At 44.7% G+C, this 72,089-nt stretch overlaps 1 long non-coding RNA gene across 1 annotated transcript; it reads right to left on the bottom strand.

Moving 5' to 3' along the window:
- Window positions 1-34,389: 34,389 nt before the first annotated feature.
- LOC132587550 (uncharacterized) lies at window positions 34,390-36,739 on the bottom strand. The gene is made up of 3 exons (XR_009556453.1): window positions 36,535-36,739; window positions 35,237-35,363; window positions 34,390-34,432 (listed from the first exon to the last, which is right to left on the bottom strand). It is a non-coding gene; the product is annotated as an uncharacterized LOC132587550 (long non-coding RNA).
- Window positions 36,740-72,089: the final 35,350 nt, after the last annotated feature.

Below are 72,089 nucleotides of genomic sequence, written 5' to 3'. Positions count from 1 at the left end.
TGCGGTATTCGGGAGTATACGGGGATTCTGAATCCACACACACACACACCCCCGTATACTTCCGAATCCGTGTAGAACCGAATTTTTTTTTTTTTTTTTGCACATCCCTAGTGATAATACCTGACTGCATTAGATAAGCCTTGGAGCTGGGACAATGTAAATGCTTTATGTATTCCAGTGAAACCCTGCCTCCTTTCCTGTGACTCTCCAATGACCTTGCTGAACTTAGGTGCCTCCCTGAGACTTTCCAAATTTCAGATCCACTGGCACTTAAGCTCTAAAATTTTAATTTTAAAAAAAAAAAATCTTTCCATTTGTATTCTGCCCATTCCAAACAGACTCAGGGTGGCTAACAATCAAAATAAAACCAACATATCAGTTTCAGATATAAAATGATAAGACATAATAATTTACAATTTAAAACAAAATATTGGTGCTTTACAACTTATTAAAAGCTTAGGTGGCTCAGTTCGTATCTGTTGGTGGTCCTTCTGGTGGAGTTGCCCAGCAGTATAAGAGTGGCAACCTTCTCCCCTAGTTGTTATAGGCTTGTTTTAAAAGTTTGGTTTTTCAAGCCCTGTGGAATTGGGAGAGATCCTACAGGGGTCTTATGGCCTCAGGGAGAGCAGTCCACAGCATGGTGCTGCCACTGAGAAGGCCCTGGCCTGTATAGAGCCCAGTCTTGCCTCCCTTGGTCTGGGGATGGACCGTAGATTTTGAGTTCCCAAATGCTGTGCTTTCTGGTGAACATATGGGGAAAGGTGGTCCCTTAGATAGGTCCTTGGCCATATAGGGCTTTAAAGGTCAATACCAGCACTTTGAAATGGTTTCGGTACACAATAGGCAGCCAGTGCAGCTCATTCAACACTGGTTGAATGTGCTCCCAATGAGGGAGTCCCATTAACAACCGTGCTGCAGCATTTTGCACTAACTGCAGTCTCCAAGTCAGAGTCAAGGGCAGCCCCATGTAGAGGGCATTACAGTAGTCTATTCTCGAGGTGACCATAGCATGGATCACCATTGCTAAATGGTGGTGTTCCAGAAAAGGGGCCAAATGCCGTACCCAATGCAGATGGAAAAAGGTGGACTTGGCAGTGGTTGCTACCTGGGCCTCCATAGACAAGGAGGGCTCCAGGAGCACTCCCAGGCTTTTGACCTTTGAGGCCAGAATTAGTGGTGCCCCATCAAAAGCCGGCAAGGGGATCTCCCTTCTCAGGCCACCACGGCTCAGATAGAGAACCTCCGTCTTCATCGGATTCAACTTCAGTTGACTCAGCCTGAGCCAAGATGTCACGGCTTGCAGTGCCTGGTCCAAGTTGTCCAAGGCACAGCTGGATCGGCCACCCATCAACAGATAGACCTAAGTGTCATCTGCATATTGATGACACCCCAGCCTATGCCTCCTGACAATCTGGGCAAGGGGGCGCATGTAGATGTTAAATAACATTGGGGACAGAACTGCCCCTTGTGGCACACCATGTGACTGAGACCTGGGTGCGAGATGGGGAGACGGTGACCGATTTAGCATTTAGTGTTTGCTACTGTTTCTCTGCGGATTTTTTTGTTCCCGATCATTTCTGCGGATTTCGCACCAGGTCTCTGTTGCGGGGTAACTTTGCGTGTAGCTCTGCGGCAAATTGTTTTTGCATTACAATCGGATTGGCATCGGAAGCCTTTCAGATATTTTTTTTAAGCGCATGCTTGGTTGCGTTATTGCGTAACAACGTAACCCAATGATGTAAACCACTGGCCCTCCCCCACTTTTTTCACGGGCTAACTGACAGTATCCGTCGCTTTAAGGCTTCTTGGTACTGTTGGCATGATTATGTAACACTTGCTATACAGGTGATAAAGTGAAAGCATGTGAGTAGCATGTGTAACCCATAGCCAATAAGGCTATGGTATAACAGCAGTAGCCACAATGCTACCTACTGTGGAGAGAACAGACGGAGAGGAGTGGTATGCTGTTGGATTGTTGGATGGATTGATATTGATGGTCTGTGTAACTGACTATTCTTTTGGACTGTGTGTACCTGTACCATTGAACTGGCTGGACTGACTATAAGTGGACTGACGTCTAGACTGTAACTTGACTTTGCCATTGCCTAAACCCTAATACAATTCTGTTAACTGGCTGTCTGTGAGTGTGTATTCATTAGAACATCAGCTGAGGCTAGGCTGACCAGAGTGGCCCTGCGGGACGTTTCCACTACACTCTGTCACTAACTACATCACGTGTGGTGTTTGAGCTGCACTATTGGCTCAAGCATACATTAATATTGGCTGTAGCATCCCCCACAGCCATTTCTACTGCGATATCAGCACTCACAATGGAGAATCTTGATACCGAGACTGTGGCATGCTTTTATTCAATGATAGAGGTACTTGTTTTGTGTCTACACGCGGCAAGGCAACTCATCAATGCACATGCCAATAGATCCCGGAAACGAAAGTGCAATTTTAGAGCTCTATTCTCATCGTCAGCGGCCTTGGACTGCACGGAATATGCACTTGCCGCAATATGCTTTGTTGGCACTATCTTGCAGGCTTGAGCTTCTCACCCAGGTATTGGGTGTAACCACATAGCGTAGATTGGTGGGAGAATTTTGTGCTTGCTGTTTGGAGTGACAAGCAGTGGATAACACAATTCCGGATGAGCAGAGGAACATTCCTGAAGATCTATTCCATTGTTAAGGATCAAATGGACAGACAAACAACAAGGATGAGGTCTCCTGTCCACTCCGAGAAACGGCTCGCTGCAGGAATCTGGTACCTTGCTAATAGAATAACCTATCGTCTGGTCATTGTCCAGTTCAGCATCGGTGTGTCCACCGTTCATGGAATAGTGATGGAGGTTTGTGAAGCCCTCGAATCATGTTTGTTTTCCAAGGTTGTACATCTTGGTGACGAGATTGGAAAGGTATGTTTTCCTTTTTTATTATTATTATTTTCCTTGCAAGTTTTGCGTTACAACGTTATATCTATTTTCCTAGCGAGATTCGCATTATTACGTTACAATTAAATGCCAGAGAGAGGTTTCCATCGATAATATGTGGTCATTGTATTGCATTATGCTGACAACCGGTACCTTATACACTCTGTTTTATTATTCAACAGATTATGGATGGTTTCGGGAAGCTTGGGATGCCTCATACATTCGCGGCTGCCAACGGGATGCACATACCGATACGTGCACCTGGGAGAAAATTTGAGGAATTTGGTAATCAAAAGCAGTACTGCTCGGTGATCCTCCAAGGCACAGTCGATCATACCAGCCGGTTTATTGATACTGAGGTTGGGTTCAGTGGCAGGACCCATGATGCTCCTTTGTTTTCGCAAACAGCAACCTGTACTAGGCATGGATTCCGGAATCTTTGTACCTGGTAATCTGAAGGCGACTATGGGCAATGTGAGGGTTTTCCTGCTTGTCTTGGCAGATGGAGCGTACCCACTGAGGCCTTGGTTGATGACTCCATTCAGGACACCTAGAAGGGCCATCGAGAAACATTTTAATAAGAGGCAATGCAGGGCAAGGAACATCATAGAGCGAGCTTTTGGAAGACTTAAGGGTCGTTGGCGTGTGCTACTTTCAAGACTCAATGCTCAGCTTCCTAACGTTTTCTCCATTGTCACATATGTGAAGAAAAGGGTCATAAAGTTTAACTTCACATGGCAGAGGTTTAAACAGTGTTATGCCCTGAACCAGATGATGCTGACTACAGGGCTATTAACAGGAGACAGTTAGAGAGGGGGAAAATTGTGTGCAATGCTGTAGTTGAGTTCATTTATAGAAGACGTAAATGAATTTGTAGATGAATCTGTCCCGCATACTCAGGCAGGTACTGAAAACTGGCCATCAAATTTCGCGCTTGCGCAATAACATAACTACGTGATAACGCTGTTTTAAATGGTCTTTTTTTATTTTTTACTGCTTTGAAACACCGTATGCTTTTACGTATAATGAAGTTGCTGCAGCATTTCCTTTGCTACTGTATTCCTCAATACCTTTAATAAAGCCTGTTGCCTTATTTAAACCACTACAATAACCGTTTGATATCCTTTTTGGGGGGCCAAATCAACAATGTAGTCTTGCCCACCATATTTCATCTTCTGCTTCTGTCCATCAGCACATGCATTGCGGCCTGATTGGATAATTCAAAATACAGGGGGGTGGCTGATATCTTGCTTAATCAAAACTGCGTCGTTACGATACTACATTACCAAAATGGCTGCCAGGCGGAGAAGAGGCACTTTCTGGCAGAGGGATGAGGTCAGCGCTATGCTTGGTATTGTGAATGGGAGCAGCCGTGTGGAGGAGCTGATGTCCAGCACCCACATGGAGATGAGGGCTATTTATGCAGCCATTTCAAGGAAGCTAGGAAGGAGGGGCTACAGCAGGACTGCGGAGCAGTGCCGGTCGAAATTTAAATGACTGTGCTGTGATTTCATGGCGAGTCTGCAGGCCTGGGGAGGGATGCCAAGGGCGTCTGGAAGGACAACCTATCACGACAGGATGGTACGGTTGTGGGAGCTTGCAGGGAGACCGCGTTGGGAGGATAGGCACCATGATTTTGAGTATGATCCCAACACATGAACATTCACCCCAGTATTACTGCTTTAAGGCATAAGTGCTATGACAGAACACTTTCCCCCACTACTCTGTTCTGATATTGCTTCTATAAATAAAAATGGGGCCTAAAATTTGCATAGCAATTCCTGTTCCACACCCCATGGTGGCATGGCCCAAGGTTACACTCACCAATGTAATGGTGATGACTCTCAAATTATAACTAAACACACAGGACTTATTAGATGCATCTGAGATGCTGAAATGCTTATGGGACTGCATTTTGTTAACTAGTGGGTAGTCCGCAGTGATGTTCAGTTAACCAGAGCTGTAAGATGCCTTTGGCTGTGTTTTTGCATTGGTAGGCAGCGGCAGCCCTATCACGTATCATGGTAGGAATGTAAATCCCTGTGCTTGCATGTATGAGTTTTCTTCATTCCAATGTCTAACAATGCTTCCATCACATATAACAGTTGATAGCCGTCCAAGATCTGGGCAGCAGGAGCAGCTGCCATTGCAGCAGGAGGATGCAGAGGATGCAGCAGATCCACCGGTGGAGGGCCCTGAAGGTTGCCAATGGAGGGGCACGGCGGCACACCACCTGATCGAGCATCCACTGCATCAGGTGATGCACACTGAACTCAATAGCTGTGGCTGTGAGCAGGTGTGGGGCAATATAATATACGTTACAGCAACCTGATGTTGACGCGAGATGGCTAATAACTTCCCATTATTTGTGGCAGGATATGACTGACACCAATTGCTTATCATACATTATTTTATTGAGCAAGGGAGGGTGGGTGAGAGGTGGATGAAGGCATTAAGTAAGGCATGAAGGAAGGAGGTGTGAGGGAAAGCTCCCTACTTTTCATACATGTGAACATCATGATCACCAGCATGGTTGCCAGGGTGCCTGGAGATTTGACTCTCACACATCTGCTCTGAGAAGTGGACTTTGCTTACAGTTTCTAAGGCTTATATGGCAGCTTTGCATTCTACATCTCTGAAGAGTGTTAGCCAGAACTACAGACATGCTCCAGCTGCTCCTTGTGTGCCCAGTCTTGGCCACTGCAGTGGAAGAAGCCAGGCCACCATGTTTCCAGCCTGGCTCCATGGACCTAAAGCTAACAACAGCAGAATCCATCTTGCTTTCCTGATCCAAGCATACCCTGCCAGGCTGAACTCATTCCTTCTTAGTGGGAAAGTCACACGTACACACCCTGAGCCTGCAAGCAACCCATCTGTTTTATGAATGGATTAATAGCTCCACTGTTGATCCTAATTGCTCAGCAATACCAGAACAATAACTCTTGTCCAGCAGAAGATGAGAAAGAGGAAGGACATCTCCTGTCTCCATCAAGTCTTTTGTCTACACCAGGTGGTACCTAGGCCAGCATTTGATTCCCTATTGTCACCTTCCCAGCTAATCCCATTTAATCTTAAGTATCCAGCCATTTCCATTCTCACCCTAGTCTAATACCTTGGAGCCGCCCCAGGCAGCATCGCAGCTTGGAAATTTCCAGCTTCACCAGACTAAGGTGAAGTTCATTGGTCAAAACTGGCATCCAATTAGGTGTCAGCAAGGGATGTCCAGCCTCCTTGGTCATCATAGAGCCTCCCCCTGCTCCTCCCCGAGACCTCCCAGCACCTAAGGGGTCTAAGAGAGTCTATTTAACCTCTGACCCAACTCCACTCATGTGTGCTTTCTATTCAGCAACCCCTATTACCCGCTGTCTAGATCCATCCCCAATTCTGGCCACAGTGTTGGGTCCATTTCCCCTGTCCTCTTAAGTCGCCATTGGAAACCTTCCTGGAAGACTACGATGGTAAATATGACCCTGTTTGTCTACCCATATATGTTCCCCTATCAATCTATCTGTGTTTCCTAGACCTGTGTGAATGTGTGAGTGTTTTGTATTTTTACCTTGTATGAAAGAACTATTCTAAATAAATTACAATTGGTTTTTATTAAATTAGAGTCCTCTATTGAGCATTGACTATCTGAATGGTCGAGCCTGGTATACACAGATAACAAAGATTCCTTTTTAGGGCCAGCTGTCTCTCAATCTAATTCCCCAATCTCATTTTGAGAGCAGTTTCCCTAACAGAGGGAAGGCCAAAAGGCAGCCAGGCAGTTAGGTAGGTCATGGAGGGAATAAGTAAGGCAGAGAGGGGGGGTGGCAGGGAGGGAATAAAAACACAACACTGCAGTAAAAACTACAGATGTCTGTTAACATGCAGGCGATCATCATGTTCAATCTAACTATGCTCATGCAATGTTTGCGGTATGCATGTTTTTCATGTATTAAATATGTTATGTGACACATCTTTGGTGACACAAGCCCAGGAGGCGAACCGGAGCAGTTGGAGCGGCCGCAGGAAGCCGCAGCGGAAGAAGTAGCTTGCGTTGTGGCTCCAGAGGAACACGTAGAAAAGGATGGTGGCAGCCAGCAGCATAAGTTGTCAGCAACTTCAGGTGCTGCAGATTGAAAACAATGGGCATGGAGGGAGAGGTGGAAAGAGAGCAAATTTAACTATTACATTACACCCCATATAATTGATAATTGAGATTATGGTATGCGTACATTGTCTTCTCTAACATTTAATGATGGTGATTGCCTGCTTCTGTAGCTCCACTAAGGGCTCCCTTGCTGAAAGGCAGTGAAGTAAACAAGGCTTAATGAAAAAGCTTGGGAATAGGTTAATTGTTATAAAAATAGTTCTATATAAATGCTTTTATTCTGTTTAAAAAAGAATTTAATGTTATAATAAATAATATATGCTTTTTGACGTTACTCTATGTCTCTCTGGTATGTTGCCATTGCACTGAAATGATTTTTAGTCCCACCGAGTGAGATGTGTCAAACATAACTTTATTAAAATGTGAAATAACATTATAACATAACGTGAGTCATGAAAACGTGAAAATAAGAGCCAAACAGCTGTACAGCTGTTGTATCTGAACAACACGGTTTAGGAATGGGTCGCCCTTGGTTTCAAGCATAGCACAACAAATTTTACCTGTGTTAACAGCAGTGATGCAGCAAATTTCCATATCCGTATAGAAATTTGATTATGGCTCAAAATAGACCCGTTGCTTTCCTGTGCATGATCGTTTCTTGCCCCTACCAGAAGCCACAGCACTGTCACTTGAGGAGGGAGTATTGCCCAGGAGGCCCTGGCTCTCAGGCATAGTGTCTTCTGCCAACACTGGGTAAGTTATATCTGATGGCAATGTTCCCCGACCATGTTTGCAGTCACAGGAAACATGTAGTTGCCTATGTGTGACAGATGGCAATGATGCTCCAGTGCCTGCTATATCACTGACCTTTATCTATGCCCTACTGCCCTTGAGAATGTCACCTATATTGGCTAGCATATCTACGACTGCCCTCATCACATCTACAGTTTTCTGTGTGGCCTCATTCAATGCCTGTCTGTCACGCTCCCCCTCCTCTGCTAGGACAGAGAACTTTCTGTTTTCAAGTGTTATCAGGCTGTCGAAGCGCTCCATGGCATCAGCATGTTCCGAATTACTTCGATTCACCATTTTAGTGGCGACCTCATTCAGCAAAGCAACCCTCCATTGCCGATGTGCCTCATTTTCCCGCTTCTCATCTTTCTTTTGCTGTCTTGGTGATACAGGCCTCTCATCTCCTGAACTATCTGAAAGCACAATGAGGCAAAGCTTAGCTTGTCGGAAGTACTGTGTTCCTCTAACTCATGTTTGAAAACATAAGAAAGAATCTATTTGTAACATGTTCATTGCTACTGCATTAATGGTCTTTGCTACTGTGGAGTAATCACCAAGCACATGAGCATACCTCATTCCCCTCCTTCCTGTTCTGACAGGACAGCTTCCCCTGCTTTCAGTCCCGCAACCCTCTTCCTCATCACCGTCATCGGAAACAGCCACATTACTCCGTTCTCCACCTGCTGAGGGGTCACAAATATAAGTGTCAGTTACAGTAATACTTTCCAGTGTATTTTGTTCTGAAATGAACTGCATTTTAAGCCGCTGTGAATACATAAAGCAGTCTCCTCAATATCTTTCCACCACATAGTGATCTGAGTATATAACATTGTGGTAGCAGGGTTATATGTGTTAAAAGTTCAGCACTGCGCATTTGGAGTTTTGACATGGTCAATGCTCTTAATGTATAGGAAAGGTATGCATAGGCCACATCCATTCTCTATCAAGGGTCTGTGGCAGACAGGACTGCATGCTGTACTTACCCCTCATAGACTGGTCAGTGATACCTGGATCTTCCGCAGGCAGGCTCTGGTCATTGAATGTATTCTGAGTAGTCACACAGCTGGAGCCTATAGAAATGTTGAAAAATGAATCTGATTTAGGTACTGCAGGGAGGGAAAATAACAGCAGCACACGGAAAACATCACTGTTTTTAAATGCTTTGGGGGTTAGGGTTAACACTTAAGAAACTATTTGACCAAAGAAAGGGATGGGCGGTATTGATTTGCCGCCTCACCATCATTGACTCCTTTCCCACCCCCCGCCAGGCACCCACTCTATCTTTATGAGCCCTTTAAGGGGGGGAGGGCATTGAGATTATTCAGAAATAATTTTTTTTAAAAAGGAGAGACGTTTCAATGTAATAAGAAATAGAGAGCAATCCCTAATGTGGGTTTCATTAGGGGTGAAAAGGGGGGTTTATTCAAATAAATTGATGGTCAAGGAACAGTGTGTGGTCGAGAAACTCACCTGGAGTGGAGTCAGGGGTGTAAGTGCTGAGATCTGCAGTGTTAATAGTCTCAAGGTCTGTGCCAAACATGTCATCTGATCCTGGATTAGGCATGTTCTCCTTGTTAGCCTTATAGAACTGCATTTTATAGCTTTTCTTGAGTACTGTTGGACGCTCGAACCTATCGTTCTTAAGGATGCTGTGCAGCACGTTATAGTAAGGGCAGAACACTGGAGATCTTCCAGTCTGCACGTTCTGGGTAACGCATCTCCGATAGTCCCCACACAAGCCCTTTGTTTTAGTGCGGCACTCATGAGCCAACCTTTTGTGTCCCTGGGCATGCATTTCCCTAGGTATTCGCTCATAAACATCGATGTTTTTGTGGCTAGCAGCAAGCGTCTTCTGTATCTTCTCTTCACTCCAAATGGTCAGCAAAGCTTCTGTTTCCCGTGCACACCATGAAACACCACATGCGCCGATAGGCTTGCTTCTTGAAGCCATTGCTCACCTTTACTTTACTGTTGTGCAGTGGAAGAGACTGCAAGCTATGCAATGCCGCCTGCTGCTACCAGTCCCTTCTTCCTCCCAGAGTTCTGTTCCACTCATGCAAATTATGACGATTGCAGGAAATCACAACCTGATTTGTCGCTTCCACGCAAAGCCTGCCAGCATTGGCCAGCTTGCAGTGATGTGGACGATTCTCTGATCCTCGTGTAGAAGTCGCAGTCCTTGCGAGATTCCTCAAACCACCACCACCCAACCAGGTCTGCAAACATAAACATGGCGTCAAAGTCAATTTATGAGCATACGATAGCTTACATTCCAAATATTACTTAGGTGGCATTAAAGGTGCAGTTGTCTAGTGCAGTGCTCTATTGCTTCATACCAACACTACTGCCCATGTGGATCAACCCTCATGCATACTAACCTATCATTTAATGGATGCAGATTGCATTGTAACGCAATAAAGCTAAATACCAAAAAAATGGCAGGCATGTGTCATAAGTGGATGGTGGCTTTGGACCAACACGACTGCCCACCTGGATCAACCCTCATGCATGCATGCATCACTTAATGGATGCGGATTTCATTGTAACGCAATAAAATGACAGAAAAATAATAAAAATAGAAAAATGATAGAAAAATAAGGTGGGCACATGTCGTTAGTAAGTGGATGTTTGTTTTAGACCAACTCGACTGCCCACCTGGATCAACCCTCATGCATGTTAACTGGTATCACATAATGGATGGGATGGATGCAATCAAACGGATTGCGAAATTTCATTGTAATGTAATCAAGTTAAATTTAAGAAAAAAAATGGCAGAATGAGAACATGTCGGAGGTAAATGCAATGCTAGGTTCTACGGCTGATGATTTTGCGTGAGACGTCAAAGGGGGAGGGAGTGGGAGGACTAACAGGCAATGGTGGGTAATGCCCCCAAAGGCTGTCGCCACGAAACGGGATTGATTTTCCCACTGAAAGGTCTGAGGATCGAATCCGCAGGTTTTTGGAAAGTCCGCAAAAATGAGCATTGAGATACTGCGCAGTGAAAATTGTAAAGCCGCAGATCAAAATGAGGATGAGGGGCAACATGTGTGAAATCCAACAAATGAACCGGAGAAAAAAGGGATGCCACCACGGTTTAAACGCTAGTGCGAAATCGATTGGTAGCTCTCTGCCAATTTGCTCCTCCCGGGTTCTCAGTCCTTCACCAAGTCTGGTGTCTGTTAAAGAGGGTGTCTGCTAAAATAATTAATTCCAAAGGAAATGAGGGACCCTAAGGGGGTCTTGGTTTGAGGAGGAGTTGGGAATTGGGATCCTTACATCACACATGCCCTTTTACATGCCCTGGTAACATTTGCATTAGCTGCTGTAAGAAGCTCTGCTTAAACCTATCCTAAAGAAAGTTCATGGACGTCACCTGGTGCAAAATAAGGCTGCAAGGGTTCTCATTTGGACATGCTGGAACAACCATCTGAAACAAGTGCTATGTCAAGTACCAGTTTCTTTCTGGGTCCATTTCAGGGTGCTTGTGTAGGTATGGAGAACCTAAAGGACAGCTTACAACTGAATAAGACTAGCCAAGCACTGAGATCCATCTATCCCACCTGACAGGAATCAGTCTAGGCTAAAATGGCTGTGACAAACTGAATGATATTTTTAGCAGCTGCAAGGCATTCCTGCCATCCATAAAAACCTTCCACTGTAAACTGAAGATATTTCCTTTCCAGAAGAAGTTTGAATTGTGTAGAAATTAAGACACCACTTATTGATGTTGATATATATATATATTTGGCCACTGTGTGATACAGAGTGTTGGACTGGATGGGCCATTGGCCTAATCCAACATGGCTTCTCTTATGTTCTTATGTTCTTATGTTTGTTCATCTGTGTTTTGCATGATTTTATGTTCATTTGATATAAGAACATAAGAGAAGCCATGTTGGATCAGGCCAACGGCCCATCCAGTCCAACACTCTGTGTCACACAGTGGCAAAAAAATTTATATATACACACACACACTGTGGCTAATAGCCACTGATGGACCTGTGCTGCATATTTTTATCTAAACCCCTCTTGAAGGTGGCTATACTTGTGGCCGCCACCACCTCCTGTGGCAGTGAATTCCACATGTTAATCACCCTTTGGGTGAAGAAGTACTTCCTTTTATCCGTTTTAACCTGTCTGCTCAGCAATTTCATCGAATGCCCACGAGTTCTTGTATTGTGAGAAAGGGAGAAAAGTACTTCTTTCTCTACTTTCTCCATCCCATGCATTATCTTGTAAACCTCTATCATGTCACCCCGCAGTCGACGTTTCTTCAAGCTAAAGAGTCCCAAGCATTTCAACCTTTCTTCATAGGGAAAGTGCTCCAGCCCTTTAATCATTCTAGTTGCCCTTCTCTGGACTTTCTCCAATGCTGACATCATTGCAGTGTCATAGGTCAGCTGACCTCCTTGTCACAGACCACATGACCTCATACCCTGAGGACACAAATCAGGTAATATAAAGTCAAGCACATGGCAGTTCAGTGTGTCTTGTTTCACCTTACCACAGACTTGCACCCCCAAACTGTTTGGGCCACTATCCACATTTTTGTCTTCTGTTTCAAGGATCCATGGGAACAGGTCGTATTACACCTCCCCTCTGCAATATTCCTAAATGTCCCTATATGTTTCATCTCTATTTTTCCTTAGTTCTGGTGTGTATGAATGTTTGCTTGTTTATGTGTGATTGTATAGGTGTTTTTATATATTTTTCTATAGTAAACATTTTCATTTTAATATCCAGGTACGTAATAAGAATCATTTACCACCAAACCGGCTCTCAGTTTTGAGGTTGACTTCTCCCCCCTCAGCTCCTCTCCGGCGACCTGGTTAAAACGCAGATGCGTCAGCTAGCTCCGGACAAGGGAAAAGCCGGGTGCCAGCAAAAGAAGCCGCCGCCTCTTCTCCAGACACACCAGCCAGCTCCCCAGTCTACGAAGTACCCCCTGGTACTCCTTTAGGGGGTGTCCCCAGTATCAGGACCCCTCCAAAAGTTAGCTGAGCAGAACGGGCTCAGAGAGTGCGTTCTGCCTCACCACGCCACAAACTGGAAGTGTCTTCTTCCTTCCAACTGCACTTATCATTCTTGGCTTCATTTTTAGTTGTTTAAGGTCTGAGAGGCGCATTTCTGGGTGTATTATTTGGTTGGCTAGCATTTAGTTATTTTTTCTCTGTTCATGCTATTTTATACAGTATTTCTTTTGACTATTTTTTGCAATGCTATTGAATGACATAATTTTATGCTCTTCATATGCATTTGTAAGTCAAAGATCTTTGTTTTTAATAAAGATTTATTTATTTTAAAAAAATTAAAAAGGAGATCCACAGCAATTTCCCTAACAATTAGGGAAGAGGTTTAAAACTGGCTTGGTCCTAGTATAAACATAAACACTTAAGTGGGATTGAGAGGTAAATTCTTGATAATAATCAAGAATATATGTTTGAAAATTATTCATTTTAAATTTTAAAAGTTATCCAGTTCCATCCCGCTTTGTGTTCTAGCTTATTATAATCACCATGGTTTATTCCAGGATGAGAAATTCTGAGGAAATAAAGAGGTTGCAGAGAGCATTTTGCCAATCAAATCCAGAAGGCTTTTGTATCTGTTTAGAGAAGATGTTAAGGCCTGGCTGGGTCCCAATATTAACACTGAATTGCAATAAGAAGCTGATAACTTTGAAGAAAATAGAAATACTTCTGAGGAAAACTTTTACTGAAATGGGCCTACATCCTCGTTCTCATTGGATGGACTTTTCTTTGCAATCTTGTAAAGCTGATGTTCTTTATAATTTGTTTAAAATGATTTATATGACTTTTTTAAAATGTTGAAAGCTTTTACAAATGTTTTACTAAATGTTGTTAGCCAGTATATCACAGTATTTGGGTTTTTTTGTTTTGTTTTGCAAGCAGCCAAGACTAATTAAGTCATGCCAGTTAGGTGGCATCAAGTCACCCAGAAGGTGCTGCCAGGCCTAGACTAGGAAACCTCCGGGAGGAGGCTGAAGATATCCTACAATTGCAACTAGGGTTGCCAAGTCCAATTAAAGAAAAATCTGGGGACTTTGGGGGCGGAGCCAGGAGACTTTGGGGTGGAGCCAGGAGACATTGGGGGTGGAGCCAGGAACAAGGATGTGACAAGCATAATTGAACTCCAAGGGAGTTCTGGCCATCACATTTAAAGGGACAGCATGCCTTTTTAAATGCCTTTCTTCCATAGGAAATAATTAAGGATAGGGGCACCATCTTTTGGGGCTCATAGAATTGGACCCTCCGGTCCAATATTTTTGAAACTTGGGGGGGGGGTATTTTGGGGAGAGGCACTAGCTGCTATACTAAAAATCTGGTGCCTCTACCTCAAAAAAATAGCCCCCCCAGAGCCCCCAATACCCATGGTTCAATTCCCTATTATTCTCTATGGGAATCGTTCTCCATAGGGAATAATAAAGTGCCTAGTAGACATTTTCCTCCCCCCCACGCTTTCTAAAGGGGGGGAGGGCCTCCATACCAGGGAATTCCCCCTCCCTCTCTCTCACACACACACACACAAATACTTACCGTACTTGGTCTTCTTTCAGCAGAATTTGCTCGCTGTGAAAGTGAAAGCAAGGCTGCACAGGAAAAGAAAGGGAGGGGCCATTCCTGTTTCCTGTGCAGCCTTAAAGGGACACATTTTAAAAATGGATCCCAGGCTGTAAAACAACATGATGCCTACAGGTATGTTCTCTCTCCCCCCGCCCCCAGATTTTTTAAGAGCGGGGGAGGAGGCTGAAAATTCAGGGGTCCCCCGCCAGGGCGGGAGGGTTGGGAAGCCTAATTGCAACTGAACTCCAAACAACAGATCTCTTTCACCTTGAAGAAAATAATTGGTGGGTGGGCTGTATTTTTTTTTTTTTGCAAGCAACCAAGACTAGTTAAGTCATGCCAGTTAGGTGGCATCAAGTCACCCACAAGGTGCTGCCAGGCCTAGACTAGGAAACTTCCGGGAGGAGGCTGAAGATATCCTACAATTGCAACTGAACTCCAAACAATAGATCTCTTTCACCTTGAGAAAAATAATTGGTGGGTGGGCTATATGGCATTCTATTTAGCTGGGGCCTTTTCCCTCCCCAAAGTCTCCACCCCAAATATCACCACCCTTAGCCAATGGAATGCAACAGACTTTGATTGATGGTTTGGCAGGCCAAAGCTTGATGCAGCACAGTCCCAACCAATCAGGGTGCTCCATTTTGCCACCACAAAAGGGCTTTTATATATCTAGGATTAGCAACTACTAACATCTACTCATCCAGCCACAAACCTCTTGGAGCAGCTCACGTTCCCCCAATTATGGTTCCCCAGGGTCAGTAGTAGTTTTAAGTCTTTGGAACTGTGTAGTTGCATACATGCTACTTTGTCTTATATATAGCAAACTGCCAGAGAACTGTCTTTGAATATACCTTCTGTGCAGAGCAATTACATGTTCTGTGCTCTCACTCAGAAGAAATAATGATTTCATTAGTGAGAATGTAGAAATTTATTTTAATAGTTACATAATATCTACTGTTCACATCTGAACCAACTTGCCACAATCCACTCTATGGTTGTAACTACCAGCCTGAATTCAACTGTCCATATACCCATCTGAAATAAATTGTTTTCTAAAACTGCAGAAGCTGTGATACAGTTCCCCATCCTCTTTACAACACCACATCACCTAGAGTTCTGTGATAATGTAGCATGGAAATAGTTCCTTTAAGTCTTACTGAAATTTATGTTCAATTCCAAATCCTGCACATAGAAACATGGTAACATAATTTTATAAATAACATACCATGTTAATCACAGCAGAAAGCATCATCAAATAATAGTATTCTCTTGAGTGTGGTAAACCCCATATTCTGTCATTCAGGGTTGTTTTATGACAAAAAGATGCAGCACACAAAATCAGTTGAAAAGGTCATGTTGTGCCACCTTTGCCACATCGTAAACCAATTCAAGAGCTAGAGTTCAGGTTAGCAGGACAGTGTCTTTGTAATGCATTTTTTACATCATCCTTTCTCAATACAGATCTGTTTTTCTTTTTTTCTCTTTTTTCCAGTTTCAAATTATCATGGGTTTATTTAAAGACTGAGGTACAAGCCCTACATTAGGAGTGATGCACAGAAGCTATTTCTTTCTTGGAAGAGTTTAGTGGCACAAGTGAATCTTCCTATGTACATTTTCCATCATATCTCTCAACAACTTCAAGATCTGGTTAGAGTAAAGAACTAGAGAGAGAGAGAGAGAGATGGTTAGAGCAACATCAAGAAGAAAAATGTCAGCAGGCCACAGATCAGAATGTTATTCAGCCTTCTGTTATATTTATAACACTTGTTTCCAGAAGTTAGGTTGGTTCCATGTATGATGTGACTGTCATCCAAGTGTTCATACTTCTTATCTATCAGAACTATTATTAAAGTTTTAGGGCATACAATACTGAAAGGTGGTCACCCTGGCTATGCTGTAATATGATAGTGGACATTTCTTTTCCCTTGAGGGAGATAACCTAGCTTCAGAAGACAAGATGGTTTTTATACCCTGCTTTTCTCTCCCTTAAGGAGTCTCAGAGTGACTTACAATCACCTTCCCTTCCTCTCCCCACAACAGACACCCTGTGAGGTAGGTGGGACTGAGAGAGTTCTGAGAGAACTGTGAATGGCCCAAGGTCACCCAGCTGGCTGCATGTGGAGAAGTGGGGAATCAAATGCGGTTCTCCATACTGGAGTCCACTGCTCTTAACTACTATATCACACTGGTTCTCTCAGCAATCTTATGGCAGGGAAAAATTAAACAGGTAAATGCACATAAAGATTTTAATTGTTGAATTTTATATGTGTTTTCTAAGATGTAAGTCCAGTTATATTCAATGGAGTTTAATCCCAAGAATCTATTTGAAGGGTTTCAGCCTTATAGTTCCATGTTAAGCAGAATCACACCCTTCTAAGGTCTTTGACTTTGTTGGACTTAAAACTCTGCTTATGATGGTACCATACAATGCCCACTTTTGAATATTAGCCCCTTATTGCTGCCAGTTTCTCTGCTGGTCTAAACCATGGTAACCTTATTTCTTGTGTGGGATATCTTTGGGTAACATAGGAGGATGCACACCTTAGATGCCAAAGAACTCATCATGGATGGTAATGCAAAACACACTTGCAAAATCCCCATGAGTGGCATTGAGTGAGTTTACAGTAATTAGTAGAGTAGGGCTGTTCAAGACATTTTCAAACAGAAACAAAGATTATAGAAACTTCTAAAGATTAGCAAGTAGAGGACTGACTGAAGAAGAAGAATTGTAAGAAGAATTGCAGATTTATACCCTGCCCTTCTCTCTTAATCAGAGACACAGAACCCCTTACAATCTCCTTTATCTTCTCCCCCCACAACAGACACCCTGTGAGGTGGGTGAGGCTGAGAGGGCTCTCACAGCAGCTGCCCTTTCAAGGACAACCTCTGTGATATATATGGCTAACCCAAGGCCATTCCAGAAGGTGCAAGTGGAGGAGTGGGGAATCAAACCCGGTTCTCTCAGATAAAAGTCCACGCACTTAACCACTACACTAAACTGGCTCTGAAAAAATTGTTGTTTCAGAAATCCTGAACTATTACAAGCTGAGCCCAACTCCCCTTTGTGTTGTGCTCCCTTACAAAGATTCAGCACCACTCTGACACCATCAGTAACATTCCAGGTTGCTACTTTCCCTCCTCTCCACTATCCTACTCTTTCCCAAACCAATCAAATTAGAAGTAGGGGAAAATGGGTGGAGGGGGTGGAGAGAGCAACTAACAAGGTTGTGTTCATCCTTCATTTACATAATTTAAGTCTCCAATTAAGTATTCTGAGGATTCACAGAGCCCCAACAGCCAACACAAGTTCTGGGGGTTGAAGTCCCTCCCCACAACTAAGTCACTTGATTTCTTCGTGAGCATAAGATTTCCTTGTCTGTATATGTGCTTATGAAAGTATGAGAATGCTCAGTTTGGGACTGGACTTGCCATGAACATCAGCACAACCACAACCACCTTAGCTTACCTGACTTCTCCAGTCAGGCATGAGATGATCACTTGATGGAAGGCCTTAACAGTCATTGTTGAACTATCTGTTGAGCAGCCCCGTATCTGTACAATACCTGCTTATGTTATATAATTAGGTCACTGAAGCATTGGTTCTTACTGTTCCAGTTGTCAGACTTAGAGCTGCTTGCTGTGGTTGCCCCTTTTATTAATGTTGAAGTTCATGCTGTTATACCATTGCATTGTTTCTACTATCAGGCCATATTACTGGTGTACAGAGTTGATTGCCAGTATTTCAGGCTTGAAATGGGGATTAAGAAATCTCTCTATTTTTTGCAGTGGCTATCAGGGAAACTTTGTCTCTCACCTTTTGCAACAAATGTATTTGTCATCACACTGTCCTACAATTTTCTTGGGATAGGAGCAGTCTCCAGTAATGCACAAGCCTCCACCCCAGGTGCAGTCAGCTGGGTTATCTACAGTACAGAAACCTAGAGAAAGGTAGGGAAAAGGAAGGTGTGTGTTTAACATCATAAGAACTGAGCTTTTAGATTTTCCAATGTAAGTTCTCAATGACCAATTGTTGAACATGGATTACTCTTAAACTCATAGGGCGTTTTCGCACTGACCTTCAAGTGGCGCGACCACCCTCTTCACACCGGAGGATCTGCGCGGATTTCGCACAAGAAGCGCCGGAGCACCCAAAAGAGCCGGCGACTTCCGTCGCGAAACCCGCTCAAACGGAAACCACCAAGAAGCAGGAAAACATTTGAGCGGCTTTTGCGACGGAAGTCACCGGCTCTTTTGGGTGCTCCGGTGCTTCTTGTGCGAAATCCGCACAGATCCTCCGGTGTGAAGAGGGTGGTCGCGCCACTTGAAGGTCAGTGCGAAAACGCCCATAGACTATGAATTGCCTCTTTCTGCTTGCTTTTTCTCTTTGGGTAGGGCTTCCATACTGTGATACTCTGGTGGGGACAGCTACACCTATTACATTTGCCCCACTGCATATTCTGTATGCATATGCAGATGTAGACTCATATATATCCTCATACTGTCTATCTTGATCTGAACTCTGGGAGGGCTGCCAATGCACAGTTTGCAACTGAAGAAGGAAGAACAAATTTTTAAAAGAGTTTCCTAGCAGAACAAGGCACTGGGGAGAAAGGTAGGATATAATTGAAGTTAAATTAGATAAACCAAATCACAGCAAATAGAAGGTTGGGTTTATATTAATCAGATATGAATAATACATGTCATGCTCTTTCAATCCTGCAAAAGTAGGCAAATGAGTAGTTTTGGAAGAAGGGGACAAGTCATTGGGTTCTTTTACACGACGATTGTTTGCAAATGGATTTTGCTATTGTTACACAGTAAAAATCCAGTTGCAAAGCACATTATTTAGTACGTGTGAAAGCACCCATTGTGAGAGAATGACCAATATCACATCAAACAATGACAAACCATATCTGAATGTCAGATAATATCAAGTGTCATCCAAAGCAGAGCTACACCCTCTTAAATTCAGTGAAGTCTTCAAAGTACATCATTCTGTTTAGGATGGCACAGTGAATGCATTTAAAAGGGCAGTTCTTTGTCCTTTCTTCTGCCATTAAAGAAAAAGTCATATATCATTCTATGATGGGGAACCAGTTTTGAGCTGAGTGTTTGTTCCGTGGACTTTTAAGTTGAAAAGTACCCCAACTGGGAGAGTGTCAAAGTGTGAAAGAGGCCACAGGACAACTGGCATGGTGTCTGGTGAGGGATACAATAAGAGACTATTTCAAAAATGAACAATTTTATCAGAACTACAAACAGGCCTCGGATTCAGCAGGAGCTCACAGGAGCAAAGTTCCTGAACCTTTCTGAGGGTTCCCCCTCCTCCTCCCCACCTTGTCCATTGAATAGTAGGTGCAGCTGCATGACAAACCCTGGATGAGCTCCACCACCTATTGTTCTGCAAAGCGATCCCTGACTACAAAGCACATAACAGAAATGTTGTTGCCCTTAAACACAAAACTAAAAAAGGAGAATGGCTTTTAGTAGAGCATCAAAGGCAAACAGGATCATAGAGCCCAACAAACCCCATTCCAAAAGAAAAAAAAAAACAGAAGAGGTGCAGAGTGAAGGGGTTCTGAAAGAACAGAGTTGCAAGCCCATTATTCCCTCAGGATCCAGGAGCTCAGGGAAAGTCCGATGGCCAAGACTTTGCCCTCTTCTGTTACTCAGGAGTGTACCATCTTTTCTGTGAGTCCAAACTGCTGCCATTAACAAAACTGAAAAACTGTTATCTGCAGGAAGGATTTGTACGTGTAAGTAATGTTGTTACAGGGGGCGAGGTCCATTTTCTTATAGGGCATCAGCAAAAAATGCACACATGGGAAGCATCTCACAGCATAGTTTTACATGTAGGCAAGGATTAAAAAAAACCCTACTGTTTTATTGTGTAGATCTTGATGGCTATTGGAAAGAAGATGCTGGCCAAAACAGAGCTTTGTATTGATCCTTTCTGACTCTTCTTATGCCTTTCACCCCTTTTGAAATATCTTACCTGGAGCAGCAATGAGAACACAAAGAAGGGCAAAGGGGAGGAGCCAATAAATTTTCATGGTAACTTGGTGGGAACTCAAATTCTGTATTTTTCTTTTCCAAGAAATCAGATGAAGCTGCAGAAGTGTTAGATAGTAAACCTTTTGTTGGAAGACTGGGTGAGGATGAATCAATTGAAGTGAAATCCAGAGATTACAGAGGTGTTAATTCTAGTGGGCTAACTGAATTGAGAGTTGGTGGTTCCTCTGTTCTGGGTGTGATCACTTTCTCATCAAAGGGTCACCTGTGCACTCTGTGAGTGGTGCTGAAACATGAAAACATGATGATTATTTTGGATTTTCAAGAGTGATTATATAAAAAATGTCGTATAACCCCTTAGGCTGATTCAGCACCTAGAGCCCTCTCTAAGGACGACTGACTTCCTCCTGGTGATATTCTCATTAGTAAATTTGGCAGTACACTATTGAGACACTGTACAAGGATCTGTGGTGGACTCTTTCAAACTTCACCTCGTTCAAAATGTAACTTTCCAGCTAAACCTTGGGGAAGAGCCAGCATATACAGATACAGAATCTCCACATGGCGCCTTAAGGGGATAGACAGCATTCACTACACTAGGATATTTTTTGTGTGGAATGAGTGGAATCTTTAAAAATAGCAATAGGTATGTTGCCTGTTCATATATAAGGCCACCTTAGAGTGACATCTTCAATGCCTCCCTCCCCCCACTTTTTAATAGAAGATTTTTGGTTCCTCAGAGATTGGATTTTGGATTTATATTTTGCCCTATACTCTGAATCTCAGAGTCTCAGAGCAGTCACAATCTCCTTTTATCTTCCCCCCATCCACAACAAACACCCTGAGAGGTAGGTGAGGTTGAGAGAGCTCTTACAGCAGCTGCCCTTTCAAGGACAACTCTTACAAGAGCTATGGCTGACCCAAGGCCATTCCAGCTACTGCAAGTGGAAGAGAAGGGAATCAAACCCAGTTCTCCCAGATAAGAGTCCACACACTTAACCACTACACTAAACCAATACTAAAAACATTTTTAAGCAAGCAGTTGTACCCACATCATTTTAATGGGAAAAAATTCATGGCTGATCCACATTCTAAAGGGGAAAAAGCTCTTCTCTTCTAATGCTGTACCAAGGTGGATTTTGGGATGTATGAATGTGTGTATGTACAATTGCAAAGAAATAAAATTTAATATCTCCCTTATCAAACATTCCTTGCCTGTGCCCAAGAGATGATTTTTAGTTTAGCCTTATACCTGACATCAATTTCCCTCTGAACTGAGTAAGTGTGAGCTAACTCACAGTTTTTTACCCTCTGGCTCACACATTTTTGTCTTCGTTCAGGAAGGATGGCCCCATAGAAAACTAATTGATACAGTAGTCAAGTCACTCGCTCGCAACTTTAATGCCAGTAACTCAAGAAGTAGAATTTTTTGCTTGCAAGACTCCACGGCTTAGAGGGAACATTAAGAACATAAGAGAAGCCATGTTGGATCAGGCCAACGGCCCATCCAGTCCAACACTCTGTGTCACACAGTGGCCAAAAATTTTATATACACACATACACTGTGGCTAATAGCCATTGATGGACCTCTGCTCCATATTTTTATCTAAACCCCTCTTGAAGGTGGCTATACTTGTGGCCGCCACCACCTCCTGTGGCAGTGAATTCCACATGTTAATCACCCTTTGGGTGAAGAAGTACTTCCTTTTATCCATTTTAACCTGTCTGCTTAGCAATTTCATCGAATGCCCATGAGTTCTTGTATTGTGAGAAAGGGAGAAAAGTACTTCTTTCTCTACTTTCTCCATCCCATGCATTATCTTGTAAACCTCTATCATGTCACCCCGCAGTCGACGTTTCTCCAAGCTAAAGAGTCCCAAGCGTTTCAACCTTTCTTCATAGGGAAAGTGCTCCAGCCCTTTAATCATTCTAGTTGCCCTTCTCTGGACTTTCTCCAATGCTATAATATCCTTTTTGAGGTGTGGTGACCAGAACTGGACACAGTACTCCAAATGAGACCGCACCATCGATTTATACAGGGGCATTATGATACTGGCTGATTTGTTATCTACCACGACCCCAAGATCTCTCTCTTGGTCCATCAACATTGCTTGACATCCTTCTATTTTTCATGGAATAGGCTGACACATTCACTACCCCAGTGACAGGATAGCTGATCTATGTGTTTTTCCTAAATATATAATTTTGCATAAAAGTCAGCCCAAATACTGCCCAGAACTAAGCATATTTAAAATAAGACTTGCAAGATGAGATCAAAGGTCCATCCAGCTACAAACACCCTTTGGGAAACAGGGGGCGTTTTCGCACTGACCTTCAAGTAGCGCGACCACCCTCTTCACACCGGAGGATCTGCCCGGATTTCGTACAAGAAGCGCCGGCGCACCCAAAAGAGCCGGCTACTTCCGTCGCGAAACCCACTCAAACGGAAACCGCCAAGAAGCAGGAAAACGTTTGAGCGGGTTTCGCGACGGAAGTAGCCGGCTCTTTTGGGTGCGCCGGCGCTTCTTGTGCGAAATCCGGGCAGATCCTCCGGTGTGAAGAGGGTGGTCGCGCCACTTGAAGGTCAGTGCGAAAACGCCCAGGCTGACTTCAAGATTACATGTTGCACATTTATTAAATAGCAGTTTCCCATTACTTGTCTGTATGCGTGCACTGCCTCTGAACATAGAGTCGCTCTGTAGCTAACATGGCTAATGTTATTGATAGTCCTATTCCCCATAAACTGCCTAAATGTCTAGTACCAATAATAGTTGCATATTAATTGCCAAGGAACAGAAATTAGGAGGGTAGTAGGAGATCAAATCAGTCAATCCTAAAGGAAATCAACCCTGATTGGTACATTTAATATTCCATTGCACTGAAGTGGTAGGGCTACTTTTGTTTTGTTTTTTAATGTTCTGAACAGTCCACTGGTCAAGAAACAGAAGACTGTGTGAATTGAAAATGTGGCACGATGTGTAAAGGTCATCCAGATTGTTTCAAAAAGCTTATCAATAATTAACTTAGTCAGCCTGGTTTCATATTAGTAAGATCCCACCAAATTAAGTGATCATAAAATATTGAATACAGCCTTGAAATGTTAGCCTGGAAATAGTTTAGAATGGTCTTTTAGCAAAATTCACACTGTGACAAGATACGGTTCCCAGTCTCCAGGTAGATTAAAGCTAAGACAAAAACCATGAAAATAACTAAAATACATTGGCCATATCATGCATGTGATTTAGTAGTAATTTTACAGTTAACACATTAAATACAAAAATTCCTTAAAGACTCATAAATGTTTTTTTTCAAAATGTCTCCAGAAAATGCAAGATTGCCTCCACAGTCCTGTTCTCAAATAGAATAAATGCCTGTGCTATTGCAAATCATTTTCTTGTTTATAAAGTTCCAGTTTTCAAGGTTTATTAGATACTTCAATAGTTCAAAAAATGAATTGCTGAAAGTAGGCACAAAGCGGTCCACAATAGCCATTCAATGTAAGCCTGCATGAAATTTTCCTTCCCCAAACTTGGCATTTCCTACCAAAAAATAAATTTTCTTAACTGTAAAGAAGAAAAGAAAAATCTCTTTTAAAAGAAAACGGCAAGGCAAACAGTCCTGAATGGTTGCTGTTCCAGCAATTCACTACCCACCTAGACCTCTGAATTTGTGATAATCCACTGTGAAAGCAACAAGAAAGTGATACAAATTCCATTTCCTCACCAATTTGGTCACAGGATTGGATTCCTTTGCAAAGTGATCAGAACTGATTTCTCAAAGAGCAGTAGTTTGGCTTCTCCAAAGGTGAGCACAATCTTCCTTAGGGGCCAGATGTTCCATGAGAAAAATAGCAATGAATAGTCTTCCCTTTCCACCCTTTTTATTGGGGCAGGGAAAGCAAATGTGTTTTCTGTTTGTATTTGTATATTCTCGGTCTAGTTCTTCCTCCCTTCTCATGTCCACCTGTAGAGTCTTACCACCTTTGGTCTGATGACTTTAAAGGCTGCCCATCAGATAAAATTTAATGAGGACACACAGAAGCAGAGTGGAAGAAAATGTATGCAATTGTAAAGATTCTTGGGCTATAATTCAGCTGGTGTTTTTAACCATGACATCCCATTAATAGCAACCTGACATAGAGCTTTGCTGGAATACCTCTTTTGCGCACATCAGCTTCCTAGAAACCTCCAAAATCCTGCATTTTTCAGCATTTCATTAGTGAAACCATAGATTAGTGTTTTGCAACATGTCATATGTGAAAAGGTTTTTAAAATATGTGGATCACAAAAAAGTTCCTGTTTGGTTCCATGCACAAGTTATCAGAGCATGCGTATAGAAATGTAATGTAATTAGCATATAGAAATGTAATTAATCACAGCACAGAGCAAGACCAAATATTAACAGTCTCCAAAATGTGTTATTCTTTAGGGATTTGATTATAGCCAGAACTTCTGATAGTTCAATTAGTCTACGTAGATAGATTCGAGAGGGCAGCCATGTTGGTCTGAAGCAGTTGAACAAAGCAGGAGTCAAATTGCACCTTTAAGACCAACAATGCCCTTCAGTTCTCTACACTGGGCAAACAGGACAAACCCTGCACCAAAGGATAAATGGACACAAATCTGACATTAGGAATTACAGAACTGAGAAATCTGTGGGAAACACTTTAACCTTCCAAAGCATTCAATGGGTGACCTCAAGGTAGCTGTTTTACTGCAAAGGAACTTCAAGAACACAATGGAGAGAGAAATTGCTAAAATACAAATTATTATGAAACTTGGAACAAACACCTTCCCAGGACTGAAGAGGATATTGTTTTTTTATCTCATTACATATGCTAAACCCACTCTCAGTGAGTATAGCTATACATCCACAATATTCCAATGTATTTCTCTTTTATAATAGTGTATCAGAATAATGTTTTATATTGACATACTCAAATAAAAGATATTGACTATTCATCTCATTACATATACCCAACCCATTTTCATTTTATGTATTCTTGTTTTCTAATGGCAGACTAGAATGATGTTTATAATGTATAGATTGATGCTGATAAGTAAATTAGGTAGCCTACAACTGGGAAATACATTTCCTTCTGTGATTTGCAAAAACACCAAATGGGAGGGAATTTTATTATCTTTTACGGCTATCCAGACCAAATGACCAAGGCACACTGTTGTATCATGCGACCACAGCCAGTTTGCACTCTTAAACAACAAACTACATGTATTTCAGCCCACAATACCTGATCCCCTTGTCTGATGAAATGTGCTTAGAGAGCACACAAAAGCTTACGTTCTCAATAAAACTGGTTGGTCTTAAAAGTGCACCTTGACTCCTGCTTTAGTCTACATAGAGTTAGTTGATGGGCTTCTTTCATTTTTCCAATTTTGTTATTGGAGTCTGAAATGGTATTTTCAGCAGGACATTTGGAGGAGTATACTGTTGTGTAGTAACTGGCAAAGAGTTCAGGTACTGTATGGTTTGGTATGCAGTTTGCCCTTATTGTCTCTCAAAGCGTTGACCAATCTTGAGGTATTTTTGTTCTTCACTCTCCAGGATAGCATCCACAAAGATTCAGCAGAATTACAACAGTGCTTCTGCTTCAGACATAATAGATTCTTTTGCAATTGTGAACAGTACAGAGATTCCAGAAGATTATGATTAGTTAGCAGTTTTTTATAAATTCTCCATTTCTTTGTGAAGCTTTTTAAATTGTGCAATTATGTCTAATAAATCAGATTTGATTGCAGTCTTTCTTTTCTTTAGGTGAGACAACATTGAGATCAAGTAGCCTCTCATAACAGGTTTGAGTGCATCCCATAAAATCACTTGTGATGAGTCATTGGAGTTGCTATCTCATAGGAATTGGTTTATTTTGAGTTCCAGATTCATGGATAAAACTATGGCAAGCAGAACAGATTTATATAGGGACAAGCAATTTTTTTTTTGCAGGTGCAGGACCTGAAGACAAGACATAGGACACCCAAGCATAATCTCACCAAAGAAAATTACCAATTTCAGAGTTTGTAATTTTATCCGATAAAGACCTTGAAGTGAGAATGAAATCAATTCTCATGTAGATGATGTGTCTTTTTGAGTAATACATAAAGAACTGAGATATTTAAATGGTATTAATCTAAGTAGGAAGGTAGTTTAGTATCAGAGCATTTCTTGCACCTAGAATTGGACCCCTGATACAATTTCTTTGAAACAGGGGGGATCTGTGGGAGAGATGCCCTGCAGATGCCCTGCAAATTTGGAGCCTCTACCTCAAATCCACCCCCCCCCCCAGCCACAATTCATTAACAGTATAATGGGACCATATATTTGGGAATAGCTGAATAGCTCCCAAATCATATCTGGCTATTGAATCTGCTGTTAGGAGATATCCCCCACCCCAATTTTTAAGCCCTGAATACCCCTGAATCTGAATTCTCCTGATTTTTTTTCTTTGCACACCCCTAATATCTATGGTTAAGTCAATGTGGCAGTAGAACACCCCGATTTGCAAGCAATTGTGAACAGCAGATGCCAGGGGATGAATCCAATGTGTGTGTTACTTTTAAATTATATATAAGAGGAAATGAAAGGAAAAAGGAAAGGTCCCCTGTGCAAGCACCAGTCGTTTCCAACTCTGGGGTGATGTTGCTTTCACAACATTTTCACGGCAGACATTTTAAGGGGTGGTTTGCCATTGCCTTCCCCAGTCCTCTACACTTTCCCCCTCAGCAAGCTGGGTACTCATTTTACCAACCTCGGAAGGATGGAAGACTGAGTCAACCTTGAGCCAGCTACCTGAAACCCCAGCTTCCACTGGCCTAAAAAGCCCAGATTAGCCCAAGAGCCCCATGGCGCAGAGGGTTAAAGCTGCAGTACTGCAGTCCTAAGCTCTGCTCATGACCTGAGTTCGATCCCCGGTGGAAGCTGGGTTTTCAGGTAGCCGGCTCCAGGTTGACTCAGCCTTCTATCCTTCTGTGGTCAGTAAAATGAGTACCCAGCTTGCTGGGGGGAAAGTGTAGATGACTGGGGAAGGCAATAGCAAACCACCCCATAAAAAGTCTGCCGTGAAAACGTTGTTGACTGGTGCTTGCACAGGGGACCTTTCCTTTTCCATCTATGGTTGTTAGTTGGATCAGTATTTGGATAAGAGATCACTAAGGAAGTCTAGGGTTGCTTTGCAGAGGAAGACAATGGCTAAGCGCCTCTGCTCATCCCTTGCCTTGAAAAGCCCATAAGGTGTGAACTTCACAGGGTCACCATCAGTGGTGGGATTCAGCAGGTTCGCACCAGTTCTATGGAACCGTTACCTAATGCGCTATCGGTTCTATAGAACCGTTTGTTGGTCGGGCACCCTCGGATCAACGGGGACTTTCCCCTCTAAGTGCCTAAAACTCACCAGTTTCTTTTCCCCACCAGACTGCAAAAAAGCCCAAGCGAACAAGTTAGACGCGCGCCCTGCCAGGAATTGCGTCTCACTCCCTCCAGCCCCTTCCAGCTTCACCACTCCCACGTGTGATTAAAACCCAGGCGCCGAGGAAAAAGCAGCTCAAGCTAACCACTGCGGCACCTTCTGGGACTCGAAGTCCTTGCGCTCGGTAGCACAGCAGGCAGGAGGCTCGAAAGACTACCAGACCTGGCATGCCCCTCGGCAAAGAAGGGCTCCGCTCACTCGTGCGCGCTCGCGGAGTCAGGAAGCCCCGCCCACTTTCATTCCTGGAAGGATGAGTAGGCGAAGGTCTGTGGGCTGCAAACGCTTGTGGGGGCGTCGGGCTTGTTTGGTTTTTTTGCAAATGGCAGTCAAATTAGGTGACAGATTTTTCTTTTTGCAGAGAGATAAATATTGGAGCGTGTTGCCATGTATGCAAAACAAGGCTTGATAGCCGGGCTTTTCCCCAGCCAATGGTTGATCTGTTCAGATGGGTTCTGTGGCATGCGTTTGGGTGCCCCAACTGTAGTAGCTTTCAGGTGATGGTAAAAAAAAAACTCTGCCTGGACATGTGAGTCCTCCACCCGTGTTTGCTCAAGCTTGTATAACCAGCTTTGGTTGGCACACTGCTTTTTTAGGGAGGCCAGCCTTTTAAGCTCACATTGCCAGAGTGACACTTCGTTCTGCAAAGCCGGGGTGTCAAACATCTGACCTGGCGGCCGAATCAGTCCCTCGGAGGGCTCCTTTCAGGCCCCTGAGCAACTGACTGTCATCTGCTTCCTTCTTTCTCCTTTCTGTATAACAGCTTGCTTTGCAAGGCTCCCTCAATTGCACAGGGACTGCAGAGCAAAACTTCTATTTTCTCCATTGGCTGAGGCTCCTCCCTTGGGGAGGAAGAAGAAGGAATAGCTTGCTTTGCCAGGCTCCCTCAATCGCACAGCAGAGATACTGAGTGAAGCCTCTCTTCCTTCTATTTGCTGAGGCTCCCCCCCCCAGGCCCCTGGGGAAGGAAGGAAAGAGCCAGAGCTTCCTTTGCCCAGTTCCCTGGATCCCGTGGGAGAAATACAAAGAAAGCACCTTTAAGACCAACAAGTGCTAATGCTTTTAGCAAGTTTTAAGTTTTTTAGGAAATATATTTGTGTTTGGGTCCTTTATAAAGTTTGTATCTTTGCTACCTAATCTTTAAATAGGAACACACATGGCCCAGCCTGACATGGCCCAGCCAGACAAGGTCTCCTTTATGTCAGATTTGGCCTTCATAACAAAATGAGTTTGACACTTCCATAGCAGTCTGTACACTGGTTGTAACGGGCTTGAACCTCCCACCCCCACCCCGCTTCAGGTTCCACTGCAAGATTCTCTGGTTTGATTTTGGTTCTCTGGCTTGACACATTGGCTTGTGGTTCCTCTGGGATTACTGAGTTCTGTAGAAGTTCTGCTGAACTCGCTGTCTGTCAGTGATTCCTACTTGCAGACATGGGGGGGGGGGTTTGCCCTGGAAGCAGCTTGCAGGGTTTTCTGTCCCCCCTTCCACTGGAAATAATGTTCAGAGGCCCATAAAATTGGACTCACTCCTTGGTCCAATCGACTTGAAACTTGGGGGTTATTTAAAGCAGGGGTCCCCAACCCCCTGCCATGGACCGGTCCCAGTCCGTGGTGTGTTAGCATCCAGGCTGCACAGGGACAGCACTCTTGGCTTCCTGGGTCACAGATCTGGGAAGCTGAGAGCGGTGGGATGGATCAGCGGTGTGTGCTCTCCTCCAAGCCCTGCTTCCCAGGCATAGAGGAGAGCAGGCTTGCTCCACCACCCCTTTTGCCCACCCACACAGCCTCACTCCAAAGACGGTGGTGGACGAAAGAGGCAGTGTGGCCTCGCTCTGAGGCTGCCTCCCCTTCCAGGGGAGGTGGCCAGAAGCAGCCCCAGTCTCCCCCGTATTTAAAGACCCCCATGGGGGCAGGGACATGGGAGCAGGGTGGCCTGGGGCAGCAAGAACCCCTGCACCACCCCCCACAGTCCGTGGAAAAATTGTCTGCTACAAAACTGGTCCCTGGTGCCAAAAAGGTTGGGAGCCACTGATTGAAAGGACAGGCACCAGCAGCTTCCCTGCGATTGTGGTGCTTGTGCCTCTAAAAGCCAGTTTGGTGTAGTGGTTAAGTGTGCGGACTCTTATCTGGGAGAACCGGGTTTGATTCCCCACTCCTCCACTTGCACCTGCTGAAATGGTCTTCGGTCAGCCATAACTCTGGCAGAGGTTGTCCTTGAAAGGGCAGCTGCTGGGAGAGCCCTCTCCAGCCCCACCCACCTCGCAGGGTGCTTTTTGTGGGGGAGGAAGGGAAAGGAGATTGTGAGCCCCTCTGAGACTCTTCGGAGTGGAGGGCGGGATATAAATCCAATATCTTCTTCTTCTACTTCTTCTTCTAAAAACAACTCCCCCGGCCACCTGGAAATCTTTCAAAACAACTGTTCCATTTCCCCAGCCATTCCCCATACAGAATAATGGTCCTGAAAAAACTGGAAATGGGGGGGGGGGACCCTCCAAATCCAATTACCATACAGGTATCTGGAATTCAGGAATATTGGAATTACCAATATATTCCCAGTCCAATATACCTGAACCTGAAAAGGTACTTTTTTGGCACGTCCCACCCAGGACCCTGGGAATTATATTGTTATGGACAGTTGTTGGTATTTATGGCGAGAAAATGGTTGGAGCCAACACTGAAGAGGGAAAAAATCAAACATTACTAAGGACATAGGTGTATTAACAGCAGTTAGTGACTAGTTTACCAGGTTTCTATCCTGTTTATCCTTTCTATCAGTAGCCAGTTTGTTGTGGTGGTGAAGTATGCGGACTCTTGTCTGGAAGAACTGGGTTTTATTCCCCACTCCTCCACTTGCAGCTGCTGGAATGGCCTTGGATCAGCTATAGTTCTTGCAGAGGTTGTCTTTGAAAGAGCAGCTTCTGGAAGAGCTCTCTCAGCTCCACCTACCTCACAGGGAGTCAGTTGTGGGGGAAGAAGATAATGGAAATTGTAAGCCACTCTGAGACTGATTCAGAGAGAAGAGTGGGGTATAAATTTATGGTCTTCTTTTTCTTCTTCTTCTTCTCTTCCTCAAAATTGTTCAAAGCAATTGTTCAAATTGTTCAAAGTTAGGAGCAATCGCGTTTTATTTAATTGGCCAGAAGAAGAAGCCAAGATTTGTTGCAATCAGAATTCTGGACTGGGAAGACTGAAGGTCAGATTCCTGCAAAACTCACAGGCTGATTTCAATCAGTCACTATCAGTGCAATCCTAAAGCCATTTCCCTATGCAGCCCAGTTGCATAGACCTGCGTGAGAGTCTGCGTTAGATCTCCTAAGGATGGTGCTGTGTCTGTCAGCCCCACCTACTGCACAAGGTTGTGCGGATTTAAAGGGGAAGGCTAGTAAACCATGTATAACATCATGAGTACCTGAATACAAAGATGGGCTACATCAGGGGTAGGGAAATGGCTGAGAAGTTGAATGCATTTTTTGCCTTCACTGTGGAAGACGAGAAGTGTTTGCCCGCTCCAGAACCACTAATTTTGGAAGGGGTGTTGAAAGACCTGAGTCAGATTGAGGTGACAAGAGAGGAGGTCCTACAACTGATAGACAAATTAAAAACTAATAAGTCACCAGGTCTGGATGGCATACATCCGAGAGTTCTGAAAGAACTCAAAGTTGAACTTGTTGATCTTCTGACAAAAATATGTAATCTTTCATTGAAATCTGCCTCCGTTCCTGAAAACTGGAAGGTAGCAAATGTCACCCCCATCTTTAAAAAGGGTTCCAGAGGATTTCCGGGAAATTACAGGCCAGTCAGTCTGACTTCAATACTGGGAAAGTTGTTAGAAACCATTATCAAGGACAGAATGAGCAGGCACATTGATGAACACGGGTTATTGAGGAAGACTCAGGATGGGTTCTGTAAGGGAAGATCTTGCCTCACTAACCTGTTACAGTTCTTTGAGGGGGTGGACAAAGGGGACCCAATGGATGTTGTTTACCTTGACTTCCAGAAAGCTTTTGATAAAGTTCCTCATCAAAGGCTCCTTAGAAAGCTTAGTAAAAGGACAGGTCCTCTTGTGGATCAAAAACTGGCTGAGTAATAGGAAACAGAGAGTGAGTATAAATGGGCAGTCTTCACAGTGGAGGACGGTAGTGCCTCTCCCCAAAATACCCTCCCAGTTTCAAAAAGATTGGACCAGGGGGTCCAATTCTATGAGCCCCCAAAGAAGGTGCCCTTATCCTTCATTATTTCCTATGAAAGGAAGGCATTGAAAAGGTGTGCCATCCCTTTAAATGTGAGGGCCAGAACTCCCAATATGGAAATATCTTCAATAAATCTTTCTTTAAACATAATCTAGTTGTCTTTACCTCTTTTACTGTTCTTATTGCAGTATTTAATGCAACACCTTCTCGCTGGTCCCCCCTGTTTTTCACAGAGTTTGCTACGTCATGGTGCGACCGAATTGTCCGGCGGTATAACCGGATGGGCAGGCTGGGCCCACCAACCTTGCCAGCTTAAGAGAAGGAAAACTCTAACATCAAACCCGGGCAGATAGAGCTCGTTAATGTAACACCTACGACCTGGAGGACTCGCTGCCGGCGTCCCGGCTTACTGGGCCATGGCAGATGACCCCCAGGTGAAAGGGTGGAGCCAGTACCGCGCACACTGGGCTTCACCTAAAAAATTCCTCTGCGCAGGCCTGAAGGGCATATCCACATCCACAACCCACAACGCATCAAGTCCTGCAGCGATGGGCAAGGGGCGAAACGGCAGGTGGAAGGTGCCACTGGAAGCTGCAGTCCCGATCCTGCATGTAGGCAGTTCAGGGTATTGGTCGCCTGATGCTAACCCGGAGACGAAAGCATTTTTCGGCAACACCCTGAACGACCAAGCAGCCTTATCTAGGGACAGCACTGCTTGCTCCACACGGAGAGGGGCCTAGAAAAGGTGGCCTAAACAAAGCTCGTCTCCTCCACCCCAGTTGGCTAGCCGCGGTCAACGGGCATCCTTACTTGCGGTCAAAAAATAATGACGATGGTGTCTACATCCGCTATCGCACCGATGGCAGCCTGTTCAACCTGAGGCGACTAAAGGCCCACTCCAAGACAATGGAAAAACTCATCCGAGAGCTACTGTTTGCTGATGATGCTGCACTCGTCTCCCACTCGGTATCAGCTCTGCAGCATATGACGTCCTGCTTTGCAGAGGCTGCCAAGCTATTCGGCCTAGAAGTTAGTCTGAAGAAGACAGAAGTTCTCCACCAGCCTGCACCCCAGGAAGATTATCACCCTCCCTGCATCACTGTGGGTGAATCAATTCTGAAGACAGTCCAGCAGTTCAGCTACCTGGGGTGCATCATCTCCTCAGATGCTAAGATCAACAAGAATCGCACTGCTACAGGACCAACCCTAAATCAGACTTTTCCCTGCAGCCGCTGTGGCCGGACCTGCCTGTCCCACATTGGTCTTGTCAGCCACCAGCGAGCCTGCAGCAAACGTGGACTATTGCACCCTTCTTAAATCTTCGTTCGCGAAGCCAAGCCGAGAGAGAGAGAGACTTTGAAAGCTGGATTTATTGCATTTATAGAAAATCTTTTTCCTACAGATTTCAAAGTTTTGTTTATAGAATCCCTCATCCCTAAACAGACATGATATATGGTCAGATCTACACATAACCAAGGAATCATTTCTTTATGCATAGTGTGACCCTCTTTCTTCAGTTTCTATACATATATGTATAATCCAGATGGTCATTAAAAAACCAAAAAACCAAATCTAAAATGTCTTAAACAAACTATATCTTCATAACATCCAGTCCATAATTTCAAAAACTTCTACTAGGGTTGCCAGCCTCCAGGTGTGGCCTGGAGAGCTCCTGCTTTTACAACCGATCTCCAGCTGGCAGAGATCAGCTCCCCTGGAGAAAATGGCTGTTTTGAAGGCTGGACTCTATGGCATTGTACCATGCTGAGGCCCCTCCCCTCCCCAAACCCTGCCCTCTCCAAGATCCACCCCAAAATCTCCAGGTATTTTCCAACACAGACGTGGCAACCCTACATCTAACATTAAAGGTACCCATTCCCACCTCCCTATTCTTGAGTCTTGCAGCTACAAGCTTGTTACTTTCAGCCTCATCCACACAGCTGCCATTGGGGGTAGAAAAAACCAACATTAAGAAAAACCAACCATCATGAAAAATTAGCTTTGTGGTGATTGCAACATCATAAATGGTAAAATCAAGAAATAAACATTGGATAAAGAACTCTTCCACTCTAATTCTCAGTTTTTATTGAATTATAACAAGATTATAACAAGATATACACCATATGTTGAAATATGCTCACAAGATACTAAACCCATGACCCACCCCAAACAGAAACAACTTTATGATCCATCTAGGTTCAGAATCACAGATTTAAACAATGCAATCAAATAGTATATTATCTCTGATGTGAAGGATCTATTTCTGCAGGTTAAATTCCTTTGAAGTTCAAATGAATACCTTTATGCATGGTAATAGGTGGGAGCTGGAGCTCTGTTTTCTAGTCTGGGCTAAAAGAGAGAAAAAGTGAATTAGATCATAATAAAAATGTGGGTGGGCCACAGGACACAAAGTGGAGGACAAAATTGTTTCAGCTGAGAATGTTTATAAATAAAAGAAGGGGGGAATCGAATATCCTGGCTGCTACACTGCAAGCTTGATAGCAAAGGATGTAGATATGTCAAGCATGGTTATGTTATTACTTTTGGTGGGCAAATCATATAATACTAGGAGATTCAAACATTTGCGTGCTAGAGAAATCATTGATCATGATATAAGCCTGAGTCTCATCTGACAACCCTGCCATACTGAGATCCAGGACTTTTTTTTTTTTTTTTTGAGCAGGAACGCACAGGAACGCAGTTCTAGCTGACGGTGTCAGGGGGTGTGGCCTAATATGCAAATGAATTGCTGCTGGGCTTTTTCTATAAAAAGCCCTATGTGGAACAATGGTGACATCAGAGGGTGTGGCCTGTTATGCAAATGAGTTCCTGCTGGCCTTTTCTACCAAAAAAGCCCTGCTGAGATCATACTTCTATACCAATGTACAAAGATATACATTGTTAATAATGTGCTACTTGCAGTTAGTTTGTAAGTTCCTAAATGCATTTGTTAAACCTCTTGCTACTATTAATAATGATAATAGCAAATTACATAAATGTTGAAGATGGGGTGAGAAGTTCCCCAATGTGAATATCCCTACAAACTGAGCCAAGCTTTTTTTCTTAATATTATTTCACCTGTTATAGTTCAGCAGCACTATAACAGGTGAAATAATATTAAGTGTATTGCACCCAAGAAAAATGTTACCTTACCTTTTGCAGCAAATCACAGAGTAGTTGCATGTTCCAATGATGGTATCAGGGAAAGTACAGCTCTCACGGTCAATACAAATATGTCCAGATCCAAAGCAGTGATAGAAGGAATTTATGGCATAGAGTTCTGAAAAAACATAAATAACAGGAAACATAATGGGTGTGATCAGATGGGTGTTTTGGCCTGCCATACCCACCCCCAACTCTGGATTTAATGGGCACAATCACATTTGCACATCTGTCCCCCATGGCCCATCTGCACCTACCTCATGTTGCAATGCCTCCCATTTAACAGACACTGGGAGCTTTCCAGTGGCAAAATTTGGTGAGGCACTTCCACAGTGTGTTTCCAGCTGTCTGATTAGCCCAGGCATACCATGGAGACATAGGAGCAGTATGATCGCTCTTCTCTGTGCATTTGTTGCCTCTTCCTGATTTCACGAGACCATGACTATGTTGTTGGCGCAGTCTGACTGTGATCACATGCACTAAATAATGCACTTTCAATCCACTTTCCAACTGGATTTTATAGTGTGAATGGGCAAAATTCAATTGGAAAGTACATTGAAAGTGAATTGAAAGTGCATAAATTAGTGTGTGTGATCTCATCTTTAGATTGCCACAGCATGTCTCAAACTGGATCAACTTTTTAAAAGCCAAGAGACAGCTGCGGCTAACTCCCAGTCTGATCACATCTAATGATTGTTAATGGTCAGAACACAATCAAATTCAGATTTCATCCTCTTCCATTTGGGGCCAAACTGCTGATTCCCCAGTAACCAACTGCTGAGCACAAGTACTCAAGCACTCCACATTACCTGTTTCTGATTACCATCTTGCATATAAAGGGAGGGCATGCAGATTGAGAACAGTAACAAAGATGGGCAAAATGAAATGGCTGATAGTTTCAGCATACAAAATGAAATAGAAATGAAAGGGTCATATTTATACATTCTTTAAAAATGTTAAACCCATGGATTAGTATTTATCCACAACAGCTAAATGGAGTCTCTGGTTTCCAAATCGGTATATTCTTAGGGATGAGTATCTGCATGTCATTGTCATGTCATGATAAACAGCCACATCCAATCCAGGATTTACTGAGGAGAAAGCTTTGAAGAGAACTTCCCACAATTATTTGGTTGGTGATGGATGGATTTTTAAAAAATGGTTTAGACTTATTTATAGAAGCTTTTGTTATGTCTCCATGTTTCTTTAATTATTCATTATTTCATTGTTCATTTATTCATTAATGTTTATTTATTCATTATTAACACCTTAGTTTTCAAATAACTTACCTGTAGCAGACAGGAATATCCATAAAAAGACAGGAAATATTAGCCACAAGATCTTCATGGTATTTTGCTGGGAATTCCAGCTCAGATGTTTCCTGTTCAACAAACCTGGAGCAAATGTGCAAATGCATGTCCTTCCTCTTTTTTTATTTTATTTTTATAGACATTGTCTAGTACTTCCTCCCTTCTTGATTCTTCTTCCCTATGGTTAGAGTCATGAATCTGCAAATTTGACCCAGACTTCTTATGTTCAAGAAGTTCAAATTCCCTTTGGAATTCTGATTTTAAAAATCTATATTCAGATGTTTCCAGTTGAGTTTGGTGGCAGCTGGTGAGTTTGGGGTTTTTTTGCCATTTTAAACCAGTTTCATGCTTCTCACTTTTTTCTCTACCTGCCATTTTAATATTTTTTATCATTTCTGAAATAAAAAATTAACAAAGAAGCTGTAAAACAATGAGCTACATTCACATAATTTTAGAAAGAAAATGTGACTCTCAATAGAACAAAAGAGGAGTAATGAGTAAGGCTGTTGAGCGAATTGAACATAGACGTGTTGCTGTAATGGATAAAAACTTCTGATGCTTGTATCCTCTGTGGATTAACTCAATCTTTCTCCAGCCATGATAGCTGAATGGAACATTCACATTCATTTAAGAAGCAGTCTGCTTTTGAGTCCCAGATGACAGGGATGGGGTTCAGTGGCTTTATGGATTACTGCATGGAAGAGAACCTGCATAATCAGGACTGGAAGCAAAAATATGAATGATATGGGTACTTGTTGCAACCCTGCCTGGTTATTTTAATGGCTCTTTGTAATGATCCTAATTGTTATCGTTCAAGAGGAGGAAGACCAAATGTTCTGCCAGGAGGGTATAATGAGCAAAGGTTATGAAGCTTGCTGCACAGAGAGATAAGAAAAGAATGATTGTAATAGCTGTGAAATGGTGCAGATCAGTGTGATAACACAGTGACATCGCTTCTGGGGTTTTGTGTGGAACTGAAGTCATGGTGTTGACACAATGTGATGCTGGCCATGCCCTACCCCCACAAAGCATTGCCAGAAGAGACACGGTAGACCTGGTTGGGGTCTGCTGTTGGGCTATCCTCTTTCAAGTTAGAAAACTAGCATAGAGAGGAGGCTGAAACCCCTTGGATACTGTGGGAATAAATTTGTGAACTCCCAATACATGGCTAGTTGGGAAGTGACTTTGTCCATGCAGTTGCAAAGAGCTGGACTTGACTGTGCGACTGAACAACAACAATGCATGACTACTCAATAAGACCTGGGATAGACATGGATGGAGGGCATGAGGACAATGTTTAATGCCATTATCCTCATCCCCAGGCATGCCTACTTCTTCAAGGTTAATGGGGAGAACACTTGGCCTTATGGGATAAGCAGAAGTTCATGAGGTGTATATGCAGGTAATGTTTGGGTAAATGGTGTCTGTTCAGTTTCCACCTGAACACATCCTCTGAGCCTAATATTGAGGCAACATGTCTACATTTGTAAATGAACATAATTTTTCAAAAAGCACAGCATGTTGACTGCTTGCATGGCATTTGTTTACTTTCATTTGTGATGTTTTTATAAAGTTGGGGTACATCTTGAGACCTATACTTATTTTATAAACTGAAGGGGGATTGATAGGTTTGCCAATTCTAGGATATCTGAGGATGAACCCTGTGGAGGACAAGGTTTGAGGAGGAGAGAACTTTAGGGAGGTAACAATGCCATACAATACACCCTCCAAAAGAACCATTTTCTCCAGGGGAACTGATCTCTGGAGATCCGCTGTAATTCTGGGATATATATATATGGGTTTATTTTCAGAAGCATGACCAATGATGAGGGCCAATCAGTTAATGCCACTGGATGCTATGGGAGGATATAGGCTTGGCATGTATTTTGGTGACACAGGTGTCCAGGTTAGTCATTCTGGGTCATGCAGTTATCTTCTGAGCAGCTGTAAGCCAAAAGCTGTTGTCTCCCAAAGATCCCCCATTACTACCCACTAAGAACTGTGTGCTATTGGTAATCATCTGCAATGGACTGTATTCCAACTCCACGCAATTAACCAAATACTGCCAAGAGTGGGGAGTTTTATCCCAGAGACTTACACAAAGCCATGCCAAGGCTCAGGATGTACATTTCAACACACACAATAACAGGCAGGAAGACTACTGTCCCAGTCATCCCCTCCATTACAGCCAAGGTGTAATTACAGTTATTACAGCCCAGGCTTCGCCATACTGAGAAGAAAGCCATGAAGCCATGGAAAAAGCCATTTCCCAGAGGGAGAGTGGAAAAGGACAACACATTTCCTTCCTAGCCACCATTACTGCAAAGCAGCCACATCACGTTCACAGCTGCAATCATGTCTATGCATATGGAGAACTTTTGGTTCAGATGAAAGGCTGTAACAACAATGAGTCCAGGAACTCATCAACAAGTCAATACCCACCATCAAGACCCGGCAGCCAACAGGTCACATTGTTTTCCTTTCCTCCTTTTTATCTTGCTAAGTTTCCTGGAGGTGTCATCATGGTTAGTTAGCATCTGGACCCCAAATTATCACATGGTAAAGAAACCCTGGACTTCATTGGTCCACCCTGGAAACCAATCAGTAAGGCAGAGATCAGTGTCCACTCCAATCAGAGTTACTGCCCAGTGGTCACTGCCCCCTGTCCCCCGGGCAGTGAATCTGACTATTTAAGGTCAGGTATGTGGGTGTTCATTGTTCTCCTGATGGCACCCCCTTATTGCCAGCAGAGATAACCCCCATACCCTGATTGGGTTTGGGCCCATTATTGTGAGATCCACTGGTCGGTTCTTACTATTTCCTTCCCCCTCCTTCTGTTGCTGTTGAGATCTTCTCTTCTCTTCAGACAGGTAATTGCATCACCCATGATCATCACTTCAATCCTGCTAATGTAAATGTCCCTATCCATTTTTCCTCTCTGTATATTCCTAGTTCTGTAGCATTTGTGTGAATGTCAGTGTAACTGTGTGATTGTGTGATCTTTATTCTCAATAAAAACAGCTTGAATTTAGCAACCAATCTAATCATATTTTCTTGGGTCTCTGGAAAAGTCTGACTCCCATAAACATAGGTTATTGATCCTGCTCTTGCTATCTGTCTATTAATTTTAATTTCCCAGTTTGATCTCAGAGGCAATTTGGCTAACACAGCAAGACAAGCAAAGAGTATGGACAGTAGGTGAAGATGCACAATGATGGTAGCCACTGAGCTACCTAGCGCATCCCACCATTAAACATATTATAACAATTTATGATGCAGCAGATCAGCCATTTTAATAAACCTGTTTGTTGTCTTGTGTCTTCATTTGTGGAAAATGCTGCGGATGATTCCTATGGATAGCTTATATTTAAAGATGTGTGTCTGACTCATAGCTAGTTCATCTGGAACCATTTTGAGTATTTGTATACTTTCCTCTGAGGTAATAGGGAAAAAGGGGTATAGAGATTCTGGGCTGTGGATATCAGGAGGTACAGTGGGAAGATGAGGAACCACCAAGAATATACTCAAGGTGGTTCTTGACTCCACAGAGACTTTCTCCTCAGTAAATCAGTTAATATTCCAATTTGTTGGAAGCACTGTGGGCAGTTGGTACATTCATACATTGTTGGTGGGGGTGTCCGCCCACATATTGGCAGATATTGGAATGCCATTTTACCTATTATTAATAAAATCATTGGATGCACCTTTCACTCCAGAATCTATTTTATTAAATCATTGGGAAGATATATCTCTATACAAGACAAGAAAATATATAGCTGACTTACTGTTGATTGCTGCTAAAACTTTGATAGTGCAATTTTTTTGGGGAAAAGAAAAACCCTACAAAAAGACAATGGTTCATGAAAGTATAGAATACAGTAGTGTGTGACAAAATAGCTTTGCAAGTCTTGTAATGTAGAGAATTCAGGAAGACAACAGCCTCTGGAGAGAAATGGTTTGCCTTTTTCCAATATCTTGCAGATTATGAGAATATCTGTGCATTACCAAAGAAATACATGGATTTGCTTTTTATTAAATATTGAATTTGTGATTTAATGACCTTATATATAACGTTAGTACTACAAGGAGTGGCCTGTGTTAATCTATGCTCTGCTTTTAACTACCCTCAGATTGATTGGGTCAATATGTGCTCAGGTCGAGAGAAAGAGATTGAATTTCTAGATGCTCTCAATGATTGTGCTATGGAGCCGATGGTCACAGAACCTACCAGGGGTGGGGTGATCCCGGATTTGGTCCTAAGTAATGCCCAAGATTTGGTGAGAGATGTAAAAGTGATCACACCACTTGGGAGCAGTGAATATAACATTGTTTATTTCTCCATTTGTATAAATAGGGAGTTGTCCCAAAAGACCAGCACAACCACGTTTAACTTTAAAAGGGGTAAATTCTCTGATATGAGGAGGCATGTGAGGAGGAAACTGAAAGGAAAGGTAAATACAGTCAAAACCCTTGGGAAAGCTTGGAGGCTATTTAAAACTACAATTCTAAAAGCTCAGATAAAATATATACCACGAGTTAGGAAAGGCACAAACAGGTATAAGAAAAGGCCTGCATGCTAAACAAAAAACAGTAATGGAAGCTGTAAAAAATTAAGAAGGACTCCTTTAAGCGGTGGAAAGCTAGTCCAAGTGAGATTAATAAAAGGGAACACAGGCTGTGGCAAAGCAAATGCAAGACTGTGATCAGGCAGGCAAAAAGGGACTATGAGGAGCATATTACAAAAAACATAAAGACCAACAATAAACATTTCTTCAAATATATTAGAAATATATTAGAAACAGGAAACCAGCCTGGGAGGCAGTGGGAGAGTCATGGAGTAAAAGGACAGGTCCTCTTTTGGATCAAAAACTGGCTAATTAATAGGAAGCTGAGAGTGAGTATAAATGGGCAATCTTTGCAGTGGAAGACGGTAAGCAGTGGGGTGCCTCAGTACTGGGTCCCATGCTCTTTAACGTTCATTAATGATTTGAAGTTGAGAGTAAGCAGTGAAGTGGCCAAGTTTGCAGATGACACTAAATTGTTCAGGTGAGAACCAGAGAGGATTGTGAGGCACTCCAAAGGGATCTGTTGAGGCTGGATGAGTGGGCATCAACGTGGCAGATGAGGTTCAATGTGGCCAAGTGCAAAGTAATGCACATCGGGGCCAAGAATCCCAGCTACAAATAAAAGTTGATGGGGTGTGAACTGGCAGAGACTGACCAAGAGAGAGATCTTGGGGTCGTGGTAGATAACTCACTGAAAATGTGTGATTGCAATAAAAAAAAAGGCCAACACCATGCTGGGAATTATTAGGAAGGGAATTGAAAACAAATCAGCCAGTATCATAATGCCCCTGTATAAATGGATAGTGCGGTCTCATTTGGAATACTGTGTACAATTCTGGTCATCGCACATCAAAAAGGTTATTATAGCATTGGAAAAAGTCCAGAAAAGGGCAACTAGAATGATTAAAGGGCTGGAACACTTTTCCTATGAAGAAAGATTGAAACGCTTGGGGCTCTTTAGCTTGGAGAAACATCGACTGTGGGGTGACATGATAGAGGTTTACAAGATTATGCATGGGATGGCGAAAGTAGAGAAATAAGTACTCTTCTCCCTTTCTCACAATACAAGAACTTGTGGGCATTCGATGAAATTGCTGAGCAGTAAGGTTAAAATGGATAAAAGGAAGTACTTCTACACCCAAAGGGTGATTAACATGTGGAATTCACTGCCACAGGAGGTGATGGCAGCTACAAGCATAGCCAGTTTCAAGAGGGGATTGAATAAAAATATGGAGCAGAGGTCCATAAGTGGCTATTAGCCACAGTGTGTGTGTGTGTATATGTATATATATATATATATATATATATATATATATATATATATATATATATATATATATATATATATATATATATATATATATTGGCCACTGTGTGACACAGAGTGTCTGGATGGGCCATTGTCCTGATCCAACATGGCATCTCTTATGTTCCTATGTTCTTATGCTTTGTTTGCTTGATGTAATATTGGGGTTTTTTATTTTAACTCATTATTTTGCATATCTTTAACCATTTTATTAATATAAGTGTACGTTCTGATTTTATAAAAAATTCAATACATATAAAGTTATTTTTTAAAGGGAAATGCGGAAGAGAGTACAAGTGCAGCAGCTGGGTAGAGCTGGTTGGGTACAGATAGTTGGCCTAAGGAGAATGGGATCAGACCAGGCTTGAAAGGCTGAGATAAAGGCCTATCAGCTTAGTGTACTCAATTCAGCAGGAGAAGGTCAGGGACTTAAGCTGAGGCAGAAAGAAGGGATGTATCAGAACAGTGCAGCTGGGGTTGGGTGATAAAGAGAGGAAGAGGAAAAGGTCCCTCCATGCTGCCTTTTCCTGAAGTGCGAGCATTGTCATAGGGTCAGAGAAAGGTTTGGGGGATGAACCTAACCTAAAATGCTCATCTGAAGCTGGCCTTTCTGTCTCTGAAATTCACACTTCACCTGGGTTTGCTCATTCTGAGAGGAGATTTATCCTATCTGTAATGATTGCCATGTCTGATTGGTCAGTAATATATTGGAAAAATTTCAACTATGCTTGAGAGGGTTAAACTAATTGTCTCATAAGCAGCAGTCATCAGATTTGAGATGACCTCATGGAATCACAAGGCAAGTCCTGAAGTAGGCAAGCTACTTCATTCCCATGGAAACCTTCTGGGAAAGAATTTTTGCACTTATTTCTCCACTGTTGCTAGATCATGATTTGATTTGATCCAAGGCTTTATTCCCATGGAAACCTTCTGGGAAATAATTTTTTGCACTTCCCCACTGTTGCTGGATCATGATTTGATTTGAATTGAATTGATCCAAGGCCCTGGGATCATAGAAGCTCTGGTGCTTCTTCAGCTTGTAGTCTTTAACTAAGACATAAATCAACCTCACTTGGGGTTATGTAGCCATTCTCCATTGAAACAAAGAAACACACTCATGTTTCAGTTATCATCAATAAGTTTTATATCAAGGGGGGAGACAAAAGAAGGCTGTTTTAATGGGAGTACAAGGAATCCGTTTTCAAACGTAGGGTTCTTTTGGAGAATGTTTTGATTTAACACTGTGATTGTTGTCAAATCATGGCCTGAACTCCAGGCTCAAAGAGGGCTGCAAAAAGAAAACAGATACTTAGCGTTAGACAAGTATGAAAAAAATGTAATGTGTCCTCTATTTTTTTACATATGCCAAAATCCCAAAATATTTTTCAGTCCTAGCAAACTTTAGTTCCCGTACTTAAATCTGTGAACTTTGGAATTGAAAATTCTTACACCTAGGTGGGCATAGTATGTGTTTACAGGCTTTTCAAATCATGATATTGGTTACCTGGAGTAACAGTCAGATAAATTCTAGGTGTCTTCTACCCTGGAATTACATTAATGAGAAAGAGCTGCCAACTAGGAAATAAAAACAGAACAAAGTTCTCCTTCAAAACCAAGACAACATAATTTGGAATGCAAAGGTCCATAGAGAAATTCCCAATCCAGCTTCCTTCTGCCACCTTTAGCTTGTTTCCCTGTTCAGATTTTTAAAAATTAGCACACATCTATGTGTATGCATGCACATCACAGCTCTGTAGGAGCTAAATGAAGCATAATATAAACTAGGGTTGTCAGGCATGTCCTGGCAACTGGCAGGAGTTTGGGGGGCATAGGTTAAACCATTGAGTTTCAGTAATTCCTAGAGAGGCATGATGCCTTTTCTGGGTTTTCTCTGGAAATGGTATCATGCTGTCCACCCATCAGCAATTTTTTGTTTACTTTTCTCCTGCCACTGCTTGGAGATAATGGGAGATGCCCAAATCTCCCTGAAGAGGGACTTCCAAAATTTTTACATCATTACCAAGAAGTCCTTTTGTTGAGTTGCCATCTATCCAGCCTAAGATGGTGGAGGCACCCCAAGAAGACAAAAGCAGTTGGATACGTTCATATGGGAGTAGGTGGTCCTTCAGGCATGCTGGTTCTCATTGGTACATAATGCCATAATTCACCTCCCAAAGCAGTTATTTTCTTGGGGAACTAATTTCTGTCCTCTGGAGACTGGTTGAAATTTTGGGAGATTTCCAGGCCCCACCTGGAAGCTGGCAACCCTACCTGCAACCCACTCCAGTCAGCATTTTGGCTGTAGCATTCTGTACCAACTATACCTTCTGGACAGTTTACAAGGGCAGCCCCACATAAAACACATTGCAGGGATCTCATCTTAACATGGAATGCACTACAGTGGCAACATCCTTTTTTTGCTCATCAAGGGTTACAGTTGACCTGCCAGCTGAAGCCAGCAACTGCTGCCAACTGTTTACCCAACAAGAGGACCATGTATAACAGCACTCCCAAGCTATGATCCTGCTTCTTTAGAGAGAGTGCAACCTCCATCCAGAACAAGAGATAGCTCTGTTCCTGAGTCAGACAAGATAGCCCTGTTCCCCTGCCAGTGGACCCCAAACTACTTACAACTTTTTTTTCCACCTCTTCCATATTATTCTCACAAAAACAATTCTGTGGGATAGATTGTTCTGAAAGAGACTGACCCAAGGTCACCCAGTGAGTTTCCATAATAGAATGGGGATTTAAACCTGGGTCTCAACCATGGTCCTATATTCTCAGAGGCACCTTCCTAGACAGCAGTAATTTGCCACAGTAAATTCCTGATCTTTTCAGATTTGGGGAGAAGAGCAGCAAAGATCTCCAAGTGTTCAAGGATTACCTAAGAGAACCTTGCATCATATTTTACAGCAAAACGCATTTAAGCTGCATTTTCCGAGGCTGACTGAAGGGTAACAACTATTTAATTTGCATGTACCACCATCCAATGCACACTCTTCATCGTTCTGTGTCGTACATAGACCTATGGGTACACAGGAAGAGAAGAAAACAAGAAATGTTCTTGAGATCAGGAAAGACTAAAACGAGATGAGAAGGCCTGATAGCCATGTTCAAGCTGAAGTTAAATGTCGACAATAACTAATGAAGGGAAAAGAAAACCCAACCTGAGTAACACATCTGGAGACCACGTCCTATGAGGAAAGGTTGAAGGAGCTGGGGATGTTTAGCTTGGAGAGGAGGCGGCTGAGAGGTGATATGATCACCATCTTCAAGTACTTGAAGGGCTGTCATATAGAGGATGGTGTGGAATTGTTTTCTATGGCCCCAGAAGGTAGGACCAGAACCAATGGGTTGAAATTAAATCAAAAGAGTTTCCGGCTCAACATTAGGAAGAACTTCCTGATTGTTAGAACCATTCCTCAGTGGAACAGGCTTCCTCGGGAGGTGGTGGGCTCTCCTTCCTTGGAGGTTTTTAAACAGAGGCTAGATAGCCATCTGACAGCAATGAAGATCCTGTGAATTTAGGGGGAGGTGTTTGTGAGTTTCCTGCATTGTGCAGGGGTTGGACTAGATGACCCTAGAGATTCCTTCTAACTCTATGATTCTATGAAATATCCAACTCAGGAAATATCTGGGGACTTTGGGGTGGAGTCAGGAGTGAGGTTGTGACAAGTACAATTGAACTCCAAAGGGAGTTATAGCCATTACATTTAAAGGGACCATGCTTCTTTTGGAGTAATGGAGAATGGGGCACCCTCCTTTGGGACTCATAAAACCAGACCCCCTGTCCAATCTTTTTGAAACATGGGGGTTTTCTTGAAGAGAGGCACCAGATGCTATGCAGAAAATGTGGTACCTCTACCTCAGAAAACACCCCCCCCAAGCCCCAGACATCCATGGATCAATTCTCCATTATACCCTATGGAGACCAGTTTCCATAGGGTATAATGGAGTGCCCAATAGTCATTCAAACCTCACCCCCTCCCACTTTCTGATAACCCTGATAACCCTGTGGGGGAAGGACCTCCAAACCAGGGGATCCCTTGCCCCCAACTGGGGATTAGCAACCCTAAAAATATCTATATGAATATATCATAAAAATAGCCTTCAAACAAAAAGGAAGTGCAGTTACAATAAAAGCAATTCAAGGCTCCCCTAAGAAATAAGATTTTGAAGTGCATTAATAGGCATTATTGCTAACTACACATCCCAAAAACTAGCAAGCAAAGAGCACAATAGGCTGATAATAGAATGCTATGCTTCTGCCTGACAAAAAGATAAGACCACTGAGCTCTCCTCTGCCCTCAACCTCATGTTAAATGGGATTCTGAAGAAAACCTCTACCTTTTATCCAGACTCAAAACAAATTTAAAAGAATCTTTATTCCAAATAAATGCCTATTAAATTGCTTCTGTTAGCCAAAACATCCACCCTTACAACTTTATGGGAAGACTGAACTTATTGATTCCTTCACAGAAGATGAATTTTGGTCACCCAAACATCTCATCTTGCTAGATACATTTGTCTCTTCAGCTCTCTGCTTTCACTGAATAGTTATCTCTGGTAAAAGTCATCCCAGTACTTATTAAACTTGACAAATTTAGAGTGTAAAGTGGTAGACTTTAGGACAAAGATGTCTGTAGCTTCCAACACTACTGCCGGAAACAAGATGCTAGATGGATCTCTTGTTCTAATCAGCATGGCTCTCCATTAGGTTTTTTGCACAAATAGCGTTTTATTACATATTCATTATTATCCATGGTGCTTTTTAAAAAAAGAAAAAGAAGAAGAAGGTACTTACCTGGAGCAGCCAAGAGTATCCCTGAAATAACAGACAAGAGAAGCCAAAAAACCTTCATATTTTAATTATATTTTTTTTGCTTGAAATTCAACCACTGTGGCAAGCTTTATTTTCCCTTTAATACAGTGAGGTAAGTTGGTTAAAATTCTGTAATGATACCTGGAGAAAATGGATTAGAAGATAACTAATGAACTACAACTCAGTCCATACAAGATGATATTAATAGCTATGATAGCTATGGCAGGGGTGGGTTGGCTATTGACCTTATAAGGTCAACAGCCAATCAGAAAGCACAAATTCTGCAAGCAGAGTGTAATGTGCAGTGGTCAAGCTTGTTGGACCAAGATTACATAAAAGGGAAAGAGTACATATTTAATTGGCATGAAATAATCCAAGTGCATTAGACTGAAAATAATGGGTACACAATGCAAAGCTTGTTAATATGGAAATAGGAACATTAAGAGAAGAAATCAAATCTGAGATTAAATGGAGTACAATGATACTGATGTAGTAAGCTTCTTTTGTTCACATCTGTTGGCTCTTAAAATACTGATCAAAATAATTTTAATTTACTTGTTTTAAATTAATTGATGTTTCTGCTAATCTTTGTTTATTTTACTTTATTTCACAAATTGAGCTTTGTTTATTTTACTGAGCTTTGTTTATATACTTTGGCTTTCAATTGTTTTTCCTTTTTACTGATTGTTATAATTTTGTTGATTTGATTGCAATGGTTGCTCCTTTATTAGTTATTGTAAATTGCTGGGGGCAAGGTTCAATCTTAGTTCTAAACAAGAGAATAAAATATTTAAAATAGATTTCATGCTATGGTAGTTTTAATATGTACCCTTGAAATATATTTTGAACTCTTGTGTGCTTTTTGCACACTCTTCATTTGCCTGTAGAACATTCTTGGCATAATAATATAGACTAATGTGCCTCATACATTATGGTAGTGACGTGGCAGTCTCTTAGTTATGCTTTCATTCCACATTACAAGTGAAATGTTTACTTCGTTACATACACCCTTTCTAATGAATTGTGACCTATGATCCTAGCTAGGTGAAAACTAAATTGAAATTGGACCTATGCAGGAAAAACCTTCACACACAAACACACACAAACAATTACTCATTAAATGCTTAAAAAGGAGAAAAATTGGTGTTGACATTAGGGATGTGCAAAAAAAAAAATCGGTAGTACACGGATTCAGAAGTATAAGGGGGAAAAATACGGAATCCCATATATTTCTGAATTCTGTAATCAGAATAGCTGCATATACGGTAGATGCGTGGCTATTTCCGAAGATACGGCCCCATTATACCCTATGGGCCATTTAAATCAATGGCAAATAGGGTATATTTGAAGCCGCCTGGAGGGGAGGGAGTTTGAGGGAGAGCCCCCAAATTTGCAGGGGACCTGCAGGGGACTCTCCCCTACAAACCCCCAACTCCCAAAAAGATTGGGCCAGGGGGTCCCATTCCAGGGACACCCAAAGAGAAGAAGAAGAAGAAGATATTGGATTTATATCCCGCCCTCCACTCCGAAGAGTCTCAGAGCGGCTCACAATCTCCTTTACCTTCCTCCCCCACAACAGACACCCTGTGAGGTGGGTGGGGCTGGAGAGGGCTCTCACAGCAGCTGCCCTTTCAAGGACAACCTCTGCCAGAGCTATGGCTGACCCAAGGCCATTCCAGCAGGTGCAAGTGGAGGAGTGGATTATACCCTATGGGCCATTGAAATCAACGGCAACATAGGGCATAATTAGAGGCTACTGGGGGGCAGCGGGTTTGAGGGAGAGCCCCCCAAAACTGCAGGGAACCCGCAGGGGACTCTCCCCTACAAAACCCCCAAGTCCCAAAAAGATTGGGCCAGGGGGTCCCTGTCTTTGGGCTCCCCAAAAAGCCCATTGCCAACAATGATGGGGAAAGCCCAATTAGCCACTTCCTCCACTATAATTGCTGTGGGGAAAGTGGCTCTGGGCAGAGGGGAGTTTGAGGGAGAGGCCCCAAAACTTCAGGGCAGCTTCAGGGGACTCCCCAGCATGAAACCCCCTGGCCCCAAAAGACTGCACCCATCTGTGGGCACCCCAAAAGGAACACTGCTCCCAATGGTGAGAAAAAAAACAATTAGAGCCACTTCCTCACTGTAATTGTCGTGGGAAAAGTGGCTCTGGGGAGCAGGAGGTTTTGAGGAGAGCCCCCCCACACTGCTGTGCAGCTTCAGGGCACTGTCCCAGACAAAACCCACAAGGCCAAAAAAAAATTGGAGCAGGGGGTCCAATTCCTGGGGCACCCAAAGCCAAACCTAACTTTACACCAGAGAATCTCTATAGGACCCAAATGCACTACATCCCTCTATCTACTCAATGAACCCTGCAGGCCTGGAACCAATATAAACCCAGTTGCCAATGTCACTGCCACACAAAACACAATCTGCTCAAGGTCTGCTCTGCAGACCTGGCTGCAGCAAACCCAGATGCCAGCTCTCCAGCCCTGCCCCAAGCAACACAGGGAGAGCTGGCCAAGCACAACAAGCATGCTGGCTCTGGGTCTCTCACCCAGGTGCCAGCTTTCCTGCCACAGAACACACAATCTCCAGATGCCAGCTCTCCAGCCCTGCCCCAAACAACACAACTCTCAAACAAGAGAAGTGGTGGACCACCACTCCTAGCTCCACATCATTCTGTATCTGACACAAAGCAAGAAGCATTTTGACTTACCTTGAGTGATGGATGGTTGGCTGGTCCAGGCCCTTTTGCATTACCCAACTGTTAAAAAAGTGGCCTTTTCACCAATAAGAAACCTCAGGCCAAATCAGTCAACAACAACACCCCCCCCCCCCAAAACCAGAACCAGGAAAAGGGACAACAGGAGAAGGCCAAGCAACTCAACTGTTAAAAAAATGGCCTTTTCACCAATAAGAAACCTCAGGCCAAATCAGTCAAGAACACCCCTGCCCCTAAAACCAGAACCAGGAAAAGGGGGACAACAGGACAGGAGGATGCAAAACCTGCAGCAATAGAGAATAGATCCAAACAGAAGGCCAACACAAACTCAACTGTTAAAAAAGTTGCCTTTTAAACAATGAAAATTACCCAAGAACCAGAACCAGGAGAGAAAAGGAACAACAGCAGCACAACACAGCAGCAACAAATCAAACACAGAATCCTTTTAAAACAGTAAAAAAAAAATAACTTTTAACAATGCAGGAACTTTCCCAACCCCTCCCCCCCCAAACCCCCTTCACCCTAACCCCAAGAAATCCAAGCCACCAAATCAGGAAAAGTAAAAGGACACTGCACTTTTAAAAGTCCTCTCACTAAAGAATGATATGGGCAAATTGGCAAAAAAACCCCACCCCAGGCCCCCTCCCCCAGCAGAACCCCCTAATCCTAACCCCAAATAAGCTAGTACCCACCACCACCCAAATCTGGATAAGTAAAGGGATTCTGAGTCTTAAAAAGTCTTAAAAAGTCCTTTTACCAACTAAAATAAAAACAAGAACCCCAAGACTGTCTTACCTTAGACGTCTTCTCTACTCCAGGCAAGTCTGGTAAGGCTGAGAGAGAGCAGCAGCAGCTGAGGCCAAGGGCCAGCACAGCACAATCTCTCTCTCACACAAACACACACCAACACCGCAGCAATGGAGGAGTCCAGCCAGGCAGACTCCTTTAAAAGGTTCTCTGACCCTACAGAGAGCAGTTTCAAAAAATAGCACTGCTCTGTGATTGGCCAGACAACAGTGCTTACTTGGATACCCAAGTAAGCAAAAGATCAAAACAACAATGTTGCTGATGGCTGGGGGATCAGCTACACAACAGCCCTGCAAAGCATGCATTTGCAATGCATTTTGCAAATGCATGCTTTGGATTGGCTGCTTGGGCTCCTCTTCCCCCTCCCCCCCTCCCTGATCCCAGGGAGGCTATGGGAGAGGTGGGAAAAGGCTACCAAAGGCGGGAAAAGAGGCAAGTAGCTCCCCTGCGGCTGCAGAAGCCCCTTTCCCGCCTTTTCCATTGACTTCCGTATACTTCCGAATATATATACGGAAGTATACGGGGAGCCATACTTGGCTCCCGCATAATAGGCCCCAATTGGATTCGGCTGTATGCTATTCCGTATACAGCTGAATCAGGTGATTCAGCGGTTGATTCGATTCGGCCGAACCGAATGCACACCCCTAGTTGACATTACAGAAGTAACTACATTTGACTTTCCACTGATAGGGCTGGATCCAGTCAGCTTTCTGCATTCTCCCTTCACAGGGGGAGGGAGTAAGAATGAAGGCAAACTTGGTGGGTCCATCATGGCCTCCTCTTTTGCCACCATTATTGCCTTCCCTTTGTCCTCTTCCCTTTCACCTCCCCCTGGCAGTGCTATAAGACATTGGGAGGGGTATTGAATTGTGAAAAATCCCACAGGGCCCTTATGGCCTCCAGGAGGCATTCCACATTTCTGGTGCTGCCACCAAAAAAGCCCCAGCCCTTGTGGAGCATAGCCTGGCTTCCTTTGGTCTGGGAATGGACAATAGATTTTGTGTCCCTGAACGCAGTGTTCTCTGGGGAACATGTGTCCCATAGATAGGCAGGCCCCCAACCATAAAGGGCTTTAAAGGTCATAACCAACACCTTGAAATGGACCCGGCAGCCAGTGCTTTCAGACCAGTGCTTTCAGACCAGATAACCAGTTGCTTTCAGGCCAGATAAGAGCCCTAGACAGCCTGGGCCTTATGTTTGATGCCCCTTATCTAGTTTATGGAGTTTCCCACAATTATTCAAGATCTTCCAACCCCATGTACACATTTAACATGCTGAAAATTATTATTGAAATAGTACAAAAAAATACAATATCTAGGAGGGGGGTGTTATGCTATTTAGGGGAGAACATTCTGAGAGCTATTTAAGCTTGTATGTTTATTTATTTGATTGTTTATTTTGTTTGTTTAAAACATTTATATCCATCTTCTCTCTTGAAGACTCAAGGAAGCTAACAATACAAGTGGCAAGGAAACAAAAAAATGCAAGTCCAGTGGCAAGAAACGCCCCCCCCAAAAAAAACATTTGTAGTAAAATCAAAAGCACTCAAGCATATTAAAAATAAACACACTAAATAAAACCACAGTCAAATATGCCCAAACAGTATACTGTTCATCAAATGCTCTCTGACAAGCTTTTCTAAATGTTGTCAAGGAAGACACCCTCAGCATGCACTCTGGTTGGCCATTGCAAAGGCCGACTGTACTGGGTCTACCTCTGAAAAAAGTAAATCCATAAACCTAAACCTATGCATGTTCCCTCAGAAATCCCTCTATACTCAGCTAAACTGACTCTCAAAGTTTTCATAGAATTTTTTTCTTATTTCTTTGTTGGGTACTTTTAAGGTTTGTAAACTGTAAGGTGGGTCTAAATGATTTGATTACATAAATATACTTAGATCAGGTCCAAGGAGCATTAATATGTTTGGGCTTTTAGAGTTTGTAATTAATTAGGCATCTAAATACAGATGAGTATTTAAAGAGCACTGGTGAAGTGCATCAGATTAAGGAAGTCTTGGTTCAAATCAAGTATAAAAAAGGCAACATTGACAGAAAAACCTAAGATGAAAATGCATGAATGGATTATTTAAATTCACATCACACAGTTTCATTAACTACTGCTTAATTTTTTTTCTGGATTGCTTCATCTTTCTGGGCTTCCTCATCTGAATGTGTTCACCTGCAGCTCTTCCTATGTTAAAGTGTATCATCTCTTGCCCATGTAGTAATTTAAACCCGTGTGGAATCAGATTAAGTAGCAGGGCTTTCTCAAAAACACATTTTGTAAAAGAGTAAAAAGAATCCTTTTTTAGTGATACTTAACTGATTGACAAAACTCTAGAGATCCACGACAGTTGAAGAGGGTTGGATCTCTTGTCAGTGTGCACTGTATGGCATGGGTTATGTGAACAACTTCATTAGTTTCCTCCTTAGTCTCCTAAATGAGTTTTCAGCTGCCATAAGTGACTCCAAGATATAGGGCCTTTTCACACTTACCGGTGGAAACCGGAAGGGAGTCGGTATTGTGCCGCTTGCAGTAATCCGAGACAGCGATGGGAGTTTTCATACACATGTTTTTTTCCCCGGTAGGGTTCCGTGATTGAAGCGTGATTGAAGCGAGCCATTTCACACTGTTCCGCTCTTATCTCGCTTCCACCAGCGCCAGCCGGTTTCGTGCCGTTTTTCGCCCGCCGGCGCGCGCGATCTCCAGCTTTTTTGGGGGGGGGGACGTCAGTTTAGATCGATATAGCGATATATCGCTATATCGACCTGTCAAAACAGCACCACCATAGGGATTGCAACAGAGCCTAGCCATCCCTATGGTGGTGCTGTTTTGACAGGTCGATATAGCGATATATCGCTATATCAATCTAAACTGACGTTCAAAAAAAAAAAAAGCCGGAGATCGCGCGCGCCGGCGGGCGAAAAACGGCGCGAAAACTGCTCCCGGGTTAGATACTGGACATTTCACACAGCACCCCATAGCGATTTCAACCCGGAAGGAGGGGTTGAAAAGTGGAAGAAGCTGCTCTTTGTTTGTGACGACTCAGGCACGCCTCACTACTGGGACAGCCGCGGGAGTGTGTGAAAAGGTGAGAGTATTCCGGTAGCAGCCAGTTACTGAATCGGGTCTGTCTGAAATGCCAGCAGAAACCCGTTACTGTTCAGTAACTGGCCAGCTGCTATACTGGAATACTTAGGCTGTGTGAAAAAGCTCATAGTGTAAAACACCACCATTTGTGGAATTCTACAGGATGTTGTGGATCTCATATTGCATCCGGAAGGAGTGCACGCAGCAGAAATACCCACCATGCCAGCATAATGGACTTTTTGCTGACTGTTCCAGCAGAAAATACTCAAGGGGTGCGGTTACACATCACATTAAAAGTGGGTGTGTAGCACTCAAATTTGAACCGCTGAATATTAATTGGATTCAGGGTCGATCAGATGAGCATCCAAGAATGCGACTCATTCTGTTGTTGAGTGATCAGACATCCAGTACTATCACACTCTTTTCTTGGTGCATGCGTAATCAGATGGTGATTTCTGGGAGCGGGGGGGGGGGGGGGGGTCCATTGAACATGTGCCCAACTGTTTGGAGGTGGGAAATCAAATGTTGCTTCAGAGGCGGGGGAGGGGGAAGGGGGGGAAAGGTTCTGGAATTAACGTTGCCGATTCAAACCAAGGAACTGCCAGGAATTACTTTCCTAGAAATTGGCAGTGACAATGATATCTGGAAATCCTCCACATTGAAAAAAAAAAGATTTTTTTTTCCTGTTCTGAATAGTGGGATAACATTCCCCCCCCCCCCCTCCAACCCAATCCTGTGTGGATTGGAGAAGCAGAAGCATCACCTCAGATTCCCGGATGATCTGGCAATGCGCATGTCTGTTGGGGCTTTTTAAAAAAAAAAAAATGGTGGGAGGGGTGGTAAACATTCCAAGGGGTAGTATCGCGCGTGAGCTGTCCAAACAGAAAAAAACCGATCTTGTGCTGCTTCTTTGAAAAAGGGCTGGACTTTCTGCACTATCAAATTAACGTGGCATTGATCCTCAGCAAGCTGGGATGACTCCAGATGATGCTCGATTGCCAGATGTGGGTGTCTGGATAAACATATTTAATCCATCAGTGAGACGGAGCTGCATCGCCAATAATGGTACGTCTGACTGCACCCAAGGACTCAAATAACCACCCAACTGAACACATGTAATGTTTCAAATCATATTTATTTAAAGGCAGAATTCCAAGCTCCAATTTTGAGCCATGCAAAGGGTAAGTTTTTGTGGGCAAGTTTCTTTACATACTATCTGTAGTTCTTACTGGATATGGATGTCTGTCATAATCTGTCGGGCGAAAAGGACTGCAAAAAAGAGAGGAAGAAATAGATACATTCATGGTGTTACAGACATGAAAAAGTCATTGGAGAACAGATCATAAAACCAGTACTTCCATCCCAGAATACTATTGAATCTTCTCTTTACTGGGGGAGAGGGGTTAGACTGGTTGCCATTTTTGAGGATGCCCATTTTTTTTATTTTAGAAAATACTGTCCCATGAGTGAGCAAATCCTGGCATGTCCGTTCTGATTGCTTAACAGAAACTTGTTTTATTCATCAGTCCTGTAAAACTCTGGTAGGTCAACCACCATTGGAATGGGCAACAAAGGTTGCCAGTTTTTCCTGGAAAAACTCCTGTGGCTTTAAAAGTTTCATGATGGGGAAATTTGACAGACATGCATGCTGCAAACAAGTTTTTTAAAGCATCAACTTTTCATCACACCCCTCCCCCCCACTGCACACACACACACACACACACACAATGAAGGTACAGAAAACCCCCCAGCAGGAACTCATTTTCCTATTAGGCCACAACCCCTGATACCAAGGCAGCCAGAAGTGCGTTCCTGTGCATTCCTGATCAAAAAAAGCCCTGCACAATTAGCTTTATAAACTGCTTGTTGATTCCAAGGCACTAAAACAATTACTACTTTTTCTGGACAACTTCAGTTAATCCAGGAGAATGAACGCTTCAGAATGCCACAGGCACAGAAATTTATGCATAGATGAGGAGGGTCCCATATGGCTGAAACATCTGCTTTATTGATATTGTCCTTATTTATTTATTTAATTTATATCCTGCCTTCCCCACCAAAGGCAGGCTCAGGGCGGCTCACAAGGGTTGACACTAACACATTAGTGTGACCAATACTATAAACAACAATAAAAACATAGAACATAAAAACAATTTAAAACATTTGCTTTTGCTACTATCATAATTGAAGGCAGCGATTTAAATTCTGGTGGTTAGCTATACTCAGAGGTCTCAGGATCGCTATAGCGTTGTGCAGTAGGCCATTGGTGTTGATCTTATGGGCCAGTCCCATTGCTGCAGATGTTACCATTCATGTAAATGCCTGATGGAAGAGTGCCGTTTTGCAGGCCCTGCGGAACTGTAAGAGCTCTCGCAGGGCCCTAACCTCCTTCGGCAACTCATTCCACCAGCTAGGGGCAGCAACGAAAAAGGCCCTGGCTCTCATTGTTTTGAGCTTTGCTTCTCTGATACTGGGAACTGTCAACAGGTTTTGAGACCCGGACTGAAGTGCTTGCTGGGGTATGTGCAGGGAAAGACGGTCCCTAAGGTATGCAGGACCCTGGCCATATAGGGCTTTAAAGGTAATGACCAGCACCTTGAAGCGAATCCGGTACCCTAAGGGTAGCCAGTGCAGCGCTTTCAGCACAGGCTGGATGTGTTCCCATAAAGGAACTCCTATTAACAGCCTGGCTGCAGCATTCTGCACTAGCTGAAGTCTCCGGATTTGGGACAAAGGCAACCCCATGTAGAGAGCATTACAGTAATCCAGTCTCAAGGTGACCGTTGCATAGATCACTGTTGCCAAGTCGTCACGTTCGAGAAAGGGGACCAACTGCTTTGCCATCCGCAGATGGTAAAAGGCTGACCTGGCAGTGGCAGCTACTTGGGCCTTCATTGTTAAAGAGGGATCCAAGAGCACCCCTAAACTTTTAACCTTGGGCACCAGTGTGAGCTGGGTTCTGTCAAAGGTTGGTAAACGGACCTCCGGTCCTGAACAGTGGCGACTCAGATACAGGACCTCTGTCTTTGTTGGATTTAATTTCAGTCTACTCATCCTGAGCCACCCTACCACAGCTTGCAATGCTGTGGACAGATCTTCCGGGGTTCTAACCCGACTGCTCAGCAATTTCATTGAATGCCCACAAGTTCTTGTATTGTGAGAAAGGGAGAAAAGTACTTCTTTCTCTACCTTCTCCATTCCATGCATAATCTTGTAAACCTCTATCATGTCACCCCGCAGCTGACGTTTCTCCAAGCTAAAGAGCCCCAAGCGTTTTAGCCTTTCTTCATTGGGAAAGTGTTCCAAACCTGTAATCATTCTAGTTGCCCTTTTCCGGACCTTTTCCAATGCTATAATATCCTTTTTGAGGTGCAGTGACCAGAATTGCACACAGTATTTCAAATGAGACCGCACCATTGATTTATACAGGGGCATTATGATACTGGCCGATTTGTTTTCAATTCCCTTCCTAATAATACCCAGCATGGCGTTAGCCTTTTTTATTGCAATCGCACACTGTCTTGACATTTTCAGTGAGTTATCTACCACGATCCCAAGATCTCTCTCTTGGTCAGTCTCTGCCAGTTCACACCCCATCAACTTGTATTTGCAGCTGGGATTTTTGGTCCCAATGTGCATTACTTTGCACTTGGCCACATTGAACCTCATCTGCAACGTTGACGCCCACTCACCCAGCCTCAACAGATCCCTTTGGAGTTCCTCACAATCCTCTCTGGTTCTTACCACCCTGAACAATTTAGTGTCATCCGCAAACTTGGCCACTTCACTGCTTACTCTTACACTTACAGATAGAGCTGGCTGTCATCCACATACTGGTGACAACCCAGCCCATACCTCTGGGCATCCTGGGCGAGGAGGCGCATGTAGAAGCTGAATAACATTGGAAAAAGAACTGCTCCCTGTGGCACACCACATATAAGTGGGTGTCGTCGGGACAGTTCATCTCCTAGTGACACCCTCTGTTCCCAACCCTGGAGGGTATGTACAATGATGGGAATTTGTGTATAGCAGAAATATCCAGGATAAGGTTACAGAACCTTAAACATATCAGCAGTTTCAAAACAGCTCAACATTGTTTGTAAGGATGGTTGTAAATTTCAGAAAGGTGGGAGTCAAAAATCTACTTCCCATGTTCAGAATCCCTGAGCCATTATGAAACACCCAATTCCCACCTAAATTTTGGCTTGGCTCAATATTTCAGTGGCAGTCCTGGGCTGTCATCAGCATACTTGTTGCATGGTTTCCCATCTCCTCCATTTTGTCTTTTTACCAAAGTTATCATTAAAAACAGGAAGAAAGGAAAATGGCAGTTCAGGCTGATAGCTCTGAAGGTGATAGCTAAGTAGTTTTCTTAAATTCTGTAGTTACTATAGCAATGACATTTTCTGAGCATGTTCAGAACATTGCCAACAAGAGCTCTGGGAAATTTTATTGTGTATGTATGAAAGGATTTTTAAATAGGGTTGCCAAGTCCTTCACAGCTGCTGGTACCATAGAATTTCCCCCCAAATTGGTAGAGTGCTCGCACACAAAACTATAGAGTTACCTGAATTCCTAGAGCATCCCCACATGTTGCAAAGTGACAGGACTCTGGGGGGTGGGGAACCCCCTGGCGGCCTCCTCCCTACTGATAGGTTGGGGCCCACCAAACTGGGGGATCCCCATCCCTGGCAGGAACTTGGAAGCCCTATTTTTAAGAGTGTTTCTGAATGTATGTTATGAGGAAGAGGGTACATTTGTAAACAGGCGAATTTTTAACAGAACATTTTCCTACCTGTTTAAAGTAATTTGATGTGATAACGCAGGACTTTTTTTCTGGAAAAAGAGGTGCCAGAATTCTCAAGCAGGAAATGAAAAAGAAACACACAGGTGTCCCTCATGAACTTTTAAACATTTTTTTGAGAATTTTGTTTCCACAAAGAAGTTCTGGAACTCTATTCCATTGTGCTTCCCCAGAAAAAAAGCCCTGAAGTGAACCTACACAAGGTTCACTGCTGGGTGTTTCTGTCCTGCGTAGGGCTGCCAGCCCCCTGTCTAGGGTGGCCAGACCGTCCCGGTCTCCCGGGACATTCCCGGTTCTGGCCACCCAATCCCGGCTCCCGGGCTGCCTATACCGGGACCATTAAAGGTCCCGGTTTAGCCAGCCCCGGAGCCGGTGGCCGCGGGCGCCGGCGGGGAAGGCGGGGAGTGAGGGAGGGAGCGTCCCTGCGCCTGCGCAGGGCCCCTGCGCACGCGCAGGGACGCTCCCTCCCTCACTCCCCGCCTTCCCCGCCCGCGCGCGGGGCCGGCAGCGGTGGGGGAGGCCTCTCCGCGGCCTCCGCTGGTCGCTGGGGGCCTTCCAGAGTGTCTGGAAGGCCCCCAGCGACCAGCGGAGGCCGCGGGGAGGCCGCGGAGCACCCGGCGCTGGTCCGGGAAGGCCTTCCAGAGCCTCTGGAAGGCCTTCCCGGACCAGCGCCGGCCAGCGAAGGCCTCCCCGCGGCCTCCGCTGGTCGCTGGGGGCCTTCCAGACACTCTGGAAGGCCCCCAGCGACCAGCGGAGGCCGCGGAGCACCCGGCGCTGGTCCGGGAAGGCCTTCCAGAGCCTCTGGAAGGCCTTCCCGGGCCAGCGCCGGCCAGCGAAGGCCTCCCCGCGGCCTCCGCTGGTCGCTGGGGGCCTTCCAGAGTGTCTGGAAGGCCCCCAGCGACCAGCGGAGGCCGCGGGGAGGCCGCGGAGCACCCGGCGCTGGTCCGGGAAGGCCTTCCAGAGCCTCTGGAAGGCCTTCCCGGACCAGCGCCGGCCAGCGAAGGCCTCCCCGCGGCCTCCGCTGGTCGCTGGGGGCCTTCCAGAGTGTCTGGAAGGCCCCCAGCGACCAGCGGAGGCCGCGGGGAGGCCGCGGAGCACCCGGCGCTGGTCCGGGAAGGCCTTCCAGAGCCTCTGGAAGGCCTTCCCGGACCAGCGCCGGCCAGCGAAGGCCTCCCCGCGGCCTCCGCTGGTCGCTGGGGGCCTTCCAGAGTGTCTGGAAGGCCCCCAGCGACCAGCGGAGGCCGCGGGGAGGCCGCGGAGCACCCGGCGCTGGTCCGGGAAGGCCTTCCAGAGCCTCTGGAAGGCCTTCCTGGGCCAGCGCCGGCCAGCGAAGGCCTCCCCGCGGCCTCCGCTGGTCGCTGGGGGCCTTCCAGAGTGTCTGGAAGGCCCCCAGCGACCAGCGGAGGCCGCGGGGAGGCCGCGGAGCACCCGGCGCTGGTCCGGGAAGGCCTTCCAGAGCCTCTGGAAGGCCTTCCCGGACCAGCGCTGGCCAGCAAAGGCCTCCCCGCGGCCTCCGCTGGTCGCTGGGGGCCTTCCAGACACTCTGGAAGGCCCCCAGCGACCAGCGGAGGCCGCGGGGAGGCCGCGGAGCACCCGGCGCTGGTCCGGGAAGGCCTTCCAGAGCCTCTGGAAGGCCTTCCCGGGCCAGCGCCGGCCAGCGAAGGCCTCCCCGCGGCCTCCGCTGGTCGCTGGGGGCCTTCCAGACACTCTGGAAGGCCCCCAGCGACCAGCGGAGGCCGCGGGGAGGCCGCGGAGCACCCGGTGCTGGTCCGGGAAGGCCTTCCAGAGCCTCTGGAAGGCCTTCCCGGACCAGCGCCGGCCAGCGAAGGCCTCCCCGCGGCCTCCGCTGGTCGCTGGGGGCCTTCCAGAGTGTCTGGAAGGCCCCCAGCGACCAGCGGAGGCCGCGGGGAGGCCGCGGAGCACCCGGCGCTGGTCCGGGAAGGCCTTCCAGAGCCTCTGGAAGGCCTTCCCGGGCCAGCGCCGGCCAGCGAAGGCCTCCCCGCGGTCTCCGCTGGTCGCTGGGGGCCTTCCAGAGTGTCTGGAAGGCCCCCAGCGACCAGCGGAGGCCGCGGGGAGGCCGCGGAGCACCCGGCGCTGGTCCGGGAAGGCCTTCCAGAGCCTCTGGAAGGCCTTCCCGGGCCAGCGCCGGCCAGCGAAGGCCTCCCCGCGGCCTCCGCTGGTCGCTGGGGGCCTTCCAGAGTGTCTGGAAGGCCCCCAGCGACCAGCGGAGGCCGCGGGGAGGCCGCGGAGCACCCGGCGCTGGTCCGGGAAGGCCTTCCAGAGCCTCTGGAAGGCCTTCCCGGGCCAGCGCCGGCCAAGGAAGGCCTCTCCGACGCCTCCCTGGCCTCACCGCCGCCGCCGCTGGACTCGCCGCCGCCGCCCGACCCGCCGCCGCCGCCCGACTCGCCGCCGACCGCCACCGCAGGTAAGGGGGCCGAAAGCGGGGGGGGCGGCCTTCCTTTCTTCCCTCCCTCTTCCCTTCTTTCCTTCCTTCCTTCCCTCCCTTCCTTCCCTCCCTCCCTTCCTTCCTTCCCTTCCTTCCTTCCTTCCCTCCCTCCCTCCTCCCTCCCTTCCTTTCTTTCTTTCTTCCTTCCCTCCCTCCCTCCCTCCCTTCCTTCCTTCCTTCCTTCCTTCCTTCCTTCCTTCCTTCCTTCCTTCCTTCCTTCCTTCCTCCCTCCCTTCCTTCCCTTCCCTTCCCTCCTCCCTTCCCTCCTCCCTTCCCTTCCCTTCCCTCCTCCCTTCCCTCCTCCCTTCCTTCCCTCCCTCCTCCCCTCCCTCCTCCCTTCCTTCCTTCCTTTCTTCCTTCCCTCCCTTCCCTCCCTCCCTCCGTTCCTTCCTCCCTTCCTTCCTTCCTTCCTTCCTTCCTTCCTTCCTTCCTTCCTTCCTTCCTTCCTTCCTTCCTTCCTTCCTTCCTTCCTTCCTTCCTTCCTTCCTTCCTCCCCTCCCTTCCCTTCCCTTCCCTTCCCTTCCCTTCCCTTCCCTCCTCCCTTCCCTTCCCTTCCCTTCCCTTCCCTTCCATTCCCTTCCCTCCTCCCTTCCCTCCTCCCTTCCTTCCCTCCTTATGTTCTTATGTGGCGCAGAGTGTTGGACTGGAGGGGCCACTGGCCTGATGCAACAGGGCTTCTCTTATGTGACACAGAGTGTTGGACTGGATGGGCCACTGGCCTGATCCAACAGGGCTTCTGTTATGTTCTTATGTGACGCAGAGTGTTGGACTGGATGGGCAACTGGCCTGATCCAACAGGGCTTCTGTTATGTTCTTATGTGACGCAGAGTGTTGGACTGGAGGGGCCACTGGCCTGATCCAACAGGGCTTCTGTTATGTTCTTATGTGACGCAGAGTGTTGGACTGGATGGGCCACTGGCCTGATCCAACAGGGCTTCTGTTATGTTCTTATGTGACGCAGAGTGTTGGACTGGATGGGCCACTGGCCTGATCCAACAGGGCTTCTGTTATGTTCTTATGTGATGCAGAGTGTTGGACTGGATGGGCAACTGGCCTGATCCAACAGGGCTTCTGTTATGTTCTTATGTGACGCAGAGTGTTGGACTGGATGGGCCACTGGCCTGATCCAACAGGGCTTCTGTTATGTTCTTATGTGACGCAGAGTGTTGGACTGGATGGGCCACTGGCCTGATCCAACAGGGCTTCTGTTATGTTCTTATGTGACAATACTGACTTTGGTGGACCCAAGCACTGATTCAGTGTAAGGGAGCTTTGTGTTTGTGACTGGAGTGGACAATACTGACTTTGGTGGACCGAAGCACTGATTCAGTGTAAGGGAGCTTTGTGTTTGTGTCTTCTGGTGCAATTTTGTTCTCAGATCCTGTATTTACTTCATCAGTATATGGGATAAGGCACTTTCTCAACTGTGCTGCATAATGCAGCCTATTTATTTTGTCCTGTTGGCTCTGTTGGCTCTATCTGCGCCACCTTCATCACTTTCGGGGTGTGGATCCCCCAGTGGGGTGGGCTCCCGACTCTCTCTGCTGGCTGTTTCTGATAGCCCTGCGCCCCCTCTTTCATTTGATATGTGTCCCGTGCGGGTGCCACCCTCCTGCCGGGAGATGCCGCAAAATGAGCCCCCTTGAGGCTTATGGCGGCAGGGCTCGGGGGAAGCAAGCTAGACTGCTGTTCTTTTGAGGGGTTATAGAGTGTTTCGAGCCCCTCCCTGTGGCATCGGTCCCATCATTGTGGGACCCAGGGGGGCCGGCGCAGCGGCCCGCTGAAGCAGCCTGTCAGTCACTTCCGCATCTCGACCTGTGTTATTAGTGACAGGCTGCTTCGGCAGGCTGCTGCGCCGGCCCCCTGGGTCCCACAACGATGGGACTGATGCCACAGGGAGGGGCTCGAAACACTCTATAACCCCTCAAAAGAACAGCAGTCTAGCTTGCTTCCCCCGAGCCCTGCCGCCATAAGCCTCAAGGGGGCTCATTTTGCGGCATCTCCCGGCAGGAGGGTGGCACCCGCACGGGACACATATCAAATGAAAGAGGGGGCGCAGGGCTATCAGAAACAGCCGGCAGAGGGAGTCGGGAGCCCACCCCACTGGGGGATCCACACCCGAAAGTGATGAAGGTGGCGCAGATAGAGCCAACAGAGCCAACAGGACAAAATAAATAGGCTGCATTATGCAGCACAGTTGAGAAAGTGCCTTATCCCATATACTGATGAAGTATATACAGGATTTGAGAACAAAATTGTTTCCGGCGGTGATATTTGGGGGATTTTTTGGGGACGTCACAGAGAAGTGCTGTGATGTCATTTCCTGTTTCTGGCAGGTGACGCGGGGGGAAATGATGTCACAGAAGTGATGCCACTTCCTGTTTCCGGTGGTGGCATGACATCACCGGAAGTGACGTCACCGGAAGTGACGTCACTTCCTGTTTCCGGCGGCGCGCGCGCGCGCGCACCCCCCCCCCCCCAGTGTCCCTGGCTGGCCTTCAGACATTATGGTCACCCTACCCCTGTCCTGGTGGGGTTTCCCTCACTTTTGTGGGCTCCTCCCCACCCACAAATGCCCCCAAATACAGTGTGATGATGTCCCCCACATTACGCAATGATGCTCTAGTTTTTGGACAAAACTCTATTGTAAATTTGGGCTCAAACCATAGAGTATCCTGGGAAGAATATTGACGAAGACATGAAGATCTCCCACTGGGAAGAAGGTAGGACCACCTGGCAACCCTACTTCTGTAACAGCTGTTTAAACTTCTTGTTTCAAAAGATGGAAACCCTTATGCAGTGGTAACTGAGTGGCTGAAGGGGGACCATGAAGTAAACCAGTTTTTCTCAGTGCTTGGCTATGTGTGGACCATTATGTGTGGCAGCTAGCCAGATTTTTACATGCCCAGCATTGGAAACTGCAAAGCCAGAAGCAGGAAAATTTCAGCAGACTCAACTTTTTTCTTAGTCATCATTGGTGAGATGCCACATTCAAGTATACCCTCTAAGCCGTGGAGTCTTCGTGAGCTACTGGCATTGAAGTTGTGAGCAAGCAATTTGACTACTGCATAAATTAGTTGGCTCTGGGGCCATCCTTTTTGCTAGCTAAGACAAAAATGTGTGGGCGGGAGGCTAAAAACCTGTGAGCTAGCTCACACTAACTCAGCTTAGAGGAACCCGTGTGCTTTAGGGTCGGGGCACCATTTGTAAGTGGTCAGGATGGTGGATCTTTGGACTATCACACAGTGAGAAGAAGAGTAAGAAGCAGGAGGCATTTCTCTGCTTGATCCTGATAAAAAGTTTCTTCCATGACTTTTTCAGACTCATGCCTGTGCATTGGTGGCCAAGTGGATGATAGCCATCCCATTAAGCCTCCTCTGAGGGAGCACAACACTCAGTGGCGGCTCGCTTCCTACTAGACAGCCAAGGTAGACAGTTGCAGACCTTTGAGACAGAGTTCTCTTCATGAAGAAAAGATGCTCTTTGCACATGGGCAGAGGATCGTAACCCAAGCCACAGCATGTGTAGAAGTGATTCCATTCTTTTGAACAGAGAAAGAGCACCAAGAAGCATTTGTGAAATTAGGGGAAAGACTGCTTACTTTATACAGCAAGCTCTATACTTGTCACACCTTCCAATCCTCCTATAAATGCCTCTGCAGGGCCCAATATAGCAAAAACCCTTATTTGCAGAACACACCAGATATGGTGACACTTCTGGTTCTGGGAACAATGCTTCTTTTGGTGACACTGTTACAAGAAAAAGAAGAATCAGTGTTTATGGGTAGAACTGAATAAGACACAATACAAGAGTTCAGCTTTTCCTGCTTAGGATCCACTAGTTTCCCAGCATTCATCTACTGAGCACCACTAGTTATGTCCAATCACCTGCTTACAGCTGGCATCTTCTTACCTGACAAATCTCATGTGTTTTCAAAAAATTTATCAGGGGCAACAATGGCAGGAGCAATAGGTGGTGTTGCGAGGAAATAAATAATGTACTATATAATACACTTTCAATACACTTTCAGTGCACTTTCCAACTGGATTTTACTGTGTGAATTGGCAACATCCTATTGGAAAGTGCATTGAAAGTGGATTGAAAAAGACCTGGATAGCCCAAGTAAGCCCGAATTCACCAGATCTCAGAAACTAAGCAGGGTTGACTGTGGTTAGTACTTAAGACTTTTCTTGTAATACCCAGTTGAGAGATAGGGGCAGGCTTATTCAGCCATAGGCTTCCCAAATCCCCCGCCTGGGCAGGGGCCCCCCGATTTGGAGCCTCCTCCCCCCGCTTGGCAAAAATCCAGAAAGTGGGGGGGAATGGCAGCCCTTCCCACGCAGCCTAGAACCCAGCAGCTTCTCCTCTCCCCTTTCCTTGGATCCCTGATGCTTCTCCTCCTCCCTTCCCTTCCCTTCCCTTCTCACCTCCAATGGCAGCAGCTTCTCCTTGCTCCTCCCCTTCCCACCCAGCTCCATCGCAGCAGCCGGAGCTTTCCCAGGCTGCTTCCTGCCCCGCTCCAAAGGACCATGTGCCTTTGCACAGAGCTTTCCCAGGCTGCTTCCTGCCCCGCCCCAAAGGACCATGTGCCTTTGCACAGAGCTTTCCCAGGCTGCTTCCTGCCCCGCCCCAAAGGACCATGTGCCTTTGCACCTCCGGTGGTGAAAGGCTTCAACTTTCTGTGTCACTATGAAGAAGCTGGCTGGTGAGTAGAGAGCCAATCCCCTACATCAGATTTGCGAGAAGGGGGGGGTGGGGTGTTCAGGGAAATGTCGTCATTATTCCCTATGTGAAATATTTCTCATAGGGTATAAAGGGGAATTGATCTGGAGGTTTCAGGGGCTCTGGGGGAGCTATTTTTTGATGTAGAAGCACCAAATTTTCAGTATAGTATCTAGTGCTTCTCCCCAAAATACCCTCCAAGATTCAAAACGATTCTATGAGCCCCAAAAGAAGGTGCCCCTATCCTTCATTATTTCCTATGGAAGAAAGACATTTAAAAAGGTGTGCTGTCCCTTTAAATGTGATGACCAGAACTCCCTTGGAGTTCAATTATGCTTGTCACACCCTTGTTCCTGGCTCCACCCCCAAAGTCTCCTGGCTCCACCCCCAAAGTCCCCAGATATTTCTTGAATTGGACTTGGCAACCCTATTCAGCCACCTCCCTGAATATCCTCCAGGTCCTCAGTAGGAGTCAGTCACCAGAGATCAACATGTCTTCCAGATGCAGACACACACACACAGACACACATGAGACTCAGGCCTCGGATTCAGCAGGAGTTCACAGGAGCATAGCTCCTGAACCTTTCTGAGGGTTCCCCCCTCCTCCTCCCCACTTTGCCCACTGAATAGTAGGTGCAGCTGCATAACAATCCCTGGATGAGCTCCACCACCTGTTTTTCTACAAAGCAACCCCTGCATGAGGGTGGATTGAAAGTGCATTATTTGGTGTGTTTGATTGCGACCTGTGTCTCTCAGAGCCTGGCTTTTGGAATAAAGCTGGCAAATTTCAGTGAACATCTAAAAAGGAGACTGTGCTGTCTCAGAATCTGGTTTTCGGAAGTAGCAGGCTATAAATTATTTGAATTTCCTTGAAGGAGCTATGTTCTATGCAGTAAAATTCCTAAGGCTGGAGAAAGGCTGAAGCTTCACCTCAGGAATCAAAGCTGGGAAGGTAACAGCTCTCTGCACTTCTACCTTGCTAACTGAAAAATCACTTTGTGAGCCCAGCAACTGCTATGTGTTATACTTTTACATGGTTTCAAGCTTCTTTATAAGTAACCTTATTCCATCCAAGAAAGTTAACAAAGGTTGCTGCTTTCCTGTTTATCTCAAATCTCCTCTGGGAATTACTGCTTTTAGAAGCCACTTAAGGCGTCTATCAGTTGGAGGCTGAAGTAGAGATCTTACTGGTCAAGCCACACAGTATTTAAAACACTGATTTTCACAACATGTATATCTTATTTGTGCTTACCTGAATTAGCCATAAGTACCCATAAAATGACAGAAAAAAGCAGCCAAAAGGCCTTCATGTTTATCTTCCTGTAAGTGGTAACGTTCTCCTCACCAATACAACCAGTGAATGGATGGAAGTTCTGAATAGATTCCAGAGACAATGGTTCATTGGATGAGGTAGAATAAACTGAAACTCTATTAAAGTTGCCAGTATGGGCCCTGTTGATCCCAAGAGATGGCATGTAACTTATTGTTGATGGGGTGTCCTCACTGTAGAGCCAGTGAGGTGAAGCAGTTAAGAGCTGTAGATTCTAAATTGGGGAACCAGATGTGATTCCCCCACTGGTCCACATGAAGCCTGTTCGGTGACCCTGGGGCAGTCACAGTTCACTCAGAACTCCCTCTCTCAGCCCCACCTGCCTCACAAGGTGCCTGTGTAGAAAGAAAAAGAGCAAGAGTCCAGTAACACCTTAAAGATGAACAAAATTTATAGCAGGGTATGAGCTTTCATGAGTCACTGCTTACTTCTTCAGATATCTGAAGAAGTGAACAGTGACTCACAAAAATTCCTACCCTGTCACAAATTTTGTTGGTCTTTAAGGTGCTACTGGACTCTTGCTCTTTTTCTACTGCTACAGATAGACAAACACTGCTAACATCTTGTTGTAGGGAGAGAGGGGAACGTGACTCTGAAGCTACATAAGGTAGATAAAAGTGGGGTGTAAAAACCTATTCTTTTCCCCCAAAATCATTATATAAACTCCAGTGGTGGTCCTAAATCAGGCATGACTTCTGAGTACTAGGTAACAACTATAGCCAGAAGTGCCCCTCATACAGTAGGGCTCTTTTAAAATTATTGCTGTCAGTGTTGTTAATAACCAAAGTAATACAAGATATAAAGAAAAAGGAGAAAGAAGAAACAAGTAAGTTACACATGTTCAAGCTTCCCAATATTAAAAAGAAAATAGAATCTATTCATTTATTTAAATTATTTATTAGCCTCTATTTTAGTTTCAGATTATTTTGTATTCTGCTTTGTAATTTTGTTTTGCAGTTATATTATTCAGTGTCTTGTTTTATGTTGAGTTTAAGACTATTGGTCAAGGAAGCTACTAAATAAAAGGAAAGAAAAGGAAAGAACTATTTATTAGCCATCCTTTTTCCTTACAGAGCTAAAGATGGCTTGCAATATTAATAAGATATATTAAAACTAAAAAAAAAACACCAAATTTTAAAATCAGTTTAGGAGATACCACAGGAGCAGGGAGCTGCTTCTCCCTTTATCACTACAGTTCCCAGTACATTTGGGGCTGCTGATTACTGTGGGTAAAGTCTGGGTTCTTGTCTCTGCCCCCCCCCCCCCGCCCCAGTCTCTATACCCCATCCTGCTAGCAGTGAGGCAGTGTGGTACAGCAATTAGACTGCAATTTTTGTGTTGTTCTTATTGAGGAGTTTCCCACTCTTCCCTCACTGTGGCATCAACATGGGTTCTTTGGGGCTATGCATGGATTTGGGAGTCCCTGTCTGATTGGCTAGGATAAGAGATCTTATTTCACTTGTGTGGAGAAACGCCATCTGAGAGTGTTGGTGCTTCATCCAAAAAGGCAGGGATCAGTAAATCCATTCAGCAGGCTGTGTAGCCTTCCCCTCACTCCCCCCCTCCCTTCCAGAGCCAAACCAACAACGCTAGGGGGAAAGTCCCCTAGAGAAGCAGGAAGTGCTGTTGTTCTTGCCATGTGCTAGGCAGGAAGAGAGTCTCAGATTTGAGCCAGCGCTCGAGCAAACATGTGGTGAGCAATGGAGGCTCCTGCCTGGGGGCCCCCAGGCAGGCAGACAAAGTAAGTCATTTTCTTAGGCAGATCAAGTATAGACCAGGGACAATACGATGCGTTTAAAAACCACCTTTATTTTGTTATGCTGTTTGCTGTGCTTTTCTGTGCGGTGCTAACTTTTTAAAGGCAACTGTTTTTGGTTTGTTTTTCTTTTCCTATCTTTTTCTCTTTTTAAATAAATATATTTTTACTGTTTAAATGCTGGCAATCAATCTCTGTACCACCTAGATCCCCAGACCGCTTTAGACCACGCTGTGTTAAGAAGGGGGCCCCGGGGAAGGGGGAAGGCATGCAGTTGGATAAGGTGCCAATCCTCCAGGGGTGCCCCAAAGAAGCGCTGAGGTCTCTGTGAAACCCAAGTGCAGGGTGGCAGAGGACCTGGAGGCCTGGCCTCACAGCTGGAGAGGGGGATTGGGAGTCCTGTTCCTCTCAATCTGAACCCCGGGACTGAGCAGGTGGTGGCAGCGAGCCCAAGGGGCAGGAGGAGAAATAGCTCCCTCCAGGAGTTGGCGACTCAATAGGGAGCTGACGGGACCAGGCCTGAAGGCAGAATCGGGCCGGTTCCGTCACAACTTGTTTCACATTTCTTGTTTTATGGTTAGGATATAAAGATTGGCTTGATCTTGAAGGGCTGGTGAGGCCAAAACTGGGATTGGCAGGATTCATATAGGTTAAGTGCTTGCTGTTTCATGAGACTGACAAGTACCCCAAAGCATCCAATGATGGAGGCATGCAAACCAGTCCAATGGTAGTAAAATAGATATGTAAGGTTGCCGACTCCATGTTGGGAAATACCTGGAGATTTTGGAGTGGGGCCTTGTGGATGGCAGGGTTTGGGGAGGGACTTCAGCAAGATATAAAGTCATAGAGTCCAAAGTGGCCATTTTCTCAAGGGGAATTGATCTCTGTCACCTGGAGATCAGTTGTAATCCCAGGAGATGTCCAGCCACCACCTGAAGACTGGGAACCCTACATGATGTGGTAGCCTCTTGGGGAATTTGCATAGTGGAAGGATGTTTAAATTATTTCTGCAATTGAGATTGTAATTAATAAACATTGACTGAACCTATGCATTTTGTGCGGTGTTGTCATTTTGGGCTGTGGGAGCAATGCCTCCAAGGGGGGTCAGTATTTTTGAAATCAGAAGTTGACAACCCTAAACTTGGTACCAGGCTCTCTTCTGGCTATTGATTGTATAAAATAAGTAGTGAAAATGGAAAAGCAGTCTGAATAGTTCAGCCTAGTCTGACCTCATCAGAGTTTAGAAGCTAACTAGAATCACTCATGGTTCGTACTTGGATGGAAGCACACTAAGAATGACTGGGGTTGTTATGCAGAACAAAGCAATGGCTAACCACCTCTGCTCATCTCTTGCTTTGAAAACCCCATGGTCCTGGAGGTGCCATGTCAGTTGTGACCTGATGGTATGCAGTCATTAAATATGGGATATCAGGCCCATTTGCGTATAGAAATATTTTGTTCTTTTTTGACCACACGTCAAACCACATTTTTACTTCCTCATACAGTCCTGAATATTTCATTTATTTTTACAAAAGCCAGTAAGTTTGAAGTTCTGGCCTTGCTTAATCCACACACACACACACACACATCAAATCAGAGCATGAACTACTCTAATTGGAACACAATGACATCTTACTGATGGAAATAGATAACCTCGTATCACCCACAGTAATAGGACATTCTGTCCTCCCTTAAATAAACATACAATTGGAAAAGGAAGCCAGCGTACATCACTTTTGGCAGGTGGGGAATAATTATCAAAAATACAGTACTTCAGCTGATTTCTAGTATGGCAACATGACTACCAGTTTATCATATTTATGGTTTGCCATAATGACTGTTTCCAATTTGGTGTACTGGTTAGGAGTGCGGACACTTATCTGGGAGAACCAGGTTTGATAAACAGTCCTCCACAGGGCTTTTTTTTGCAGCAGGAACTCCTTTGCATATTAGGGCACACACCTCTGATGTAGCCTCCTGGAGTTTACAGTGGACCCTGTAAGCTCTTGGAGGATTGGCTACATTAGGGGTGTATGGCTTAATATGCAAAGGAGCTCCTGCTACAAAATAAAAAGCCCTACTCCTCCACATGCACCTGACTGAGTCAGTCACAAATTTTTCAGAACTCTCTCAGCCCCACCTACCTCACAGGGAGTCTGTTGTAAGGAGAGGAAGGGAAGGAGATTGTAAACCACTCTGAGACTTGAGTGAAGGGCAGCATATAAATCCAATCTCTTCATCTCTCAACACACTACTGTGTCTTGCTAGCTAGTTTTTACTATTTACCAATGCGATAGCATTTGATCATGCTTTAGGGCAATGTGAAATTTCTTAGAGTCACTTATGGAACTCCAGTTCCTAGGGTTTAATTGGCAGGCACACAATGATATACAGTACAATTCTAAGCAGGTTTATTCAGAATACTATTAAGTCTACTCAGTGGGGCTTTCTCCAGGGAAAATAATCTTTGGACTGCGCTGACAGGAACTTTGCTGAAGCTATTGGGGGATCGGTCCATGTATTCAAAGCCTTCTTGTATACTATAGTGAGTCCAATAATGGAAGTAAGGTGGAATGAAAGAGTTTCCCCTCCCCCCCAAAAAATGGAATGCACACACATTCCAGCATGCAAGAGAATAAAATATTATTGTATGCATTGTTGTACATATGCAATACTTCACTTTCTTGACAATAGAACATCTTTCGTTGGATGAAGCACTTCAGAAGGTGAGAACATGGCTGTAGATTGCTCAGACTGTGTCTATAAACTTCCAGTTATAGTACTAGCTGCAAAAATAAAGAATATGTTGAGATGGCTGTGAAAAAAACACAAGAAAATATTATCCGATCTAATATACTACCATTACTTACCCTTCAAACAACAATTGGTGTTTTCAGTGCATGCCCCAAGTTTTGTTTCTCCAGCTGGACATGAGTCACCTATCTTGCATTTAGCATACATGGATGAACACTGTGTGGAGTCTTTCACTGTACTGTATGCTGGAAAGAAAGAAAGAAAGAAAGAAAGAAAGAAAGAAAGAAAGAAAGAAAGAAAGAAAGAAAGAAAGAAAGAAAGAAAGAAAGAAAGAAAGAAAGAAAGAAAGAAAGAAAGAGAGAGAGAGAGAAAGAAAGAAAGAAAGAAAGAAAGAAAGAAAGAAAGAAAGAAAGAAAGAAAGA

The sequence above is a fragment of the Heteronotia binoei genome, chromosome 1 (assembly GCF_032191835.1).
Source record: "Heteronotia binoei isolate CCM8104 ecotype False Entrance Well chromosome 1, APGP_CSIRO_Hbin_v1, whole genome shotgun sequence".
NCBI classification, from domain to species: Eukaryota; Metazoa; Chordata; class Lepidosauria; order Squamata; family Gekkonidae; genus Heteronotia; species Heteronotia binoei.
This window is presented reverse-complemented; position numbering and strand designations above follow the sequence as displayed.